At 36.4% G+C, this 72,089-nt stretch overlaps 1 pseudogene; it reads right to left on the reverse strand.

Moving 5' to 3' along the window:
- Positions 1-3,003: 3,003 nt before the first annotated feature.
- On the reverse strand, positions 3,004-38,282 carry LOC149235855 (large ribosomal subunit protein uL6 pseudogene; annotated as a pseudogene).
- Positions 38,283-72,089: the final 33,807 nt, after the last annotated feature.

Raw genomic sequence — 72,089 nt, forward strand, 5'->3', positions numbered from 1 at the left:
GTGAAGAATTACCAATCATAATTAATATGATATTTAAAAGTTTAAACTAATAATAATTAATATAATATAATTAACTAAACACACTTTAAAAAATATGAATAATAAAAAGCTAATATTCAAAAAAGGACACCGACAAATAGAATATAGTATTAAATAGGATAAGACATCTCAACAAATAAATTAATCTATTTCTATGATATTCATAAAATAAAACACACATGTGAAACATGTATTGGATCTGATGACTTCATAACACTTACAAGTATGAATAAGGCTTGTTAATTAGTTCTTAGCAGCTACGATATTTATAAAAATAAAACACACATGCTAAACAATGTATTGGATCTTATCACTAAATGAGTAACGCTTTTTAAATAATTCTTAGCAGCTCACGAAGATTTATCAAAATATTGAATTTGTTACTAACAGATGCAAATATCTTTAATCGACCTTCCCAATTCTAGAGTTTCAAGAAACTTCATGGTTGGAGTTTTGAGATTCTTCACGGCTAGAATGTTGAGATACTTGTAACATTGTCTTCTTCAGAATCAAAGGATTATGATTATGAGGAGTCTATGATATCAATATATTGGTTATTTTTATCTCGAAAAACAAAAATCAATGTGGAATACAACATTACTGTAAATTCTATCAGCTTAGATCCATTTTTACCCTAGATCTATTAAGTGTCGAGAGGGATCAAATCTCTCATGGCGGAAATCATTCCTCATGTTCTGCACTCAAACCATTTTCTTTTTAGTGAAAAACTTGAGGAAAGGTTTGTACCCCAAGAGGTTTGATCCTTCTCAGCGCTTCATAGATCAAGGTTAAGATGGATCTAGGTTGGTTATATAATAATATATAATATCTATATTTGTATCTATGAGTCTCTTTCTTATTCCCTCTCTCTATCTAACACCCTAAACATTCACACTCTCTCTCCATATCTATCTATCAATTTCTCTCCCTCCCTCTTCCACTCCCTCTCTCCCTCTCTCTCTCTCTCTCTATTGCCTCCAACTCTATCACTATCTTCCTCCCTGTGTTCCTCTGTATCTCCCATCCATGTATGTGTCTTTGTCTCTCTCTATTCCCCTTCTCTCCCTAACTCTCTCCACTCCTCTTCTCTTTCTTCCCTGCTCTACTCTCTCTCTCACTGTCTCTTCATATATCCCTTGTCACTCCATATCTCTCTCCAAATTTATCTCTCTATGTATTTTATATTCTCTCTCTCTCTCTCTCTCTCTTTCCTTTCTCTCCCCCTCTCCCCTCCCATCAACACACTCTCTCTCTCTAACCTCCAATTCTATCACTATCGCGCTGCCTCTCTCTCTCCACCCCGAACTCTTAAATTTGATCCCATTGTATCATGATTAAGAAAGTGCTTAAATTAAAAAAAACTCAACTGGATGTAAAGTATTAAACCCATATTTTGGATCAATAATGTCAAGGAAAATACAATAATAAAAAACTTAAAAGAATCATGCATTATCTTTCCTCTATTATTGTTAGTCACTTTTCTTTCTTTCATCACTTGGATCCTTAGTTTAGATGGATCTATGTCGGTTCTTAATAATATAATTTATATTATATAAATTTCATATCTTTATCTACAGTATTCCCATTTTATTTTTATTAGAACCTTGATTTAATTTCTATGGGAATATTTTTAGTAGTTGTAAGGATAGAGGGTTTAGATATATCTCAAAACTAATTATAATAATTTTCCTTTTAGATTTAATTAAAAAAATGCTATAGAATTAAATTAAATTAAAATATTTTATAAAATATTTTGATTGTGAAATAAGTTATGGTTTTTGGGCATGTGGTATTGATCAACCATAATTGGCCCATGATATTGTAACAAAACTTATTTACAAGTTAATAATATCCATGGTAATGTGGGGGTAAACATCCATGGTTAAGAATCTTGTCATATTGTTATAAAATATTTTGATGATCAAGTAAGTTATATTTTTTTTCCATGGTATTGGCACATGATATTGTAACAAAGCCTATTCACAAGTTCATAATATCAATGGAAAAGTGGGGGTGAATATCCATGGTTAATAAACTTTTCATATTGTTATAAAATATTTTGACTCTGAAATATGCTATGCTTTTTGGGCATGTGGTGTTGATAAACCATGATATTGTGACCAAGTATATTTACAAGTTAATAATATTCATGATAAAGAGGGGGTGAATATCAACGGTTAAGAATATTTTCATATTGTTAGAAAATATTTTGATTGTGAAAGAAGTTATGTTTTCTGGACACATGATATTGATAAGCCATGGTATTGTCCGATGATATTGTAACAAAGCTTATTTACAAGTTAATAATATTCACAATAATGTTGGAGTGGATATCAATGGTTAAGAATCTTCTCATATTGATATAGTTTTTTTTATTGTGAAATAAGTTATGGTTTTTGGACTTGTGATATCGATAAGCCATGGTATTGTATCAAATCTTATTCACAAGTTAATAACAAAATCAAATTATAACAAATTGAATTTTATTTTTTTATTGCTTTTAATTTTTTAATATTAATTGAGCCAACATTTAAATGTTTATACTCATCCGCAAAAATGAGTTTTGTGTTACTTTTAACTTTTTATTTATTATTTTTTACCTTTTATTATTAATTGAGAGAACATTTAAATGTTTCTACTAATCCATGATATCACTTTTAACTTCCTTTTTTATTACACCTACGCATCTACCATATACTGGGTTGCAGAGCACCTCTCGGCGCAATTAGACCATATGAAAAAAACACCTTGATTATTTGTCGTGAAATTTTTTTGTGTCCTTTCATCATATGCAAATAATTTATTTTGAGGCCTGTGTACCTTCTTTACGGTTTAAGAACAATTTGAAGCATTCTTCCTGAGATTTTCCAGAAATTTTCCTCTAACAATGCACTAAACATGTGCTACTCCAGATCATTAAAAATGATGGAGAAATCTATTCTCTTATGGAAAACCACATAGCCTTCAATCTTCAATGGTGCATCTCTCACTCACATAAATACCATCCAAAAAAATTTTGAATGTCCTTCTTCTTCACGTGACCTTTGTGATTTATCAAGGTAGAAGATAAAGATACAAGTTCAATATCGTTTCCTTCCAAAATAACTTCATCCTTGAAGTTATCAGATCTGCTAATAGTAACATCATTGAGTAGTTCCACTTTTATCACTTTTTTTCACCCAAAAAGTTACAAATTCCAATGCTGGTCTTCCCACGTCCAATGCTGGCGTTGATAGGGAAATGAGCATAAACAAACCTCATCCTGTACCAATACCACTTGGTGACCCTCGTGATCATATTTGTGACATGGTTCATTGAAGTGCAGATGGAAGCCATGCTTTTCTTTGATATGAACCAAGTGTCCACCTTCATCTTTCTATCACCCTCCATGAGCTAAAAATCAAGATTCAGGTGCTTCAAATTCTTGGTAAGATTGTTGCAAGAGCCTGTAACTTTTATCTATTTGCCCCTCACCTCTACTTTCACCACCTCTAGGATATCCATTGTCTGTGAGGATAATATGGTCGTAATTTCCCCGACTCATTTGCTTCACACTCACATATCCACCACCAAAATAAATAGACAACAACAATGGAAAGTTGCGTAGTTTAAAAATAACCGCTTCTATAACATACCAATAATAACCATCAACAAACGATTGATGAAATGGTTGAGGGACATGGAGGATCAAGACCAAGTGTTATTCTTTCAAATCTATCTATCTATTTGATTTCCTCATCTGTCACATAACCGATGCCAAAAGGGATCTGCCACAATTCTAATTTCTATAAAAAATGATAATGTGTAACGTGCAACACTTTCCACTTCCCCTTATTGAAACCATCCATAATAGTATCAGACAAATAATATTCACAAGAATTTAAATCTCACACATTCACAAAAATAAAACGTCAATGTGGGTTCATCCTCTAGGGTTGAAAATAGAAACTCCTTCAGTGAACAAATATTTTTCAATCTAACAACCTCCTCTCACATCTGCCCAAGCAACCTGCCAGCCGGGGTAACACATGCGAGTAGAGGCCACTATGTTATGATTCGACCTCCTAATTCATGTTAAGTGGAACCAACGGAAACAAACCATACAAAAATTCAACATTAGCTACAGGACCCTCAGGAAAATATCCAATACTTTAGACAGCTTGCCCTTGGGGTCCACTGAACTTTTGGACAACTTAAGCTTCAAACGCTTTCATTTTATAGGCATGAAAACATCCACAAACCCAAAGTCACTCTCACAGGCTTATTTTCCAGTGACTAGAGACTAAATTTGTTAGTTTTTTTCTAGAGACCCTCGAAGTTGAGAAATTTTTCCACGCACAAAGCCTAGGTCATTGCCCAGAATTTAACCATCGCTTTAGAAAAGTAAAACAACATGGAAATGAGAGAGTTAAGGAAAATAATTGTTTAAGACCTTGACTGGACCCCTAGTAGCGACGACAAGCATTTCATCAAACATATCACAAATCCGTAATCTATAGGTGTAAATAATAGTTTTGAGAATAGGGGTCTCATACTTAGCTGAGAATCACTAAGAACCATTGATGCCTCAATACATCAACTGTCATTCCATCCATTAGGTCATAGATGCATTTATCATTCAATTACAAGTAAAAACATGATGAAATCCATACATGGCTACTGCCATATAACACATACATAATCAATGTAATAGCAACAGAAATACTCATTAAAGTAGAGCCATATAGACTGCATATAATCCATAAAAATTCACATAGAAATACAAGGATAAATAACCTTTCATTAATGATGAAAAATCCAAACCTGGGATCAGACTTCCATATCCCATCTAAGCTTAGAATAGTTGAGTCAAATCTCTCTTCAATCATTCACCCTCGTGCCATATTCCAAGCATGAATGTGGGATCTCATATAACACATCAATCAAAACTCATCCAGGGCTTCCAGAGGCCATCCAACTCAACCCATCAAACATTGATTCCACCTCATAGTCAAACATGACAAACCATCATTAGATTGGTCTCCATCCAAGACTTCCAGGGCTTCCAGAGCATTTTCTCCAGCTAAGGCTTCCAGGACTAGTAACTCAACCCATAGTTGTCGCCGAGCTTTTAGAGCGTTTGTCCAACCAAGGCTTCTAGGACTACTAACTCAACTGATCAAGGGATTCCAGAGTATTTTTCCAACAAAGGCTTCCAGGACTAGTCAATCAACCCAAGCTGTTAAAGGGCTTCTAGAGTGTTTGTCCAAACAGGGCTTCTAGGAACTAAGAACTCAACCCATGCTAAGGAAACATGAGAACCAACGAAAAACAAGTAATGAAAGTAACCCAAAATCACCATAGCTATCTAGGAAATGGAAAGGCTGAGTAGTCCACTGTCAATCCAGGCAATCCTACATGTCAATGAGAGATCATGACCAAGAATCCACATGCATATGTGATGCATACTGAAGCTAGTGAAGAAATCATACATGCAACTCAGTACCTGCAAGTAAATATGATGTAGCTACTGATCCCGATCCCCTCTTGCACTTTCCTACTCTTCCTTTTCCTTATTTCTCCAAACGTCCAAGTATTCCACATCCACCAAGAGTGCTCCAAGAAAGATCTATGTCTCGAAGAGGATGAGAGATAGAGAGAATAATGAGATAGCTCCAAAACTGAATTGAGAAAAGGTTACCAATTGATCCTCGGAAGCGTTTTTATGAGTGAGGCCTCTATTTTCTTCATTTTCCATTATTTTCCTTCAATTTCCTCATCACATGAAACCTGTGAACTTTCACATCCCTTTTCTCCTAATTTCCATTATTTTCATAAATAAATGTGCCAAAAATGCCATGTTTCCTTTCCAAATCCTTAGCCATTACCTTTGCCAATTTTTTTAGTAATAAACAATCACAAGTGATCCCCATCTCTAGGATTTTTCCCAACATTCAGCTTGGAATAAGTGTCCCATCAACTGTGGTTATTATTTTTCCCTTGTTTACATTTATTAGATGGAATTTTCACCAGGGTTGTTACAGAAGCCTTCCCCTTGGGAAGAACACTATCTTCCATGTTCAACAACACCTATAACTAGAAAACTAATTTAAGAAAAATATATTGTCGTTGGAGCTTATAACTTAACTCGATGCAGTATTTAATATGATCAACCTGCTGAGAAGCAATCAACATGAAAACATAATAACATAAAATGATAATGACATGACACTCATACCGATTATTGGAGCTTTATAACATAGCTCATGGTGGTATTTACATCCATATACATATGTACATAAAATGACATCATCAAAACATATACCAAAACATATACCACAAAATATATAAAAATCACACCAAAACACCAAGCCAAAACTGATTTTCCTCAATTGGAAACTAAGGAAGGATACATAGCCCTCGTTTGATCTGCCATATCCCATGTAGCTTCATGGGGCCCAAAGGTTCCATTGCACCTTAACTTGCTCGATTTCTCAGTTTTGGAGCATGGGCACCTTTTTCTGAAATATACATTGAGGCTCTGGCTGGAATTCTCCATCTGGTTCTACCTATAATACAGACTAGTCAATCACATGATAAACATCTTTAACATACTTCTTAAGCAATGACACAAGGAAAACATCATGGAATTTCAATGTCAAAGGGAGTGCAAGTCGATAGGCTACTGGTCCAATCCTTTCAATGATATTGAAGGGTCCACAAAACCGTGGTGCCATCTTGGCACATTATCCAATCCACAAGGATCTCTTCTTCAGTTTAATGAGAAAATACACATGTTCCCCAACGTGGAACTCCTTGAATAACCTTTTCCTATTTGTGTACATTTTCTCCCTATCATGTGCTACCTTTATATTTTTCTTTATAACCTACATTTCCTATTACATGTTTGCCACTATATTTGGTCTAATCAATACCATGTTAACCAGATCACTCTAACTTATGGGAGTGTTACAACTCCATCCATACAATGCCTCAAAAGGACTCATTCTCAAAGATTCCTAATACCCATTGTTGTATGAAAGCTCTACCAATTGGAGGTAGTCTTCCCACTTTTGTTTCTGATGCATCACTTACATCCTCAACATGTCCTCCAATATCCTATTGGCCCTCTTTGTTTTTCCATCTATCTGTGGATGATAAATTAAATTGAAGGCCAAATTTGTGCCCAAGCCTGCAAATAACTCCTTCCAAAAATTGGAAGTGAACTTCGCATCCCTGTCTAAAATAATCTTCTTCGTCACACCATGCAATATAACCACATATTGGATGAATACCTATGCTACATCACTAGCTGAAAATGTAGACTTCACCAAAATGAAATGTGCAACCTTCATCAACTTGTCCATAGTAACCATGACAGAATCATTTTGTCTCACTGTCTTCATAAAACATGTAATGAATTCCATCTAAATGAATTCCCATTTCCACTCTACGATTGTGATGGGTTGCAACAGTCCACATGGATACTTACATTCTGCCTTCACATGTTGAAAATTAGAACACCTAGCCATGAACTCTGTTACGTTGCTCTTCAAATTCGGCTAGCAGTAAAATATTTTCACTGCTGTTAGTTTCTTCTCATAACCTGGGTGACCTAAATAAGGTTTCACATGAAACTCCCTCAAGATCATCTTCTTGAGCTCACTATTTTCTGACACATATATGCTACCTATAAACCTGACCAATCCATCTGTTGTAAGGCAACAATCCACTTCTTCTGCACCTGCACCTGTACCACTACCTGTACATTTACCATCACTTTTACCTATACTTTTACCTATACTTTTACCTATACTATTACTCTGCTATAATCTGTGCACAATATCCATATATCTAACATCCTGTTGGCCTTCCTGTAATATCCTATCCGGTAGATCTGTCCCATAGGATTTCATAGCTGCTAAATGATTTACCTGTATCCATCTACTAAGAGCATCTACAACTTTGTTATCTTTACCTTTGATATAGTTGATCTAAAAATCAAACTCACTGATCGTAGCCAACCACCGAGCCTGCCTACCATTCAGTTTCGTTTGGTCAAATAGATATCACAAACCATTGTCATCTCTCATCAACGTCACCTCCTACCCATAAGATAGTGCCTCCACATGTTCAATGCATGTATAATCACTGCTAACTCAATATCATGTGTGGGATAGTTCTGGTCATCCTCTTTCAACTTTCTCGACTCATATCATACCACCTATCCACCCTACATAAGGACTCCACCAAGTCCTCTCTCACAAGTTTCTGTGCATACTACAAACTCTTTGTTTAGATATGAAAATCTTTAACACTAGTGCATGTGTCAACAACTGCTTGAGCTACTCAAAGCTAACCTCACTTCTCTGTCGATTTGAAAATTGTACCTTTCCTCTCCAATGATGTGATAGGATAAGAAATCTATGAGAACTTCCCGATGAACCTCGTATACCAGCCTGCCAGACCCAAGACGGGTCTGACTTCATCCACATTCTTACGAGATACCCACTCCATGATGGATCTTATTATTTATGAATCTACTGCAATGCCTTTTTTGGAGAAAACATGCCCCAAGTAGTGTACCTCAGTCTGAAAGAAACTACACTTTTTGAGCTTAGCATATAACAAATACTTTATCAAAAATGTCAACACTGCTACTAAATATTCAGCATGCTCTTCCTCATTTTTATAATATACCAGTATATCATCAATGAACACAATAAAAAGCTTATCCAAATATGGATGCAACACACTACTCATCAAGCACATATTTGTAGCTGGAGCATTAGTTAAGCCAAATGAAAAAAAAAGAACTTATAATGCCCATATCTTGTCCTAAATGTAGTCTTGTAAATGTCCTCATCGTTGATACATACCCGATGATATCTAGATCTCAAGTCGATCTTAGCGAACATTGTTTCTCCCTTCAGCTAATTGAACAAGTCATCAATCCTCATCAGCAGATACATGTTCTCAATGGTCACTTGTTCAACTTCCTGTGGTCAATGCATAACTTGAAAGTACCATCTTTCTTCTTTACAAACAATACTGGTGCACCCCAAGGTGATACACTTGGCGTAATGCACCCGTTCTCCAACATTTCCTTCAATTGCATCTTTAACTCAACCAACTGAGGTGTTCTCATACTATAAGGTGCTTTTGATGTTGGAGATTCCCTTGGCACTAACTCAATAGAAAATTCTACCTCCCTATGAGGTGGTGACTCTAAGATGTCCTCAGGAAATACACCTTTGCACTACTGTAAAATTGGATACATGCTCAATGCATTTGCATCTTAAACCTCCTTACCCATATCACTATAAATGTGCACTGCAAATAGCTTACACCCTTCTTGTGACTACGCTTTTCTTGCATAACTATCACCATCCTAATTGATGTAGCTTTCTTCTTACCCTGTAAGACACTTAGTTCTACATTGTCATCAACACATTCAATGGATTTGTCGGAACAGTCTACCTTGGTTATATGAATATACAACCAATCCATACCCAACGACATATTCTATGATCCCAACCGTAATACATTCAAATATGTTGTGGTAGGAATACCATTAAAATAAAATGCGCAAGTTCTTACCCAATGGTGAAATTGCTTCTTCATACTTGTAGCCAACTACACTAACTAAGACTTTGCATGCAATTCCTTACTCAAACCACACTTATCTACAAAGTGAGGACTAACTAAGCTATAATTAGATCCAAGGTTGATCAAAATAGAAATAACTTGATCATAAAGCTTACCGTCGATCTTAATGATAACTTCATGATGATCTTCCTGTTTGTTATCCAATGCTGCAGATATGTGGAATACTCTGACCAACATCCCCAACAGTTTGTGCCTCCTGCGCACTGTATATCTGAGGTCTACCATCCTGATTCTATGAACAATCTCTCTTGTGATGATCCTTGCCACAAATCTAACACTCTATAGGCTTCTAGTCTGTCTCCTTCTTCTATTCTCCTCATTAGAATCCCCATCCTCTATCTGATGCATTGAACTTCTTAAGTGGTGCAACATTCTCCTTGTTACCTGTATCCTAAGGCCTTGTTCATTTTCTGTCCCATTTTCCTTTTTCTTTACATTACCTCTCTAGTATGGCTTAGTATTAGTTCTTCTCTTCAATTTTTCATAGCAATTCCTTAGCTTCAAATGGCCCCCTCCAATGATCTATGCTCATTGAACTCAATCCTGTCTTTAAATGCAACCGATAACCCACTAATGAACCTGTGAATCTTAGCCCTTTCCTCTATGAGATAAGGCATATACCTGAGCAACTCCAAGAATCGGCTAGTGTACTCATCATCTATCATAGAACCCATATTTAACTCATAAAATTCTTTCGCCCTGTCATAAAAGTATCTCTCTGAAAAATACTTCTTCTTGAATAGCCACTCAAACTCACTCCAAGTCAAATCATCCTCATGAATGCATATGAAATTCTTCACACCTTCCCACCAAATGTATTCTTTACGTTTTATATTGAATGTAGTATCTCTAGATTTCATGTTCTCTGAATAGTCATGCAACCTGAAGAATTTCCTCATGCGAAGAAACCATGCCTCTGCATCTTGTGGTTTCTTCATCTCTTCGTCAGATGTTAGTGTCTTTTATTTCTTAAACTCATCCAAAAAATATCCCCTATGACTCCTCTTGTAAGGATGATAACGATGACGATCAAGATGCCTATCTAAATTAGAACTAGAATAATACATGTGTCTATCACCACTCCTATTCAGAGTATCCAACAATCTATCATCTCTAATTGTGTCATCTCTATCTAACCTATGATCACCATGAAACTAACTACCATATGCTCCATTAGCTCTATTCTCCTGCTCATAGTTGATCTGATGTGGTCATTGTCACTGCAAATATGATAAACTATGAAGTATCACTACATTTACCTCTACTTGTTTCTGATGTGCCTACATGATTATGCCATTATCTGCCTTACAACTCCTTATTTCTTCGTTTAAGCTTCTTAGTGTAACTACCAAATTGGAAGAGTTCCCAACACCATACCACTCTTCAGATTCATAGGGAGAGTCTTTGTAGTCAACCATATTGCTAGCCATATGATATTTCTTCCTACATGGTATATCATGTGAGCTAAACCAAATCACAATAAACCAATGTACCTTAGCATAGTTTGTTGAGGATACCTTTTCTGCAAGATCAACAAATCAACATGATACATGTATAACATAATCATGACACTATATAAAAACTTAATACAGAAGAATATGTCCATGTAACCATCATTCTAGCTAGGGTCCAGTCATTAATGCATGACCTTAACAATAAAAAACACCATGACCTCATGCATGACAACAACCACTATATCATTGTACTCTTGACCACATACAAACATGAACATGCATAAGAAATACGTAACCAACTACACATATGCATAAGCACATATGATCAAGCATGAGTGAACAATACTTGAAATCAAACATGCAGGAATGATACATGCAACAAATCATACAAGAATGTAACCAAACATGCAACAGTGTACCAACCATACTACAATGTTACATGCAAGTGACATAAATCGACATGTAACTAGTCATACACTCACATTGATGCATTCCACAATAACAACCTCAATTTTCACATGATCACATCACTAGAACCATGAAAAACATCATGCAAATGCAACAAGCACATGGAATGGGAGGGTGAGAGACACACATGCAATTGAAATGCTTGCAGGACCAACACATAGCCCATCTAGTCTGAGGGGTGGTCCATGCTTTGATACCACTCTGTAACACCCTCCTCTCACATCTACCCAAGCAACCTTCCAGATGAGGTAAACATGTGACGAGAGGCCACTATTGTATGATTTGACATCCTAAGTCATGTTAAGGAAGTAAAATCAATGGAAACACACCGTATAGACATTCAACATTAGCTACAGGACCCTTAGGAACCAATCTAATACTTTAGGCAACTTTTCCTTGGGTCCCACTAAAGTTGTGGAAAAACAAAGCCTTAGTCACTCATATTCTATACACATGAGAGCATCCAGAAACCCAAAGTTTCTCTCACAAGTTTATCTGCCAGCGACGAAAGGCTAAATTTGTTAGTGTTATGCCAACTACCCAAGGGATTGAGCCACATTTTCAGGCCCAGGCCCTAGGTCACTGCCCAAAATGAAACCAAATCTTGAGAACAATAAAACAACATGAAAATGACAGTATTAAAGCAAATACTTGTTTAGGAGCTTGATTGGACCCCTACTAGACATGACAAGCATTTCATAAAACATATCACAAATATGTAATCTATAGCTGTAAATAACAGTTCTGAGCATACTGGTCTCATCCTTAGGAGAGAATCGCTAAGAACCATTAATGCATAAATACATCAGCTACCATTCCATCCATTAGGTCATAGAGACATTGCTTATTCAATTACATGTAAAAACATTATGAAAGCTATACATGGTTGTTTTCATGAAACACATATAGACCACCTATAATCCATAAAAATTCTCATCGAAATACAAGGAGAAATAACCTTTCATTAATGATGAAAAATCCAAGCCCGGGATGGGACTTCCACATTCAACCTCACCGTAGAATGGCTGAGCTAAATCTCTCTTCAACCATTCACCCCCATGCCATGTTTCGAGCATGAATGTGGGATCTCATAGAACACATCAATCAAACCTCATCCAGTGCTTCTAGAGGCCATCCACCTCAACCCATCAAATAGTGATTCCACCTCACGGTCATACATCACGAAACCGTCATCAAATTCGTATCCATCCAAGCCTTCCAAGGCTTCTAGAAATTTTTTTCCAACCAAGGCTTCCAGGACTAGAAAATCAAACCACCAAGGGATTCCAAAACTTTTTTCCAACCGAGGCTTCAAGGACTATTAACTCAACCCGAGTTGTTACAGGGCTTCTATAGAATTTTTCCAATGAGGGATTCGAGGAACTAATAACTCAACCCAAGCTAAGGAAACATCAAAACCAACCAAAGATAAGTAATGAAAGTAAACCCACAATCACCATGACTATCTGAGAAATGGTAAGGATAGGAAATCAATTGTCAATCCAGACAATCCACCATGCCAATGACAAATCGTGACCCAGAATCCACATGCATATGCCATGCATGCCAAAACTAGTGAAGGAAACATACATGCAAATCGGTACCTGCAAGCAAATATGATGTAGGTGCTGATCCCGATGTGCTCTTGCATTTTCCTGCTCTTCCTTTTCCTTCTTCTTCCAAGAATCTATGTATGCCACACCCACCAAGAGTGTTCCAAGAAAACTCCAAGTCTCCAAGAGTATGAGAGAGCTCCAAAATTGAAGTGACAAAAGGTTATCAACTGACCCTCATAAGCCTTTTTATGAATGAGGCCTCCATTTTCTTCTTTTTTCCATTATTTTCCTTCAATTTCCTCCTCACATGAGACCTGTGACCTTTCACCTCCATTGTATCCTAATTTCCATTATTTTCATAAATAAATGTGCCAAAAATGTCATTTTTCCTTTCCAAAGCCTTATTCATTTCCTTTGCCAATTTCCTTAGTCATAAACCACAAAATTGATCCTTGTCACTAGGATTTTACCCAATATTCAGCTTGGAATAAGTGTCGCATAAACCGTGGTTATTATTTTTCCTTTTATTTACTTCTATTACATGGAAATTTCATGAGCGTTGTTACATTCCATATGACATTTAATTATGAAGATGCAAGTTTTTTAGATTAATAATAAGAATAATCATGCATCATTCAATACTGCATAACACTGCACAAAAAATGTGGAAATTGTTAGAGTACCACAATAATTCCAAGATTACGTCGTCAAAACAAATTAAATTAAAAAGGAAGTCATCCTTGGATAGTGTGGTGTATAAAAGCATTGAATTTTGTGTGAGAGTGGATATGTATAGTCATATTAATAATACTATGGATTAGATATGCTGATGCAAGAGAATTATAGCTTCCAAGCCATTAAGTCATCAAAGTGAAAAAGCTTAAAAGATGAGTCAATAATTTATTAAAAGAATTTATGTTCTTCTGTGTAAATAAATTTTATTTTCTGATTTGTGATATTTTATGATTTTTAGAACTAGATGAGCCATATTTATGCAATAGCTTTAGAAAATCTATGGATATAAATTATTTTGTTTACAAAGGCTAATCTTCATTATAAAGCATGGGGGGTTCTTGGTGTAGATTGAGTGATCTTAAAATTTAGAAAAATATGATTTATGGAGTGATCTATGGAAGATTTATGAAGTGATTTTAGGATTTAGTAAAATATGATTTATGGATTGATTTATGGGTGATTTATGAAGTGATTTTAAGATCTAAAAAAATATTTGATGTTTCTAAATTCTATGTATTGTAAGATTGTGAGCAATAAAAGAAGAGAGTAAGTGTGAGGAAAGGAGATAATCACCAAATGAATGTAGAATCAGGTCATGAGAGGAAGAGAGTTTTTGAGTATTTGTGTATGTACAAAATTTAACTAATAAAATTTAGTTTTAAGACATTTATTGTGTTCACGAATTGTCGGTTTGTTTGTGTGAATGAAGAATTCTAGTTTGTGTGTGAAATATGGAATTAATATGAAATTGAGTTTTTGAATGGGTGTGTTGTTTAAATACAATTGAATACCAGAGCTGTGTAGAATTCCATTTGGAATTCTAGATAGATCAAGCTTGAATTTGGGTAGAATCTATAGAGATTCTAAATTCTGTAAAAGTCTTAATGATATAGAAGTAGAGCTTGCAAGGAAAATTCATTTTTTTCCTGCATCATGTGGTATCAAAGCAAGGATATACTCTTCGTGAAACATAGATCTGATTAAGAAGTTTATTTTTCAAGAACATATCACATAAAATCTTATGCAAAGGATGGAATAGCAGATCTATAGAGATCTCATAGGTTATTAGTCTTGTGCTTTTTAACAATTAATTAATGTGTATGTAAATTTATAATAAAGGGAGGAGGAGTATACAAAGTTCTTAGGTAAAGAAATTTGTGACAAAACCCTAGAAACCAATTAACATTATTGAACAGGAGGATGAAAAGCAGAAGTTGGTAGTAAGTGAGTAAGGTATCTGCAACAATCAATAGAGAAAGAAGTGATAAAAAAGAAGGTTCAGGTGAAGTGAAAAATTGGCCAATTTTAGAGGAGATAGTTGGTGAGGTGTTAGCTAGATTGCAACTCAGAAGTGGACAGTAAGAGTTCATGAAAGAAGTGACGATGACTATTGATAGTCATGTCAAGGGTTTAGAGAGAAGCCACAATATGATGAAAGAGAATGCCAAAGTAGTTGGCACGAGGAAGATGAAGGATGAGGAATTTGAGAAAGAGATGATTAAGATAAAGATATGGTTGAATGTGCTTTTGGAGCTGCTATAAGAAGAATTTGAAGATCATAGATGTGAATGGGTGCTATGAAGAAATTGAAATGACCTAAGTTGCAGGTGGAGTTGAACCACAGGTTAGCAGAGATGGAGGTTTGCATTTGCAAACCAGAACAAGGACCAATTCTTGGTGAAGATGAAAATGAAAGAGATGATGAGATCCAAGGATCTCATGATTTTAAAACTAACAAAATGTTTGTGAATGTAGGTTCTGTGGGTGTAGATGATGGAGAGTTTCATCATGAAGGCTATACTGAGGAAATTGCAATTAATGGAATTATGGATGAAATTTTTATGCCATAGGAAGGAGATGTGGACTTTAAGGAAGAAGCAAAACTTTTGGAGGAAAGGTCAGCAAAGGACATAAGTGATTAGTTTACAAATTCAATTCAAGGTAATTTTACTGATTTGTGTGAAGATTTGAAACTTCTTGAGGGGAGATTAGTAAATCAAAAAGTACATATTCAACTTGTAAAATTGAACCTGGAAGAAGAGGAAGTTGTCTCGAAAGACAATCAAGAAGTGGAAGTTACAAGGCTTGAGTAGTAGATAATGAAGAAAGTATATAAACTAGAGTGTGCCATGAGTATTGAAACTCTTATGCACAAAGAAAATGTGCAAGTTTGAACAGTCAAGGAAAAACTTGGATGAGGATATTGATAAGTTACGTATGTTAATGAAGAGAATGATCAAGAGAAGTTACAACGAGAGGAAAAGGACATCTAGCATCAAATTACAACTGACTGACCAAATTTGCATGAGTAAGGCAAGTGGACGAGAACAACATAAAGTTTGGAAGCCTAGTGAGGTGAAGGCAACATCAACAATAGGACAACAACATGCTAAAATGGATGAACAACTACAACACAAGGTTTGGGATCCTGGAGGATTTGAGAATTATGACACATGACCATAAGGTGATGAATATTTTCTATGTTGGGAGTCTAATGCACAATCATTAGAGCTTCGAAGCCATTAAGTCTTCAATGTAAAAAGGCTTCAAAAAGGGGGTTTTATTTTTTAGAGGTATTTATATTCTTCTACGTAAATAATTTGTATTTTGTGATTTGAGATATTTTATGATTTTTATAACTAGATGAGCCATAGTTTTAAAGAGCTATGGATTGTAAGAAATTATTATAAAAAAACAAATATTCACCAATTTTATAATTTTGAAATATATGATTTATGGACTGATTTTCAGATTTAAGAAAATCTTATTTATAGAGAGATTTATAGAGTGATTTTAGGATCTAGAAAAATGTATGATATTTTTAAATTCTATTTATTGTAAGCCTATGGGCAATAAAAAAGAGAGGAAGTGTGACTAAGGAGAAAAATGCCAAATGAATATAGAATGGGGAAAGAGAGAAAACTAGTTTTCGAGTATTTGCGTATATACATAATTTAATTAATGAAATATAGTTTTCATACATTTATTGTGTTCATGAATGTGCTTGTGTAAAATTCTAATTTATGTGAGAAATCTGGAATGGTTTTGAAACTGAATCTCGTTGTTTAAATGCCACTGAATAGAAAAATAGATAGAATTCCAATTAGTATTCTAGCTAAATCAATCTTAAATTTGGGTAAAATCCTTTCAAATTTCTAATTCTGTAAAAAACTTAACTACATAAAAATGGAGTTTGCATATTCACATTAATAATATTTTGAAGATACAAGTGGATATGCATAGCCATATTAATAATACTCTGGATGCGGATATGCATAGTCAAATTAATAATATTTTGAAGATGTTTTTTTCCTGCATCATATACATATTCAGATTAATAATATTTTGAAGATGCAAATATTCAATATAGTCAACCAGCATTCATTACTACAAAGCAGTGTTTCAACAATGTTGATAACATTCAATACTTATGCGCGAATAATGTACATAACATTGTAGTGCACGAGCAGTGCAGATAATATTGACAATGATAAAAACATTTCTATATGCTTCTAACTATGGTTATACATTCAATGACATAACTTAAAATATTTAGAAATACATAAAATTTCCATAGATCTTTACGCTGGCCCTGATCACAGGCAGCCTTTCGCTTGCAATCGTCATCCAGCATGGAGGCTATTCTTTCTGCATTCCGAATTTCGCCCACGGATGAATCTTATTCCATCCGGTCAACCTTGCATCCCTTGAATTGAATGATAATTATAATGGAATTGGAGGAATATGACATGACGTTTTGCATGATGTCTTCATCTTTGTATCAGAAAATATTCTCAAATATCTGCATGACGGCTACTTTACCCAAAAGCCACTGAGGGTTGATGGACCAATTCACACATCAAGATGGATACCATCTTGCATTACGTAATTTACCATCATTTACGATATAAACAATGCGAAGAAATGGGCGCAGTATATCTGGCAATCAAAAGGTTTTAAATGGTTGATATTTGTTGCAGTTTTGCAGTTTTTTTTGGTTATTTGTCGAGTTGTTTGTGATTTTCCAGGTTTGATTTTCCGATTGACTAGCCCAGATGACATTTAATGTGTCAAAGTTCCTCTATGATTGCACCAGGCATGGGCCACACCAACTCTAACCTGACTGGATTTTTTAGCATGTCTCCTCCCTAACACACGGCACAACAATTCAATGAAATTTGATCATGTGTCCCTTGCTAAAAAGACCCATCTTCATCCTCAACCAGTTGTGCTAATGAAACTTCACAATTTTATAGAATTGTTGAATCATGTTCAGTGAATATATATATATATATATATATATATATAATATTTTTATAAATAATTATAAATTAAAAATATAAATAACATCCAATCAAATCAATTATTTGATTTTGAAGACTTTGGAATATTTTAAAACCATTACAGACCTGAACAAAATCAATTATTTGATTACCGACTTGAACTATCTCCATTATTTGGTTTTCCAAATATTTTAAAATATACTATTGATGCAAAATTTAGCTGTTCAATATTTTATATACAAATGCTAGGATTGCAGATTTCCTTCTTCATACTTTTACTGTACACTCACGTTGAGATTTTGTACAACAAACTAAGATTCTGTTAAAAAGCTACCGACTGAATACCCTTTATCCCATACCTCCTAAATAATTAAAGCTATCAATAGAAAGATATTCTCTTCATTTATGTACACCAAGTTCTACAGTTATAGAATGTACCTACTGGTTGTACAAGGAATATATTGCATTGTATAGACCCTACGGGATTTGGAAACCAGTCATAGCATAGGTTGTATAATGTAGGTTGGAATCTGACAGGAACAGGAAAAGGATGGAGTTGACAGAAAAGCACTGCCTGTGAAAATGGATAGCAATTTTTTCTTTAAATGGTGACCGAACGAAGTGGTGAAATAGCCAATGCATCTCAATATCAAGTTGAAACATGGATAATATTAAAAACATTATTAAACAAGGGTGAATAAAATCTGAATGATGTTTACTTTTCTTTTATTTAATTTTTATACATAATGTTTATATATAAAATTAATTTTAATTTTTGAGAATATTGAATTCATTTTCGAGATTATATACAAATTATTTAGAAAGTGTTATGAGTTTTTTTTTAAATAAATGAAATCTTTATTATTATTAATTCTTTTTGTTGGTCCAAGAGTTTGTAGTCGTTGATTTTTTGTTTCATTAATTCAATTAGTATAAGAAGAAATTTATCACCATTTGCAATAGAAATAAAGATTTGTCTCGATAAATTTTTATAAGAGAGAATGTATCTCAAAGGTAAAGTCATTAAACTCCACCACTATAGTGTCTATGTTCTAGGCGGAGTTTCTATAGATAAAATTGAATTCATCAAAGGGGTTTTTATAATATGGATAAAATTGAACTTATCATTAAAAAAAAATACTAATTATTTGTCAAATTAATGTTTTCTCGCTGCCTCAATATTTCTCACAGATATAATTACATGTGATCATTGTAGATCGTTGTAGAAATTGAGGTCACATGTCACATTTTGACTGATAGCTAGTCAAAATATTACATTTTGATTTGAAACTCCAATCCCGTATTGCGTTTTCCTACACTAGGTACCAAATTTCCCATTCCCTCACATCATTTCATAGCTTTTCCAAGAATATATGGTGATAAACAATCACTAGCGTTTTAGGTAAATTTTGAAAGCAGGATGAGTTCTTTAAGTTTTTACTAAGAGTTTTGTTTGAAAAAGTTGAGAAATCGCCGGAAAAGGAGAAAACAATCCCTAAAATGAAGACCATGAGTGAAAATCCAATAATGTAGAAATCCATGATGCTAAAATCTTAATTGATAAAGCCCATGATAGATTTCAAATGATAGATTTCAAATGGGGTTATTGGTGGGTTGGTTTAAAGAATCGAGAAATAAATATTTTACTATTTTTAATGAAAGTGGAGAGCATTTTCCTACATGGAATGGTACTCTATCATAGTGAATCATAGTTACAATTCACCATTTTCCTAGTTTTATACACATGTCTACCTTGTCCTACAATCTTGTTAACATTATTATAATGAATATAAGTAGACTTCATTCTATAACTCACATGAAGATGAATTGGGAAAGCTTGCCAATTCATTAGGTATGGTGGAGAAAGAATGTTTTTATCAATCGTAAAGTTGAAATAATCTTTGATTTTTTATATTTTTAAATAAATTATTAGGTAAGTAATATCGATGATTTGCATAATATTGGGCTATGATGATCATAGTTTTATATATGAATTCATTGTAGCGTTTATTTTTAGAATAATTCAATCGTCAAGATTTAATCATGCTAGTTACATATTGAATACCATCTGTGAGTAGCTGGAAAATTTTCCTAGTTCGAAATATTTCAGACATTTGGCTTTCTTATTTTATCTTTTCATATACTATAGATCACCATATTTAGTTCATATTATGCGAGTCAAGACAAATGTCAGGATAGGAGGTAACTCCAGAATGTTGGTTGTGTCAATTGCATCACTTAATAAATGTAAAATACATGAGTGACGAACTCTTGGGATTCGAGTTCCAAGGTATCTTCACCCTTCCTAACGTATGACTAATGAAACTATGTGACAATATTTTATAACAATCCCTATCGTTTTGGATTAGGTGTCAACATTCCCCCCTTTAATCTCAAGGGATGTTACTGAGGCCAAGCATCATTCTGAATTTTTAAAATTTTTCTCTTCCAAGCGCGCTTTGGTGAAGATGTCTGCAATCTGTTGATTTGTGGAATAATGCCGCAAGTGGATCATCTTGGCCTCAACATGATGTTGAATTAGATGATATTTTGTATTTATGTCCTTGGTTCGATCATGGAACTTTGGGTTATTGGCCAAATTTATTGCAGAAGCATTGTCAACCAAGAGAGGAATTGAATACTCTTGTTTCACGTACAAATCCTCCAAAATCTTCCCAAGCCAAACAATTTCCTTCATTGCTTTAGTTGCAACAACATATTCTTCCTCACATCTGGAATATGCTAGAACTGACTATTTTCATGACCTATGGGAGACAACTCCTAATCTAAGACTCATAATATAACCTGAAGTAGATGCTCTAGTTTCTTTATCTCAATCAAATTCTGAATCACAATATCCAACCACGCTGAAGTCACCTACATGTGTATATTTGAGTCCAAAATCTTGAGTTTCGTTCAAGTACCTTAGAACCATTCTTTCAACAGACCAAGGACCCGCACAAGGTTTTTTCATAAACCTTGAGAGGATTCCAACAAAAAATCAAATGTTGGGTCTCGTTGTAGTCAGGTAGTTGAGAATTCCTACAAGCTGTCTATACTTTGTTGCATCCTCAAATTTTTTTCCTTGAGTGGATGTGAGCTTTAAGTTCTATTCCATTGGAATAGTCAAAGGATTGCACTAAGACATGCCAAACTTGCTCAATAGATCTCCAATGTACTGCTTCTAAGAGAGGAATATAAACTTTGGATGTTGGGTTACTTCAATTCCAAGATAATAATGCACATAGCCCAAATCTTTCATTTCAAAGCCTATGTTCAATTCCTTCTTTACGGATGCAATGTAGTCGTGATTGTTCCCTGTCATTAGAAAATCATCTACATACACTACAAGATATGCAAATGTTTTGCCAAATTTCTTAACAAACATAGTTGCATCATCAATATCATAGTGTTTGAATTTAAGTTTCATAATATTCTCTTCTAACTTCTCGTACCAGGCTCAATGTGATTTCTTGAGCCCATATAAGGATTTTACAAGTTTTCATTCTTTGTGTTCCTAACCCTTCACAAAAAATCCTTCTGTTTGGGACCTAAAAACACTTCCTTTCAGATCTCCATTCAAGAAAGTGGTATTTACATCCATTTGGTGGACTTTCCAACCGTTCTATGATGCCAAGGAAAATAAAATCTAGATGGTTTCCAATTTTGATGTGGGGGAAAGTCTCCTCATAGTCGACCCCTTCCTTTTGTGCAAAATCTTTAGCCACAAGCCTGGATTTATGCTTGCCAAGTGCGCCATCTACTTTATTCTTGTTCCTAAAGACTCACTTGCAACCAGTTGCTTTGGTTCATAATGAAGGATCAACCATCTTCTAGGTTCCCTTCATTATCAGGGCATCATATTCTTTCTACATTTCTTCTCTCCATTCATCACGAGGAACAACTTCTTTGAAAGAAGTTCGTTCAAATTCTGTAAAAAAAAAAAATTCACAATCACAAGAGAAATCCATATCAATAGGTGAATTAGAATCTTCTACATCACCTCCATTGTGTCTGAAGGAACTTCTAGTTCCTATATTTCCAACCTCATTGGGACGAACATATTTAAGTGCCTTTATCAATCATATGGGAGGACCTTTCTGAGAAGGCCCAGGCAACTAATTTGACTGAGTTGGAGAATCAATATGCAGTCTCCCAATTCTATCAATCGCATCACCCAAAGTGTCATCAGATTCAAAGGTTGGAGCTTCATGTGGGGGAGAGAGTGTTTCAGAAGAAGATTGCACAGATTGGTCCAATATAGGAATCCCCCCTTCAAGATGTGGAATCTCAGTATCAAACTCCTACAAATATTTTGTATGTTTGAATCTATCAAAGTGATCAAACTACCACTCAACAACATTGTCATGCTTGGAAGATTGAAGAAAAATCACATCTCTAGAGATTATAACCTTCTTATTAACTTCATCATAGAGATGGTAGGATTTAGAGGTATTAGAGTACACTAAGAAGATACACTTTTGAATCATGGCAATGGATTTATTTCTCAGTTCCTTAGGTATCAAGGCATAAAAGGTGGAACCAAAAACCCTGAGATTCCTCACCGAAGGAATGTGGCCATAACACATTTCATAGGAAATCCTTTTCTTGATGGCATTAGATGGACATCTATTCTTTATATATAAAACACATAGAACTACATCAACCCAAAGCATAAGTTTAACATTCTTTAAAATCATCATAGTACATTCCATAATTAAAATTGTCTCCCTCATTTTTTCTGCTACACTATTCTGTTGGGGATTATATGGCATAGTTGTTTGACGTTTGATCCCATGTTGGCGAAGATAAGTGTTAAATTTATTAAAAGTGTATTTTGTTCCATTATCAGTCCTAATAGAGCTAATATGAGATTGTGCTTCATTTCCAACCAATGCATGAAAATCCTTGAATATATCAAATGCTTGAGATTTGTTCTTCACTAAGTAAACCCAACACATTTTGGTCTAATCATCAATAAAAGTCATGATATGTTTATTTCCATTGGCAGAAGAAACATGCATTGGGCCACACAAATCAGAATGAATAAGTTCCAGTTTCCTATGTGTCATGGAATGAGAATCATGGAAAGGTTGTTTGTTGTGTTTTCGTAGAATACAAGAATCACAGTTATTAAGGTTTTTAGGCATGGTATGAAAACCATTAACACCATTTCTCTTTAGTAGACGAAGGCTGTCATAATTCAGATGTCCAAATCTATCTTGCCATAACAAACTAGATGGATTTGTACCTTCATCATATTGAGAACTTTATAAATAGTTATGTGCAAGAGCAGAGGTTCCTTGCAGCTTCAGTAGTCTTTCTTCTTCAATCTCGGTCATGACAAGTGAGTACTTTAATGCCTTCCTGACCTCAACTTTTCTAGCAAATATGTGAATAGAGTGTTCTTGCTAGTGGATATGAATTAGAAACAATAAGTTTCTCCTTAGCTTCACGAGGTATATCACATCATGGGGGAAAGTAGGAAAGACCAAGAAGTTTAATCCTGATGCTGCCAAGCCCCGAGGGCTTGATTTTAGACTTGTCTACAAAGTAAACTGCTCCATCAAAATTATATGTGAATTCTTCAAAGAATTCTCTTATGAAAGTCTTGTGGTCGGTTTCTCCTACAAAGTCAAGCAACCAATTATTCTTCCATGAATCAAGTCGACATTGAGTAGGTCTTCAGTTACTCCAATTTTACAGTGTGACAAAACATAATGAGTGGATTCAGGGGCTTTATTTCTCTCTTTGTCAGGGGTTTTAGCTCTTCCTTCTTGTATTTCCTGCTCAATTTTCTCCGAAGGTATCCTACAAGTGGATGCATCATGATTTCTATTGCATTGAATGCAATAAAGATCATATTTTTTTCCTTCAGTCTGTCTGCCTCCCCAGCCTCTATATTTCCATCTTCATCTACCTCTTCAGTCATCTCTTCCTTCAGAATAATCTTGTGTATGATTCTTCTCTTTATGAGAAAGGCACATATTTTCTTCAGTATACTAAGGAGTTAGCTTCTTCCCAAAAGCCATTTCCCTTTCAACAAACTTCTTGTTAAAGGATTCAAAGGTAAGATCTTTGAGATTACCACTAGCTAGTAGTGACTCAAGATAATGAGTATAGGTGGGATACAGGGCCTTGATATAAGAAATGAGAGGAACATCCATTTCAACACCAGTGGATTTTATATCATGCATAATTAATCTAACTTCTGATGCTAGTGCAAGAGGATCATAATTATTCAACTCTAAATTGCATAATTTAATCATTAGTTGAATCGCTTCAATTTCTAAGTGTGAGTCATATAATTCCATGAGTTTCTATAAACATTGATACACATTTTCATATGTTGAAATATTTCGACCCACTTATTCAGTTAAAAAGGCTATATTCAAAACATAGGCCTTGTTTTTTTTATTCTCCCAAATGGCCAGCTCCTCATCTTGAGTGTGCTTGGTAGGTGGTTTCTCTCCAATGCCTATGCAAACCTATTTCCTCAGCTCAATGAAAATGAGTGTGTGTTTAATATTTCATGCCAATTCATGATAGTTATTCTTTCTAGAGAGAACCACTCTGCCAATTGATATTAGAAAATGCATCCTTAGGAAAAAAATATCTAGCTATGAAAATCACTTTACTATGTACTGTGAAAAAATAATATAGCCTATCGGCAAATTTAGCGATTCGTAGTATATCATAGTGAGAATGGTGTGGTTGATTTGAATGTGGAAGGAGATTAAAGAGATATGGAGTTTGAAAGGGTTGTTAGTTATATTTAATGATGAAAATATTGAAAACTATATATTGAAGAAGGGTTAGCAAAGCGAGAGAATGGTGGGATGATTAGCGGTAGTAGAATGGCAGATTATGGCAGGGTGTGGTGGTAAGCAAGTTTGAGAGTGTGAGGTCTCGTAATGAATTTGTGGGTGACAGGTTACGAAAGGTGGTGTTGGGGAAAGCATATTGCAGACCCCCAAAACCCATTAAACATTGAGACTGCAGAGTCTCCTGCAATCCATCCCAAGCCATAGATCTGGGCAAGGATGATGGCGGTTGTAAAAAAAGGCGTGAACTTTAATTCTGGTTCCATTGGAAATTAAAGCACGATTAGGGCACAATTAAGGAACAAATATGGTATGATTAAGGCATGGTTAAGGTCGAGGTCGATATAGTTTGACTCCATGAGGCTTTGACTAATACACATTTATAGTATAGATAGTCTAAAGTCTCACTCTAGCATACACACCATCGCCAACATACACAATGTCATCCAATTGATGCACTTTTAAAAAAATTAACATAGTACACACTCACTTGTCTTAGGCAGATGAACAACCAAGAAGCTTGAGTGCAGTAGACGAGCTTGCAATAGTTGAGCTAGCACTAGTCGAACTAGGAGTGGCACTAGTCAAACCAGGAGTAACACCAGCCGAACTTCCTTGAATTTGTAGCAGTCAAGCTCTACGTAGAAGAGCTCGTAGAGTAGAGTTCAACACATTGTTAAGAGGAAAAATCACATATGTTTATTCTCATAGTTGAAGCGATGAAACATAGGGACATGATAGATTAGAATATAGCAAGAATACTAAGAGGAGTTACAATAGTCAAACTACTAGGGGACGTGTTTTCTGATACCATGTCAATCTAGGAGGTAACTCCACAATGTTGATTGTGTCAGTTGCATTACTAAGTAAATGTAATATACATGAGTGGCTGACTCTTGGGATTCCAGTTCCAATGTCTCTTAGTACTCCTTAACGTATGACTAATCATAACTAAAGCTATGTTACAATATTTTACAATAATCCCTATCCTTTCAAATTAAGTTTCAACAATGAATCAATAGGGATGGGTTCTTATATCCTTTAAATGGACATGGGTCTTGAAAAGAAAAACAAGCAACATAATGATTTCAAACTATATGTCAATAATTTCATGTTTATTGTGTACACTCTATTTTATGACAAGCCTCATTCCATGATTTTTCCTAAATGTAAACATATTTTACAAATGAATGCAATTTATACTAGTTTAATGTTTCGATATTGGTACATATACAAATATTATATAGTTATCATGGTTTATGGTTCTGAAGTAAAACCTTTCATACTCCCTATTTTCCTTGCGCACAAAATTTTTACTTTGGAGTCTATAAGACGAAGGTTAAATGCTAATCACATACACTTTGTATGAGGAAGAAAAATAGTTTTTTTTCCTTTAACATATTTTTCTTTAATTTCAAAAAAATAAATGCTTATGATACTATTAAAAATATTTTAATTTGGAGAGGATATTATCTAGTAATATGATCCTCTAAATGTAATATTTGAAATGAGAGCTACATCAAGTGCTTCCTCATCTAATCATTTTTTAGATATTGGAAAATAAATATTAGCTATCAGATATGCATAAGGAAAAGTTGAAAGTGGTATTAAAAATTGTCATTAGTAGAGAAAAATTGCTTAATGATAAAATCAATATTAGGTTGGGAACTCCATAAATAAATGATTAACACAAAAGTACATCAACTAATTCAATGGAAGAAGATACACCTAATCCATTAGTGAAAATAGACAAAATTGAATCTATGTCATAGATGTTAAATGATGAAGAACAATTAAAAATAGAATAGTGAAAGAAATCATTGCTTGAAAAATAAATGGTAACAGTCATAGGGGTTCCATCAACCTTTGAACCTTTTTCAGTAAATACTAAAGTTGTAATGGGAGGATAAGGCTTTAAATAAATTCAAATTGTTGAGAAAGATAAGGATGTATTCACCATAAAAAATAAAAATTGAAAGGATAAGTAAATAGAGGTTATATTTCTAGATTATCCATGAAGATATTAATGCACTAAGTAAGTTTTTAATTTATTTGAATTATGGTAAAGGCACTATGTCCATTATGAATTAATAATGGCATATATCCATTAAGACCAAATATTATGATAACTGGACTAGAATTAATTTTCTATCAATAAAAATGTACATTAACAGAAAGTAAAATTAATATTATAAATGGATTTAATTCATTAATTGCATAAAATAAATATATTGTGAATTAATTATCTAAAGAATGAACTATATCACATATTAGCTAATATATTTCACATTTCTCTCTCTCAACTCCTCTTGAATTTTTCTAATAGCGCTTGGAACTCTACCCCTAATAGCTTTGAATTTATCCTTCATAATATCAAGATCCCTTAAAAATTCATATCTAATTCTTGATACTTCATTTGTTCATTTATTAATAGTATTAATTTTTTTTTTTTAAGTTGTCATTGATTCTTATACTTATGTAATTGTTGATTGCAACACTACAATCTCCATCATTCATTAAAAATTATCCTTATCCTTTAGCTCATAATTTTCCTTCTAGTTGTATATAGAGGAAGAATTGAAACTTGTGTGTAATGCATCATTCTATCAGATAATAAGAAAACAAAATATATAATACAAATTATTTGTTTGGTTGTGTACATTTAAAATTACAGATGTTTAATCAACCATAATAGATAGAAAGTGTCATCTACTAAGAAGGAATTCTATAAGTTAAAGTTCATGAAGTATTGAATAAATAAACATTTCCTATTTCCATATAATTGTCTATGCCAATTTCAACATCATTTCCTATTTACGTATAATTATCTTTGCCCACTTCACATGGGCACACTTCATTCACACAAACATCTATGTCAACTAAAACCCTAGCAACATTAACTTCATCTTTGGTAGTTTTATCAATAAAAGTTTTCATGCCATCAACCTAAGTCTATTAAGTTATTTCCTCAATATTTGTCTTCATTTATTATTTCCTAATGTTGGTTTTGATGGGTGTTTTGGAAACCAGGTCGATCGAAATCAATCTTTTTTTTGTGCGTCGAGGTAGATAAAGTTCATCCTCGTGCTTTAAGTTTCTTGTAGGGCATAATGTAATTTTTTTTCAAAATAGATGAAGGGAATTTATGGCCATGTCTTCAATCCAATAGATGAATAGCATCATATATTCATTAGAAATATCATACTTATGATGATTCATAATTTACTAAGGAAATGTTGAATCAAACTTTTGTATAGTCGCTACGGAACATCTTGAATTTTAAATTATTTGTGGAAATAAATGCCTTTATCCTACATATTTTATTGTCCTTCTCAATCTCACTACCTTGATATATTTTGTGGAGTTAAATTTTCTCTCCCTTGGCATGGAATTTTCATTTCTCTCGTAATCAAGGTAGGTTCTAGGGAAACTCTCTACCTGAAAAAATTCAATTCATAACCCTGTAATCATAATTAGATATGGCATCATCTATCTCCACATTTTGGAAATTAAACTATCCAAAGGTAAATTTATGAGCTTTTGCTCATATTAGGATATCTAGAATACATGGATATTTGTTTGTATGTCTCCATGCATCAACACACTCTTTGAATTTTTTTCACTATAAAGATTTCTTCCTGAGAACCTTGTTTAAACTATTGCACCCATGGTAGAGGACATCCTTGTTTTAATTGAAACCATCATTGTTTTGGTGCAATGTTGAAAACATGGACGAGAAGGTATTTGATGCACATTGACACTGAGGAATCCACATTGACGTTGAGGAACTACTATATTTGGACGGAAATTCCAACAACGGAATATAATGGAATCAATAAAATAAGAAAAATTGTTGGAATTTAAATGTATTTTTCGTTTTTGTTTTTTTTTAACCCGAAGGTTTTAGAATATATGGTAGTATTCTTTAATTGTCAACTATCAGATAAAATTTATTTTTGTGTCGAATATCCAATTTTTTTTTTTTTTATAATCCCGATGGTCGTTGACTATATGATGGTAACTCTTTTATTGTTGAATATAAGATGCTTTTTCCAATATGAAAATGTGTTTTCGAATATCCAACAAATGACAATTAACTGTTGTATAACATTCAATTCCACTGTTATTGGCTTTTTTCCATTGAAAACGTCTACTATGGGACCACTTTATGTTGAGTTTAACTAATTATACTAACGATAAAATAATATTATAATTATATATAATATTATTAACATATATTAATATTAATATAATATTATATGATTCTCTCGATCAGGATGAGGGCAGTGTCAGAGGGGCTAGGCCTGAGTTGACATGGCCAGGACAATAGAATTCATTATAGCCAAACCCCACATTCTCAAGGCAGGGAGTGCAGTGTCCTCTACCTTGAATGCATGGGAGGTGGGTTGGCAAGGGGGCAGAGGGTGACATAAGGGAAGGTGGTGGAGTGGGAACAGGTATTTGACGTGCAGTGGATGTGAATGGTATAGCGGAGTAGGTAGGAACTGCAGAATGGATGGGAGGCGAAGACAACAAGTCTGCGGGCAAGCGTCGGCTCTCAGGTATGTAGACTGGTCCTGGCCTCGTTTAATTCATAAGTTCTGGTTAGGTTCTAAGGGAAATTCCATGAGGTGGTGTGTTATAGACATATTTGGGCACTGCAACCCTAATCTTATATGTAGATAAACCAAGGGCTCTTTAACCCCTAAAAGTGTTGTTTCATACCCTAAAGATCATAATCAAATGATTACATCATTCCCCAAAAGTTCCACCTAAAAAACCACACAGCACTAGCCAAAACTGAACCATATTGACTGCCCCACTGTCAAGGTGCGATGCATACTAACTTCTACACTACCTAGGTGCGATTTATACTGAAGAGGCCTTTTGTAGGGTGCGATGAGCAAGGATGGACAAATGTCTGAGACACTTTGCTAAGTGGATGCTCATGGAATCTTCCAGAAACTTCTCCTATGACACTTGCATCTCTGAATTCGCCCCGGGATGAGTAAGAGATCTAAGAAATCTCCAAGTGGAACCAAGAACAACAAGTGGAATGAAACTAATCAAAAACCTAGAGATGACTTACACCCTTGCAGACATCTATAACTGAATCCCTCCTCTGAGAGATCTAGAGGCTGAAATTTTGTAATTTGTAAGGAAGTGCTAATAGTTTGTCTTTGAGAAAGAGCATTGTATTGTTGGGTGATCTTGCTTTTCATGAGGTGAAGAGGGCTTTGATGCTTGGAGGATGAGGCTGGATCAGACAAATGGGTTGTAATTCTCCCTTCTATTATTAATAAAGATCTTTGAGTTTTCCTCCATACAATCATGTATTTGTGAATGTTGTTATTTGTGAATGCCATTGTATGATCAATATATTTCTAATTCTGCATTGTTTATGATACAATAGATCGAGATGCTTTGATGGTGTTTTGTTACTTTGTCTCTACAGGTATTCATTGAGTGGGATAGGCAGGAGAAGAGGTGCAAAGACTATCAAGGGAGAGAGAAATCAAGCAAGGAGTCAAGCAGAAGATCTAGGTTGGTCCCTTTGCTCCTCTCTTATCTATCATACATAAACGAAATCGCAAATTACATTGATTGTTTGTTTCTAGGATAGCTACCAATCCTAGTGGGACTGGCAGATCGAAAAAACACTAGTTTTCCCAGAAACAAAATGGTGACTCCACCGGGGACCGAACAGTTTGTTTGTTTGTTGTTGATTGTTTGTTTTATAAACTATAGATGGAGCCTGAAGTTAGCCAGATAGCCTTCGAACTGCTTTTGCTCTGTAATTGCAAAGTAGATGAATGTTGCTTCAGTCAATCTCTGATTTAGTTTATGATTTGAACATCTGACTTACGAGCATTCTAGATGCCCTGTTGGTAGCTCAATAACCTTCCAGATCATACCCCTATACTTTTTTCTTTACTATCCATAATAGCTCAGCTTAACTCACTAAATTCAACTTCAAATTTGAGCCAAAACCCACCTCAGTTACGCTCCCTGGCCCATCACACTGTCTATCACTCGGAACCAGTATGCATCGCACTTCCTAAATGTAGTAGGTGATATGCATCCCTGTTTCTATGAAGCACAGGTGCGATGACTGAGTATCTCTATTTCTCTCCTTGAAATTTGGGTTTTTTGTCCTTGTTTTCAGCTCTGTTCAATTGTTTTGCTGCTTATGAATAGTACCTTATTGTTGAAGCCTCCTTGCTCTACATAGTCCAGCCTCCATTGAATAGGATTAGTAAATGTTTTTATGTATTTTTCCATCATTTGCAATCCTTTGTCGAAAAGTTGCTTAAATCGAACTGTCGTTTTGATGCAAAAAAGTGTCATAACCGTCATTTTGTATCAAAAAAGAGAAGTCTTGTTGAATCTTCCTTCCTTAGATAGTTGATTTAACATTTTGTTGTGTATTTTATTTGATTTGTTGATATATTGAAGTGTTGAAATCATTCTCTATTCGAAATCAAAAAGTGTCATTTAGTCTTCCTTTCATTTTGGAAAGAAATTGTCGAAGTGTCACTTTGAAGAAAATATTTCAGACCTATACCTAGTTTTCCTTTTTGGCATTTTTCACATTAAAGGGAGCAAAAAACAAATACATGCATTTGCATTTGCATTCAGATTGTGTGTGAATTTTTTTTTAGGAAAAGTGCATTTAGTGTGTACTCTTTACTCTCTGTTTGAAAGAATCGTAATATTCTTTCCTTAGTAGCTAGAATTTTCATTGCTAGAAAATAAACAACGATTACTTATCATTTTAGATTGCATCTTTAGGAATTTTACATCTACATCACGTGGTGAACCATTGAAAGGCAAACTTCTAAGCAAGATCAACTCTAAAATAAATTTCAATGATCTTAACAATGCTTTGGAAACTAACGCAACACATCTAGAGGTCTGCGCTAGAGACGTGTTCCAGCGTCGTAAAATCTAGTAACTATCGTTTTCATGAAAGGTTAGGTGATTCCTCCTCTTTGATATGACAAGTGCTAGCATGGACTTGTGCTCCTTGCACCATCGAGTATATATTGGGAGACCACAATAGGCTTGTATCCTTTATCCATAGGAAGCTGTGTCTGCCGCCCTATCGATCACAATGCACTGAACACAACATTCGGGAAGATTGACTATCATACATAAGTCCTTGGTAATTTCTCTTTAGTTTATCACCAAGGCGTATTTTTGCAGTTTTGTGATTGGTTTGGTAATCGCTCTGTCTAGATCTCCAGATTTGTCACTTTCGTTCCTTTTTGACTCCTTAAAAGAAAAGGTCCATCTAAGCACTTGTCACTTCAGGCTCATTAAAAATTGAAGGGGACTAGAGTCATCTTTAGCTTTTTCTCAACTCCTAAAAATTGAAAAAGAAAATTTGTGTCAAAGCGTCATTAAAATTTATTTATTTCGGAATAACATCCTTGTTCCTTCGTTGATCTCAGGTTGAGTTAATGGAGTCTACCAATAATGTAATCCCTCTTGAGGGGAATCCTAGTCCATTTTCTTCTTGGGGAAATATTGGTGCTCCTCATATGGCCACATTATCTCTGCCAGGTCTGACTATTGGCCTACCAGTGTGGTTGTTCTCAACCTCTGTGGTTCAAAATAACGTGATTCCTCAGCAAGCGAATCAGCATCCAGTTGATATATAAGTTGACCCTTCACCTTCCTCTTCGTTTGTTTCTCCCTCCCCTTCTTCATCTTCGCTTGGTGAAAATAGTGATGCTAGTAACCAAGTGCCTAAGAAGAAGAAGAAAGGGAAGGAGAAGAAGAAGAAGAAGTCAGTTAAGCAAGGGGGCAACCATGAATCATCTGGTGAAAATCTGCACACTAAATCTCCAAAATATCCTTGTCTAATTTGTGAAGGAAACCATTTTCATCGAGATTGTCCTTGCATTCCACGGATCTTGAGAGAATGGTCTCCCCATTCACACCATCTAGTGTCATCAACCTCTAGTGATCATGTTGGCAACACACCATCAACTAGTGAAAATGAAATTCCTAGACAGAAAGGAAAGGTCAGAACTCCATGTGGATTATTTGAAGGGGACCATCATCTTCCCCATTGTCCCTTTTTGGATGAGGCCAAAAGAGTCTTGTATAACTGTCCTGCTTCATCGCAGTGACTTCCATCTAGATACAAGAAACTCACCTCAAGTCCTATACTAGTTGAAAATCCGACTCACATAACTCAACCATCGGTCAAAAAAACCTATCCCTGAAAGTGAATCTTTTGAGTCCACATTGGACCAAAGTCAACAGCTCAAGATGGTAGTCGACCCAATCTTGCCTTCAGAAGATCCACCTTTATATGATATCATTCTCAAAGAGAGTGAGAATGATACTGCTCAATTTTTTTTTGTCACTTCAGAGCCCGATGAACTTGGGGGAAATCCGCCTGTTCCTTCAGAAGAGCAAGAGAGTCCCCCAGTTCCTGCTGCTCAAGGGGTTAATTCAACCATTTATTTGGTACCCCCTCCAAACAGTCTAATCTCTTCCTTTCATTAGAATCGACTGACAAGATCTTGCCTTCCTTATAATGTACCATTCTGGGTCATAGTACAAGTTTACAAAATGATCGTGTCTGGCACTATCATAGATTAAGGGGCTTCAGTGAGTATCCTTTCCTCAACTACTTGGAAATCGCTTGGTTCGCCATCACTTATGCCTATTACACAAAAATTTTCAGGCTTTAATAAAGGAACCACTCGACCATTAGGGATCCTTCCCAAGTTGCCGATAACATTGAGAAGGAAAACCATTCACTTGAACGTGATGGTGGTCCAAGGGTCGTTAGATTACAATCTACTCCTTGGATGTGACTATGTTTATAACATGGAAGCTATTGTTTCCACACTCTTTCGAGTGATATGTTTCCCGCATGAAGGCAAAATTGTCTAGCTTATTGACCAACTTTCATTTCCTGATTCAAACATAGTGCCAAGTCAAACATCATCCCTAAATGGTCTCTTTTAGTCGAGAATGACTCTTCAACCTTCATTCCATCAACCTAATTACTGCAAGTAGTCCGGTGAATCTAACGAAGCTTAGGGGGCATGCACCCTTGTCCATTTGACGGAAAAACCCAGCTGAAAAGATAGGTTTCCCTGTAGGTTATGTGATTGGTCTAGAACACCATTCACTTTTTTTCTATTCTGCGGAGAAAGCCAAGGAATTGTTTTGTCTATTCTGTGGACGAAACCATCCTACCATATGAATGTCCCTGTAAGTTAAGTTATTGGTTTGAAACACCACTCAGCTTTGTCTAATTGGTGGACAAAGCCAAGGAAGTGTTTTTGTCTAACCGTCGACAAAAAAAATCCTGCTTAACCATAGAGATCCCCATATGGTTACTGGAAACTCTCCTTTTCTCGATGCCTGGGGGCATGCAAACCTTTTTAATCAAGTGAATAACAACCAATTTCATTTTTTAGCTTTTTAGATTTTTTATCTTTTTAGTTTTTTAACTCCTGAGGTTAGGTGATTGGTCCAACACACCATTCACCTTTGTCTATTCTACGGACGAAGCAAAGGAGGGGTTTTGTCAAAACAAGTTGATGAAACCATCCTACCTAACCTCAACAGTTCCTTAACTTTAATATTTTTTTTAGCTTTGTAGTTTGGTCATTGCTAGCCTACATAAAAAGGCAGTCGAGCATACTTTCTGCAAGGTTCGAACTCGTCACTAAAAAATGAACCCTTGAGCATACTCTCTGCAAGGTTCGAGCTCATTAAAAAATGAACCCGCACTCTAATGAGCAATGTTATAGTATGGTTCAATCTCGTTAAAAAATAAACCTACTACTGAGCATATGTTCCCCCAGAGTTCAAGCTCGTTAAAAAATGAACCCACCTTTGGTAAATAACCTTTTTGATTGCCATTACATCGGCATTTTTGAGCCTTGGTTATGTTCCTGCCATCACCTCCATTCTTTTGGCCAATCATATGCTTCCACTTGATTATTTACCCTTTTGAGGAACAGATGCAATGAGCGGTCTTGTTAGCCACCCTCTTCACATCACCATGTTTTGAGAAGTTCCAAGATTACCCGAAACCAGTTGCTACCACGGATACCACTTGTTCCTAAAAAAAAAAAACGACTCCACTGTGAACCCTTTTTAGACTTGTTAAATATGAAAATATTGTCAAGCAATTGGCCTCTCCAGCTCACTAAAGTGATTGAAAGCGCCATCCCTCCTGTGTATTTTAAACTTTTTAGACCTGAGGGATTATCTCATGAAAAAGTTCGAGCGCTTGTCTTTTTTGGCTCGTTAAAGTGATCGAAAAGTCATCCTTTTTGTATTATTCTAATCTTTTTTGGACCTAAGGGATTATGCTACAAAAAATAACTACTACAGTTCTCTTTTCGTCCCTTTTCAAACTCTCTAAACATGAAAAGAACAAAGTTGTCTTTATCGTTAAACTCATTAAAACAATAGCGACAAACTTGTCCACCCAGACAAGAACGAGTTTCACTGTTGCTAAAATTGCTAAAAAATAGTGACAAGTTTGCCCGAAGGGAAAATTATAGAACAAGCATATGTTATCCTCCTCAAGCTTGACAAAAATAAGGAGGTACTGGTCAGAAATTACTGGGGAAAAAGGGAAGAAAACTTGAAGAATTTTATGGTAGTAGGTCACTCTTAAACATAACACTTTCACTCCATCACCATGATTGAGTTGGGTTTGGTTATTCCATTCACCGGTCATATCACCATTGGTTCTCCATACCATCCATCTTTTCGGGTTAATGCTACCAATCCATCTCAGTTTCGTCGATATGTTCAAGAGAAGGCATTTAGAGAATTCACCACCCAGTAAATGCCTCATCCACTGTAGTACCTTCAACCTCCATTTTTCATGACCACCATTCCTGAACCTTGTGTCGATGATCATTTTCACCTCGAGAAAATCAATTGCTCTGTTTCGTGTCATAGATGTGGGATACATTAAGGGCCTCCTATGATGGGTCACATCTTTTCGACATCAGCTCATTATCCAAGAAGTTGACTTAGAAACAACCCTTTTAGTGCTTTGAAGCTTGCATACCTCAATGGCAAGTTTCTCACTTTCAGCGATAGGTTTACATCAATGGCCTTCGACCGAAAGATTTTGCGTGGTGTTCGAAATTGAATCATATATTTGCACCACGTGAATTGTACAGTAGTACCTTGAGGGTCATTATCATTATCGGTGATTCCTCTCACTCCTGTTAACAACTTACATTATTGGCTAGTAATTAGATGAAGTTTTTCCATGTTTGACTTCAGGACATCTATTCACATGGATCAACTTGTACATAGAGCGAAGATTGAACGAGTTTGAAGACCCCGGATCTAGTTTCATCCATCCGGGCTACGATATATTCAAGGATATAAAGACATCAAATGTACATAGAAGTTGCAGAGATAGTCATCTAAGCCAGGGAAGATGACTCTTCATATATAGAACCAGTCTGCTACAACATACAATTATCTGTCCTATGTACATGAAAATGAATTTATAAAGCTAAGTATGGGAATGCCTGCCTCAGCTAAATCATGAAATTAGTATGATGATGATGTATTGTATTGTATCTTATACGGGTCACCTTCGAATTCGAATACCTCAGATCCTCATGATAAAGCATTTCACCTGACATCAAAAGATTTACGACTTCATGTTTTAGGGGGAAACTGTTATAGACATATTTGGGCACTGCAACCCCAATCTTATATGTCAATATACCAAGGGCTCTTTAACCCCTAAAAGTGTTTTTTCATACCCTAAAGGATCATAGCCAACTAATCACATCATTCCCCAAAAGTTCCACCTGTAAAACCACTCAGAACTAGCCAAAACTAGACCATACTAACTGCCCCACTGTCAAGGTGTGATGCATACTGACTTCTACACTAGCTAGGTGTGATACATACTGAAGAGGCCTTCTGTAGGGTGTGATGAGTGAGTATGGACAAATGTCCGAGATAGTTTGCTAAGTGGATGCTCATGGAATCTTCTAGAAACGTCTCCTATGACACTTGCCTCTTTGAATTCGCCGAGGGAGGAGTAAGAGATCCAAGAAATCTCCAAGTGGAACCAAGAACAACAAGTGGAATGACAGTAATAAAAACCCCAGAGATGACTCACACCCTTGTAGATATCTATAAATGGATCCCTCATCTGAGAGATCTAGATGGTGGAATTTTGTAATTTGTAAGGAAATGCTGATAGTTTGTCTTTGATAAAGAGCATTGTATTGTTGGGTTGCTTTTCATGAGGTGAAGAGAGCTTTGATACTCATAGGATGATACTGGATCAGACAGTTGGGTTGTGATTCTCCCTTCTATTATTAATAAATTTCTTTGAGTTTTCCTCCATAGAATCATGTATTTGTGAATGTTGTTATTTGTTAATGCCATTGTATGATCAATCTATTTCTGATTCTGCATTGTTTATGATATAATAGAATGAGATGCTTTGATGGTGTTTTGTTACTTTTTCTCTACAGGTATTCATTGAGCAGGATAAGCAGTAGAAGAGGTGCAAACACTATCAAGGGGGAGAGAAATCAAGCAAGGAGTCAAGCGAAAGATCCAGGTTGGTCCCTTTGCTCCTCTCTTATCTATCATACATAAAGGAAATCGAAAATTACTTTGGTTGTTTGTTTCTAGGATAGCTGCCAATCCTATTGGGACTAGTAGATCGAAAAGACACTAGCTTTCCTAGAAGCATGGTGGGAGAGTTTCTGGGGAGGAGGGAGAGGCACGAGGCCACCCCAACGAGGCCTAGCCTAGCCAGGGAGGAACCAGGGAAGGCAAGGGGGAACTATCACTTGGATATGCACTATTTTTATTTTGCTTTCAAGCAAAAGTTGGCGCTATGGCATGATTGATACTGAGCTGAGCTTAGAAATAAGACCTGACCCAAACAACTAGCCCAAGGGCATAGGGATTAATGGGAAAGCCCCACTTGGGCCACATTGTGTAGCTGAGAGAGGCAAGGGAGAGTTGTACGCAGAGGGTATGGATTCTAGGAGGGTGGGAAATTAGCTGAGCGAACTCGAGAGAATGGCAATGCACAACCATACATGAGTAGTCAGGGACCCTGGGTGGTCTGAGAGGCAGAGAGGTGAGCAAAAAGTTGATAGGCAATTTTTGGTAGAGGCAAGGGTTTTCAGGGATGATAACACTAGTAATACCTGGCTCCAGATGGGTCTGAGAGTCAGGCCATGGTTGCAAGGGTGTGACCAATCTCCGAACCTTTGCAAGGCCGAGAGGCATGGAAATAAACCAGGGGAATCCTGCCCAAATCCCACTCCCACTGGACACCTGTGGACATAGGGATAACTTTTCCTGTCGCAGGTCAGGAATGGTAGCGAAGTATGGTTATTGCTATTTTGTTTTGTTGATATATATGATTTAGTGCAACTAACAATGTTGGAATGTATACAGGCTACAATTCGATAGGGTATGGCTCCAGCAAGGCGTGGTCATGGTCATGGCAATAAGGGTCCGGAACGCTGGGCAACCAAACGGCCAAGCAGGATAGAAGGCCGCAGGGGTCGTAAGTCCGCTAAGCACTTCATAGCTCAGGTAACTGCGACATACAAGGAGGAAGCAAACGAGGGCATTCAAAAGTTGATAGATGATTGGGAAGACCAAGTAAAGAATGAACTAGAACCAGACGCTGAAATAGAAGTCAGGAGAACAATGGTGCCTGACCCAGGGACCATAAGAGGGAAAATTACACAATTCAAGCACACCCTGTCCCTGTATTTTCTGATGAAAATTTTGCTAGACAAAGCAATGGAGAGAATTTATGTCGGTATGACAGTTACAATGCAGGACCTTCCCAACTAAAAAAAACGACATGGAGAAGATCCTATTCCATTTGCACAAACAAGACATTAGGATGGACTGTATGGACTGACACATTTCTTGCATTGTGGAGTTCTTCAAAATGCTAGAAGAAACTGTCGATGATCCTGCCCCAGTAGCCTTAGACTCTGAGGAGCAGAATTTCAAGAATGATTAGTCTTCCTATACTCATTTTTTGTTTACGTAGATAGCATTTAAATTTCCAGTTGTTTATTTTAGTTGTCATAGTTATACAGTTTGTGGTCATGAGACTGAAACTTACCTAACCTTGCTAGAAAGACTGAAGAAGTTATGTTTTTGGATGGTGTATAATGTTGACCGCTAGCCAATAGACTCAGTTTCCCCTCGGGGTTAGTTGAGGGCATCGGGTAAACTATCAAGTGGAAATTTTCCTTATATATAATAGAAAATAGATGGTGCTACTAAGAATTACAAAAATATATATATAATATTATATGATTATATAAATTAGATATATATAAGCCCAAACATCATATAAAGTTGACATAGTTTCTATATTATATGTGATTGTTTTGAAAGGTTCTAAGCTTATTTTGAGGTTAATTTTTGAACAAAATCATCATTGAAATTTTTGTGACAAAAAATGTCACATAACATTCCTTAAGGAGACCAAAGATATTTGGGATCTACATTGGGGGCTTTTGAGGATCGAAGATGTTATTGCCCTTGTAGAAATTGCAAGGGCTTGCGGCCAAGGAGAATTCTATTAAACTCAGCTAAAAATAATTGATAGAGATGATGGACATGCTGAAGGTGGACATGCATATCATTCATTAGTAAGTTATTCATTATATATCTTTGTATTGTACATTGTTTTTCTAATTTTTTATATGTATATTGTATTTTAGTTTGTATGCCATTGTATTGTCAATTGTATTGTGATTATATTGTAAATGTATTTTATATTCTTTCGAGAGGTATTTAACCTATGTTTTCATATTGACGTGGAGAAATATTAATTGTTTATTTTCATTAGGTTCTATTAAGGGATTACGTTGACTTAGGGGTTAATTAATTTATGGGCTTGGGGATAAGGGGTTATTTTTTGAAGCGTTTAGGGATTAGGGGTTAAGGGCCAAGGGTTTAAGGGCTTAGGGGAATGGGGTTAAGGTGTTAGGGGGTTAATATATGTTTAAGGAATTAATTATTACCTAGAGGATTTAGAGGTTAATCATGGGTTTTTATGGAGCACTATTGATCTGATGATAAGATCTTAGACAATTATTAAGGTATTACAGACACATGTGCATGGATTTACCTATGTTACTTTGTGTAATGGATCGATAAGATTATGAAATACATAGAAAATGAAGCAGTTAAAGAACATAATAGGCAAACACACATAAAGACAACAAGTTTAATAAGGAGTTCACCCAACACTCTTTGGCTACATCTCCTGGTCTAGCCTTCAGTTGTGACCTCTCTATTATGTCTTCAAAAGTAGAGTTTTTACAAAAGTGAGCTCTATTTGAGTCTCACACAATAGATACAAAACAACAAGGCTTTGCTTAGATCCCCCAAGTCTTTCTGAGTACACAAAATCTCTTCACTGACTCTATGTCTCTATTTACTCTTTGTCTCAGCACTGCTTGCCTATGTCTTCTGTCTTTTGTGGCTTTAAAGCCACAATCAGCACTGTCTGTTAGTTTCCCCTTCTCATGCTTTCTGGCTCCCTAGCCTCTATCCACTCAAGTCCCCTTCTAAGCGTTAGCCATCATTGCTAAACGCCTTCAGGGATGGTGGCCACTTGTTCTATAATGGAAGGGGTCATCGAGCCTTTGAAATCCCCAGAAACAATGTTCTCTGTATTCATAGAGAAATACACTAAAAACACAGGAAATTTGCTGAATTGCCATTTATCGGATTTGAAATATTATAAATTCCCCTTATAACTCCTATCAGGCTCGCCTTTATGTTGCTTATCGCATCTCCACCGCTGATCTAGAAGATCTAGATCCAATGGTTGTGGTTCATTTTGGGCGGCCCATGCGTACGGGAGTTAACCACCCAAAAAGAGCGGTTTTCTCTCTCTATGGCTTCGACACGTGGTAGCCAATGTATGGGCTCAGGTGGAGCCTAGCCAAAACCTCTTACCGCCTTTGGCCCTCCCGAAATCCCGCTTGTATCATGATTTTACTTTGTATTTAAAAATACATTAAAACATTGAAAATCCTGCAAAAATGGCTTTAGACAGACTTGAAAAATTATATATTTGCATTGAAAAACCCTTTCGGGTCCGGTTTCTTTGCATCGATGCTTTTTCCTTTGTATTTTTTTTATTTAACGAAAACATGAAATATAAAGGAAAACCTTGTTTTCTGAATCTCAAAATATATATAATACCATCTATATTTCCATTAGGTCCAGCTATCACGAGTTATATTTATATCAACCCCACTCCATTGTATTGCTCTGATGTGATGCGATTGATCAGAATCGCATATCGCACATACCTCGGGCCATTTGTAATCACTCCTCTGTAATGGATGATTGTGATATTGCGACTCAACTTGGGTCATCAATCTATGCGCTTGATTGATGATCCTTGTTGAACGCACTGATTGCTATTGCAATATCTATGTGGTAGCCTTTGATAGCCTCTACAGATTGTGATATGCTGATCGGATCTGGACCGTTGATCAACCAGATTCGACGGCTCTCGTGCAAAGTTGTTTTAAACCTCTGATACTCTATTTTTCCACTATTTTTTCATGTTTTTCACTCCCGATAGTGTTATCCTACTTTTCTAAAGGTTTTCTTTATGTGATATTTTTGTTCTTTAGAAGACTGAGGGTTTTAGGATCCATTTGGATCACGCCTTCCCATTGAAAAAGATTTTGGACCACCAAAGTTGGTTTTTAAGCATCAATCTAGTGAGGACACAACTTCCTCACTTGCCCAATCTCTATCCATCTCTCACTACTTGGTTTTGAACCTTTGAGTCTGATTTTGAGGTACTCAATATCCCCTCTGTGCGTAGTTCTCACATTTCTGTCTAGAACTATATCTTCCTGCAACTCATTTAGATATTCAGGCAACAGATCAACAATAGAAGACAACTAACTTTGCTCTTCATGATCTTCAATTAGAGAAGGTTCAAATAGTCTCATGTTCTCTGCATTAACCACTAAATAGATGTGCATGTAAACTGGAAAATCAAGGCGAAAAGTGTTCTCACCAATTTTCTCAAGTATCTTGAAAGGCCCATACCTTATTGGCTTTAGCTTCTTACCTTCACCTTGGATTATGTCTTTTCTGATGTACAGCTAGACTTGATCACCAACTTGGAAGCTATGCTCAATACGATGCTTATCATGCCTTGCCTTGTACTTGGCTTGGCTCTTTTCTAGTCATTCCTGCATTTCCTGGTGAATTTCTTGGATCTGTTCAATGAACTTGGTTGCTTTGTCCACATCATTGTGTCCATCAACTACTATGTCATTACTAAAGACAAAATCCAAGGGAGACCTTGATATAAAACCAAAACAAGTCTGAAAAGGAGATTTCGGTGTGGAAGAATGTTTAGCATGGTTGTAAGAATGTTGCACATAACACAAATGTTCATCCCAAAGATTGGAATGCTTGTTGCAATAGCCTCTGAGAAACTCAATCATTGTCCTGTTGACGACCTCTGTTTGGCCATCTGTTTGTGGATGAAATGATGTACTCTTCTTCAACCTGGTGTCCATTTACTCCCATAGACTTGACCAAAACTTCCCAACAAATTGGGAATCCTGATCAGAGACAGTAGAAGTGGGTAACCAAAAATGAACCCATACATTCTGAAAGAACAACTTTGTTGTTTGTTCAGCTGTAATCTGCTTGTTACAAGGTATTAAAATACACATTTTGTTGAACCTGTCCACAATAACATATAAATAATCATGAACTTTTCTAGATTTTGGCAATCCCCCAACAAAGTCCATGGAAACACTTTCCCAAGGATGAGAAGGAACTTGAAGTGGGGTGTACAAGCCTATTTTTCTATTGTTGGTCTTGCTTTTAGCACACATGGTACACCCTTTATATATCTAGAAGCTATTTCATGCATTCTTGGCCAATAATAGAACCTTTGTAGCTGTGCAACTGTTTTACTTACCCCAAAATGACTTGATATTAAAGAATTATGTGTTTATTAGATTATGTTAACTCTTTCAGTTTGAGAAATGCATAACTTTCCCAAATGATATAAGGGTTAGTCCTTAACATGATAATCCAATTCTTCTACTTGTTTTCCATGACTTAAAGTTGCATATACATCTTTAAAATCTATATCTTGAGCATATTGTTCAATGTAGCTCATGCAATACTAAGTTATGCTTAAGTATAGTGGATGCATTTATGATTAGTCTGGATACCATATCTACAACATTATTGTGTATGCCTTTCTTATATTTGATAACAAGATGAAACTGTTATAGAAACCCCATCCACCTATAGTGTCTTGATTGCCACAATTTAGTTTGTGAGTGCAAATATTGAAGTGGTTGAGGATCAGTATGTATAATTATTTCTTTGCCCATTAGGTAATGTGTCCACTTTTTCATACTCTGTACTAATGCATACAATTCTTTATCATATGTGGGATAATTAACTACCGCATAATTAAATGTCTCAGAATGATAACATATGGGTTTACCATGTTGCATCAATACTGTGCCCATGGCATAGTCACTAGCATCTGTTTCAATCTGAAATGGTATTTGAAGATATTCCAATGCTACTACTAGTGTTGTAATAATCTTTTCCTTCAAGGTGTTGAAGGCTTTCTACTATTTGCCTCCCCACTGAAACACCTTGTTCAATCTTGTTAAAGCATGTAAGGGAGTTGCAATCAAGGAAAAGTTAGCAATAAACTTTCTCAAATATTGTGCTACTCCTAGGAAGCTCCTAACTTATGTAGCAGATTTGGGTTTAGGCTAGTTCACAATGACTTCAACCTTAAAGGGATCTATCTTCAACTCACCACCCCCTACAATATGACCCAAATAATTCAAATATGTTCTGCCAAATTCACATTTTGATAACTTAACATAGAGATTTTCTCTTTTCAAAACATCTAGAGTCTTCTTTACATGCTTTAAATGTTCTTCCCATGTTTTACTGAAAACAAGAATGTCATATAAATATACAATTATAAAATCATCAATAAAAGGTCGAAGTACATCATTCATAACTCTCATGAAAGTGGCAGGAGCATTAGTTAAGCCCAAAGACATAACTACCCATTCATACAGCCCTTGCTTTGTTTTGAAAGCAGTCTTCCATGCATCTTGTTCTGCAACTCTGACCTAATGGTAGCCACTACGTAAGTCCAACTTGGAAAATTAAACAACTTCTTTCAACTGATCTAATATATCATCTATGCGAGGAAGAGGATAATGATTCTTGATCATTATTTTATTCAATGCTCTGTAATCAATGCACATCCTCCACGAACCATCTTTCTTTCTCACCAACACGATCAGAGATCCGCATGGTGATGTGGTTGTTCTTATGAACCTGTTGAGGCCTCGAAAATCGCTGCCACAACAAAGGGGAAACCACCCAGTCCGGACCTTAGTGCAGCTCCTTTTCCGTTTGGAATAGTGGTTCCGACTGGGGATAATGGGACCAGTTTCCCAAGAATTATAAGTGAATGGGATGGATGAGTGACTTATGACATAAGATGGTAATAAGCGGACAGCTAAACTATAAACAAAATGTAATAACTATAATCGGATCCCGGGATTTATCACTTCGCAAAGCGTAGCGTTTGATGGTCTGTGCTTTAAGGCAGGCATGTAGATGACTCTAACACTTTAAGCATAGATGTTTAAAACCATTTAAACATTGCTCTGCATAATTAGTTACGTAGAGAGATTAGAGCGAATTACTACACTTAATCATTCATATCATTGATACATACATGGGTGAAAGAGATAACAAATCATCAAAACATTCAATAGTGAAACGAAATGAAGATTTGACGTTATATCGCATACATGCATTCAACAATAGCAAAGATAGTAACACAGTAATTCATATAATAAGAAAGAACACAGATACAGATAATCGTACCATGTAAGCTGATCGATCAATCCAGTATATTAATCACTATGTCGCAGTCCTTCCTTCAAATCAGAAAGCATTCCAAACAACAAACAGTTGTGCGCAATTGTGTAAAACAGCCTTCTAATCAAAATTCAGAACCGTTGGTCGAGTTTCATAAAAGAATATAGACTGAAGCACAGTAGTGCAAACTTCAGCCTTTTAAGTCTGTTACAAAATTTTACGACCCTTTCCAAAACAATGAAAGGGTCTATAAATAATATACTAATCTAAATATCTAAACAACTGAAAAGCTATTAAATTGGCGTCAATAAACGTTTGTTCCATCTTTCTTGGCAATCTGGCAGTTGGTGGCAATGCTTCATTCGGTGGGTTCTTTGCCTTTACTCCTAAGCTGACATATCGCCAGCATTGGCTCTACTTCTGGTGGAGTGTTGAGACGCGAAGTTAGCTGGGCATCATATGTAGCATCTTGAATGTCGGGGATCAAGCATCCGAGGGCATCTGTTAAACACTTGAGAGCAGACCTTTGAGTATGTGGCTTGATTAGAAAGAGCCAATATGCATCAGAGGTTAAATTATTTACTCCGGTAATTAACTTCCTCTGTTCCTCCAAGTCATGATAACTTGATTCTTCAAGCATACCTGCTGTTGTTATGCTTCCAGGTGTGCACTTGGAGATCATGTTTGCCAAATAAAGTGTATCATTGACTAGGTCAATCATATTGCTAGCAATTATTTTAAACCTGGAAGCCACCCTTTCTGCTTTCATTACCTGAGTGTTCCATTCCGTGAAGAGGATGTCTTTGTACGCTTCATGGATTCAGGACAAATTCGCCGCTTTCCCTTCGTCAGTGTCTTGCCACTCAGTATAATCGGATATGGCTTCTTCGGCCTGATCTAGCTCATTCTTGGCCTTCTCTACTTGCGCACACACTGTTGTAGATATTTCGCATAATGGCTCAGCCTTAGTAAGTTGTTGACATAGAAGTCTGATCTGAGACAGTAACGCGCCATTTATTTGGGTTGCTTCTGCTCTGAAAACTTTCACATTCTGTGTGCTCTTGATACCTTCGAGCTGTGCTGATAGTTGAGCTATTCGCTCATCTTTCGATTTCATCATCAGCTCATTTGATGCTTTCAACTGTGACAATGCCTCCGACAATTCTTTTGCCTTCTGAGTTTCACTTTGGTCTATCCTTTGTCTTTCAATTTGCAGTTGCTGGGTTAACAAATTGTTTTCTTGCTGTTGCGCCAGCAACTGCTCTTCCACCTGTGTTGCTTTATTTTTCGCTTCAATTACCTCTGCCTGTAATGCATATATTTCATGGTCCTTAGTCTTCAACAGAAGACTTACCTCCGATGCTTTGTCGATAGTTGCTACAGAATAAGCTCCCGCGAATTGCGACAGCTTTGTTAGATCATCGGAGGGATCCAAATCCTCCTTCCAGACCATATTGCCCGTGACTGTTTGCTCAGGAAAGATAGAATGTTGATCAAGCCTTCGTCTTTTCTTAGAGCGCTTGATAACGGCTCTATGCTTTGGGCTGTAGAAAACATCCAGGGGAGGAATTTCTTGCACCTGGAGAACAATTTGATCGGAAGGGTCCTTATTGATTATCTCGACATCGTGTGAAATGGGTGGGTCGCTGGTTCCTCCTAGAACCTGAGAAGAAGTGGTATCAGGCGCATCGCTTGTTTTAGAGGAGCCTTTGTCTTTGGAGCCTTCGTTACCACTGATAATGGAATCGAATTGGTTCCATTGTTTAATCAATTCAGGATCGATCGAGGTTTGCTTATGTTGCTCTGTATGGGCTTTGCTTCGTTCTTTTTCTTGTTCTAACTTCTGCTGCTCTTCAAGTGCTTTTCGCTGTTGCTCCTCTTGCGTTTTTCGCTGTTGCTCCTCCAATTCCTTTTTCTGCCTATCTGCTAGTTCTTTCTTCAGTTTTTCTTCTTCCTTCTTCTTCCTCTGCTCTTCTTCCTTCTTTGCCTTTTGCTGCCTTTCTATCTGCTCCTTTTTCTGCCTCTCTGCTTGCTCTTTTCTTTGCTTCTCAGCCTGCAGCTTCTTCTGTCGTTCCTCCTGTTGTTTATCCTGTTCTTTAGTTGTAACAGGAGGTGGATGTATCTGTTGCCGACCAGGCTCGCTTGAGGAAGACGCTGGAGTTGTGGATAATAAATCTAGAGGTAGAGTTTGCAACCTCTCCTCCCTAAGTTTATTAAACTCAGTCAACGCCTCATCATTGTATTTCATTTTGGCAAGCTGTTTGGCTTGACTTATTGACTCGGTTCCTGCGAACAGGTCATCAAACATATCCTCTTGATGATCAATTTTTGTTAATTTTGCTTGTTCAAGGGCAAAGTAGGCATTTTGCTTTGGATCATAGAGTCTGTTTGGGATAGTGGCCAGGGATAAAGTTTGGATTTTTGTCGCTTCTTTTTCCGCATGCTTGTAATTAAGCAAAGTAAAAACCCCAATTCTTAAAGGAAAAGGGGGCCAACCTTTCTTCTTCTCCTCTTTGAGAGTTTGCGTGACACTCTCAGCCATAATCTGGTAGCAGATTTCCCGGGCTAACAGTTTGTCTGGGATATACAAAGGGAGGACATGTGGCCTAGCCTTACTCCCAAAAACTCTGATATAGGTGAAATACTCTTCCCAGAACCAACTCACTATGGCTGGTAAGTCAAAAGAAGCTTCATAGGAAATTCTGGGAATGGGTTTGTCATAGATAGAATAGTAAATAGGCACCATGAAACCATTACAAATTTGGTACAAATGATCCTTGTAATAGGACTTCCACAATTTCTGATGGTATAAATGAATGGGTGTTGGATCTTGGGTGGTCCATCTCCAACCGAGGACAGGAAACTCAGAATTAAAACACAGGGTATCCATAATGTAAGCGGTATAATAAAATGGCGGGATTTTCCTTTCGGTGACTTTAGTTTTGTGTCTAAATTCACGAACAGCTACGACCAACTTATCAGAAAGAATAGTGGCCCAATCCATAATTATACTATTGATAGCCGCTTCCATTAAGGGAACCATGTCAATCTCAATATTAACGGAGTCATGTAATCCCCACAATCTACACATCATAATCCCCGCATAGCAATAGGGAGAAGCCAAAGAAACGTTGGAGTACTTACCTGAACTTTCATGCTTGTGCTTGGCTGGGTTCTGCCTCCAATCTCGGAGGGGTTCAGATGGTGATTCATTTTCTTTTGCGAATTTATCCACGAAGGCTCTGTTGTAGACTAGCTCCGGTTCAGGCAGATGATACATTCGCCTCAGGTCATCAGGCTTGAATGACCCGAAAATCCTTCCGTCCCTTGTATGGAAAGTTCTATCAGTGATAGGGATTTCTTCAATTGCTCAGCGCACCACATCTGTGTAAGGGAGCACCTGCTCTCTGGCCGCTATTCTGTGTAAAAAGGAGTCGGCCAAGTCTTTGAGCGTTGCATCAGACTTCCTTAGTACGTCAACACTAGCCGTTCTCACTGTCACTTGTGGTTGCTCGGCCTCCAATAGATTATATGTGCCCTGCCATGTGGTCCTAGCAAGACCAGCGCACGTAGTGTCTGTGATTAGGCCTTTCTTCGAAATTGTAGCAGCTTGACCTGCAACAGGTGTTGTAGTGGAACCAGAGCTCCTCTTATTTTTCTTCCCCATCATATTCAGGCTTTTCTCCACAAACGAACTCTACACAAATGCAAGAGAAATCGTAACACGAGAAATAATGAAGACAAAGTATAATGTGAAAGATATATATCACTTGAAGCGTGGCGATATTAATTTTCAAGAAGTGGCTGCGGATCCAATCACTGGTAAGAGATCGCATATGCATTAATGGTGTTTTTAAGGCCTGCTACTCATTAAATGACCATTACACTGTTATTCGGTTGAATGACCTCCTAACGCGTGCAACAGATATGATAATGCCTTAGACGCAAGTATTCGTTTAAACGAAGGGGCAAAGTTATTAAATACGCATGCATTACCTTATCCCTGCTTTAACGACATCTTGAAATCTGCGCTTTATCAACCGGATTTAAATATAACTTTAAGGCTTAAAGCAATCACCTTTTGAAAATGCCGATTACCGATGAACAATGTCGCATTGCATCGGGGAAAGAGTTACATTATCGTTTGAAAGTAGTCCCAGCGAACGCCGATAGCGATATCGCATCGGGCTAGCGTGTGAACACATTACCAGATGCATATTAAGAGATTTGCCGACTTCCGATAGCGATATCGCATCGCATCGGGGAAAGACGTGATTGCCTTATGGGAGTGCATGGGATACTGCCGACGGCCGATAACGATATCACATCGGGTCGGGGTTTAAAACTTAAAGCGTTTTCCCACAAGAGGTAGTGCTGATAGCCGATCGCCGATATAGTGTCGCATCGGGGTATAAGATATGTGCTCTTTTTTGTGTATGCATTGAATACCGCCGATCGCCGATAGCGATATCGCATCGGCAAAGACCAAAGTGCCATTTAAATGCGTTTCTTTTGGTATTGCGATATGCGATCTTGTGATCGCTTTATCGCAATAACCAAAGATTGTTTTATTTTGGAAACATTGTTATTCGAAAAAAGGCTTTAATTCACAAAGACATTTGATTATCATACCTTTTTCGAACAAATTCATTGATACCAATTAATTTTTTAAAAGGGACCCATTTCATATAATTGATTGTTATGAATAGAGATGATACGAAATGGGGGGTTGTTGTAGGGCACAACAATTGGCGATTCGTTGGTAGAACCAGTTATCTCTGAAATTAACATAAACACTCAAGCTTTTCATAAATAGAAACTCAATCAGAAGGAGAAATTTCTAATATAACTAGCTATTCATGTGTTCTGACTAAAGTGAACTCCATTTTGTTAACTTCGTCCCATTTAGTTTCAAGAAACCAAATACATAATAAGTTTCAAAAACAAGTCTTTATTGGTTCAAAGTGATAAAATAGAAAACTTTCCCACATCAGCTTTTATAATTAACCCCTTTGTCATAGGTAGAGCCTCTCTTGCCAGCAAACGTTTATAGTCTCGACAGGGATACCTTTTAACCATAGTATTGTCCACTTTTCCATTCACATAAGAGTGTGATTAACAGAACGAATCCATAAAATGTTTTCATATTTTATTTTTCATCTGTTTTTCTTTGTAATAAATAAGATAAAAAGCCATTGTCCTGGTTTGGTAGCCAGTTTATGACAATGCCATTCACTGGTAATAATTTAACTGATCAAGCTGGCTCGTGATGAGACCCCTTGTCTTGAAATTTCAAGCCATTACCCTGTTTTGGTAGGCAGTATTGGTAATGTCAGTTAACGTATTTCCCTATGAACATGGTAAGCAGGCTTATGATAAGACCTCTTATCTTTAATCTTTTATATTTTAGAATTACACTCTGAGTAATCATAACCTTTAGTGAATGGGGTGAACAATTTTCTCCTTAAGAGTAGGTGGATGACAGGTGAAGAGTTGAAGATACTGAAAATGGGTTAGCCTCTATCTTTTAACAGATAACCTTTGGAGACTAGTTTTGGGAACAGAAAATGATTCAGAACTCTTACCTCTTGAGAGGAGTCTTCAAAATTTAGATTATAGTTTCAGAACACAAGGATATCTAATTTCCTAGAAACTATTTCTTTTGATTGAGGGTTCTATTATCTAAAAACAAATATTTATATTATTTGTATGAGACAGCTTCGTCAAACACAACAAAAGGTCAATGGAGATACTCTACAATTTTATTTCCTACCAATCCTACAAACTACGCAAATCTACAAAAGGAGAAGGGGTCACCTTCTCAATTAAAGAATTTCTTCAGGATCAGGCCATTGACGGGGAGAGAATCTCTCAACCCTGATAAGTCTTGCAATATAAAAGTTGAATGGCCTATCTTTTCGCAGATCTGAAATGGTCCAAGCCACATTTTCTGAAATTTGGTATGCTTACCTTTATCCTCATGGGCCTTGTCCCATTTGAGAACTAAGTCACCAACTTGAAGTTGTTTAGAACCAGATGATGCTGAGTCGAAGGATGCTTTGATGATTTGTTGATGTTTGGCATGAGTGATTCTGGCTTTTTCCCTCTCTTCTTCTAATTTGAGAATTTGGTCATGTCTAAGTTGGATAGAAGAAGACGGAGTCTCTTGAATGAACTGCACTAGGGCTAAAGATGGGAGAACAAGATTTGTAGGCAACACGGATTCTTTTCCATATACCAAATTGAAAGGAGAGGTCCCTATAGAAGCCTTTTGTGTTATTCTATCAGCCCATAATGCAAAGACCAAAGATTTATGCCAGTTTCTATGATTCTGTTCAACAGTTCGCTTAATGATTTTGATGAGATTCTTATTAGTAGATTCGGCTAAACCGTTTCCCTGGGGATAATAATTGGAAGAATATTTCAGTTTAAACCCCCTTTTAATAGCAAAATCGTACATAGCATTTCCTGATAAATAGGAAGCATTATCAAAAACAAGAGCGTTTGGAACACCAAACCTGGTAATGATGAACTGGTCAATGAACTCGATGATTGCTTCTGCATTTGCCGCCTTCAAAGGAATAGCCTCTATCCATTTGGTAAAATAATCAGTAGCAGTAAGGATATACCTATGTTGTTTGGAAGATGGTGGAGTAATTTCCCCGATGATATCTAATCCCCATTGTTCGAATGGCTGTTCAATGTTGACAGGTTGAAAAGGGAAAGCTGATTTTCGTTGTCTTCCACCAAATGTTTGGCAATTAAGGCATTTTCTTACGTACTCATGGCAATCTCTAAATAGAGTAGGCCAATAATATCCAGCATGAATAATCTTATGAGCTGTTGTGTCAGCTCCAAAATGTCCCCCAGCTGGTCCATCATGTAGCTCCTGCAAAACCTTTTGGGCTTCAGGTTTCTCAAGACATCTTAACAGGATAGAATCATAATTTTGTTTAAACAACAGATCATCAATGAGAGTGAAATTATTAGCTTTTAACCTAATGGCCCTTTTATTTTTGTAAGATAAATTTGGAGGAGCATAACCGTTCTTCAAATAAAATATCAAATCAGCATATTGAGATTCAGAATCAATGACACTTATCTGATTGATGGATTCAATCTGATCCTCATCGCTTGATTCATGAATGTTTGATGCTCCTGCCAATATATTGCAAAAACCTTGGCCCCTAACAATCTTTGCTGGCTTTATTTCTAAATCATACTCTTGAAGCGCTGTAACCCAATTGGCTCTTTTTTCACCCAATTCTTTCTGAATTAATAGTTGTCTTACCGCTGGGAAAGGAACTATAACTTTCGTGTGCGTTTTCAAAAGGAAGGGTCTATAATGTTTGACTGCTTTGAACACAGCAAAGGCTTGTTTCTCCACATCAGAATAATTCAATTCGGCACCTTGAAGATTTGAACTGAAAAATGATATGGGTGCTTCTAAGTTGTTATCATTCAGTTGTGTGAGTACTGCGGCATATGAAGTGTTGGATGCAATAGTATATAGTGTAAAATGATTAGAAAAATTTGGAGTATTCAAGGCTGGGGCATTGATTATTGACTGTTTGATAACATCAAAAGCTTGCTTTTCTTCTGATCCCCATTTGAAAACTGAATTCTTCTTGATCATTGTCTGAAGTGGTAATACAATCTGTGAAAAATCTGGAACAAATCGTTTGACAAAATTAATCTGACCCAAAAATGACTGCATTGATTTTTTGTTATGTGGGAAAGGGATTTCAGAAATTTCATTAATCCGATCAGGATCAATATAAATGCCGTCTTTGGATACTATAAAGCCTAAGAGTTTTCCTTGGTCTAGAGCAAAGAAGGACTTTTTGGGTTTAGAAAAATACCATATCTTTTGCATCGCTAAAAGATCTGATTTAAGTCGTGCAAATGATTATCTCTCTTCTTAGAATACACAGTAATATCGTCTAGATAGATGACTACTGATCGATTAATTAACCCTCTGAAGGCCATGTCCATAGCTCTCTGAAATGTTGCTCCGGCATTTATGAGACCAAAAGGCATTTTCTGATATGCATAGGTTCCCGATTTTGTTCTGAATGTAGTTTTAAGCTGGTCATCAGGATGTACCAGAACTTGATTGTACCCTGAAAAACCGTCTAGAAAAGACATCAATTCAAAACCTGCCACCGATTGGAGAATTTGCTCCATAGTAGGCAATGGGAAGTTGTCTTTTAAGCTCGCTTTGTTCAAATTCCTGAAATCAATACAAATTCGAATGTCGCCATTTTTCTTTCTGACTGGTACCATATTAGAGACCCAGTTTGAATGTCGGACCGGGAAAATAATTTTGGCTTTTAAGAGCTTATTAAGCTCCGACTTAATCTGGCTCTCCAAATTTGGGTGTATTTTTCTTAATTTTTGCTGAATCGGTTTCTGATCAGGAAGCATAGGAATGGTATGCTGGATAATAGATGTATCATATGTCTTTAAGTCATCATATTTCCATGCAAAAACCTGTTTGTTCTTTCTTAACAATTTAATAAATGCTTCCTTTTCCTTCTGAGATAGACCTGTTCCTAAATTGATGTTTTGAGGAGACTCATTAGTTCCTAGATTTATTAATTCAAACCTAAGGGTAGAACTCTGAAGCTTTGTATTAATTACAGGTTTAAACCTGTCTTTGATATCATAAAGATCTTCTAGTTTTACTACTGGCTTAGGGATCGAATTTTCTTTGAGCACTTCTTTCATCTGGGAATCATGATCATCTTCCTCAATAACTTGCTTATCATAAGAATTCTCAGAAGTTAAAAATTGCAAAATATCATCATCATGATTAAATACTCTCCAATTAGTGACATTGTCAGGAATTGAGGGTCTGAAAAGTAATTCTACAGAAAATCTATCAAGGCTGTAGTCTTCAGAAGGTAGAAGCTTTGAAGCTACATTGGCTAGTAAATCTGCGGCTGAATTTTGAGATCGAGGTATAGAAGAAATGTTGAATGCCAAAAAGTGTGAGGTGAGCTCTTGAACGAGCGATTGGTAATGTTTAAGGTGAGTCGAAAGGCAATGAATTGCATTTCTAACCTGTTTGACAATGATTTCCGAATCGCCGAATACCTTTAGATATCGCACCTCCAGGCCGATTGCTTTGTATAATCCTTGGATTAAAGCCTCATATTCGGCTGTATTATTAGTGCACTCAAACTCTAACCTACAAGACAGCATTGTCTTTTCTCCTTGCGGACTAACCAAAATGCAACCTGCTCCTGAGCCTTCGCTGGACTTAGAGCCATCAAAATATAAAGACCAAAATAAAGGAATATTAACAAAAGTATCTACATTTTTCTCAGCATCATTAAAACATCTGGACCTATCAGTTTGTGAGAAATTTTCTATTTGAGATGTAAAATGATTGACTGAAAAAGGAGATGGTTGGGCAACAAAGTTGCCAAAGAATGATTCTGCCGAATAGTTCCCCAAAATGTTGTTGTTGAATGCCACAGGTTGGTTTTCTTGCTCGAATTCAGTAACTGTGTGGGTCATATGCTTCTCACGATCGATCCTTATTTGATTTGGCTTTCCCTTGTAGGGAAGCCTCATATGTGACCAATCTATAGAAATATACCCGTGCAGTTTTTCGGACCAATCTCTGCTCAATATTAAGCCATAAAATTCAGGTATGTCTGCAATTAAAATATCAATTCTCTGGACAACCCTGGGGTTGGCAGACAAGCTGATGGTTACAGAATTAATTTCACCCACTACCTGCACTTTAGTCCTATCCAACTGTACAATATGAATGGCAGACTTCTGGGGTTCAATGTTCAGCTTAGAGAAAACTGAAGTTGGCATTATATTAGATGAGGCCCCTGAATCTATTAAACAATTGTGTAGGTTTCTATTATAAATCTCATAAGTGAGCAGGAAGGGTGGAGTGTGAGAATTTGATTTATCTCCGATTAAGGCTGAATCGGTAATTTCAACCATACATGTAGGAGGCTGGCCTTGATCGTTGGCAGCTCTTGTACTGGGAAGGCGAGTAGAGGGAACAACATTTAATTCTTTGAGAAGTAGCTTTTGCTGATGTTTCAGTTTACTAAGTTCAAACATGGTTATATTTGCCTTGGTTTTCTTCATATCATCAACAATGTTATATTCCATTGAATCAGATACCACTAGAGTCTTGGATGTTGAAGGAGAACTAGAAGTTGAAGGCTGGTTTTGAGGAACTACCACAGGTGACTTTTTTGGGGGAACTTTTTCCTTTTCTGTAGTGGCGCCTGCGCTCCTCTTCTTAGAAGTTGCCTGGGGGGGTTCAGGAGTGCTTTTACTTCTTGTAGTAACCGGAAAGGCTTCTTCTTCATTCTCCATATCAGAGTTTGGGAGTATAAAATCCCACATTCCGTGGCATTCAGCTACTTCTTCTTCATCATCGGTCTATGAAGGTGTTTCCTCTTCCTCTTCTTCTTGGTCCGAATCAGCGTTAGATATAACATTAGGTGGCTTTGATTCGGTTTTCTTAAAAGTCCTAAATGGTCTTTTGCTTGAAGTTTTGGCCACCTGCTTTTTAATCTCAACCATTTCATTGGACAATGTTTTAAGGACCTTTTGTAAACCTTCCATGTCATATGGGTCCTTCGGGGTTTTCTTCTTGGAATCTTCTTTAAATGAGACTTTTTTAGCTTTTCTATCTTCTAGAGCAACTTTCTTTTCAAGAGAATTGATGCGCTTTTCAACGGCAAGTGCTTCTTTCATATTTTCAGCTAACGTAGGTTTGCCAGCCCTGTCAACAAAGATAGCTATGTTGGCAGGTAGGGCAGTGATGTACCATTCGCTTCGGATTTGTTCACTTGGTTTAGAAGCGGTAGGGATTTTATTCAGTAGTTTATTAAATCCGGCATTAAACTCCTTTATTGGTTCCCTGTGCTCTATTCTCAAATTGGAGAGGTCATTTATTAAAGTTGCTAAGGACCTATCGTCTCCATATTTGGTGAGAAACTGCTCTTGGCATGTATTCCAACTGGTAATCGAACCAGAGGGTAAGGAAAAATACCAGGATCCTGCTGATCCTTGTAAAGTGTAAGGGAAAAGTCTTACTACGACATCTTGCTCTGTCACTCCTTTTAGGTTAACTGCTAACATGAAGTTGTTGATGTGTTCTTCAGCCTGGATCCCATCCTCTGGATTGAATTTAGGCAGCCATTTTTCGGGGTCATTGGGTAGATCATGCAATGGTCCAGGCATGTTGACTGCTCCTGGCCTAGTCCATGGATCTGCCATTATAATGGCAACAGTGGTTGGGACTACTGCTGGGATTCCGGATGTGTTAGAAAGGGTTGAAGATGAGGAATGAATAGATTGGGATATTGAGGCTTCTGTTCCCTGGTGAACAACAATATGTAATGGAGGAGTGGGTGGTTGACTTTGCAGATGAGGAGATGAAATGGAGGATGTGGAAGAAAAATCCCCAGTATCAGATCCTTCAGTATTTTTCTTTGACTTTTTCCTTTTGGGTAAAGGAAACTCAGTGGGTTCAATGCCAAGTTTTTCGCTCTGAAGTCTGGTAAGAGGATGAGTGAGGTTGAACTGCGAAGTCGCACTACTTTCTAATATCTCAGATTTCTGAGGTGAGATCGAGAAGCTCTGAAGTTTATGGATTAGAGACTGGACTTCAGGAGATTCAAGACTTAGCTGTTCTGGGATATGATGGGATTGAGCAGTGGTGGTAGATTCCTCTTCTTCTTGGTTATGGGCTGGCGAACCAGCATGTAATTGAGAAGAACGAGGAGGTTTGGAGGGAGAATTACTCTTAGAATGACTTGCCGATTTGGGTTGGCTTGCCATTCACAGTTAAGGCCCTCCTTCTAGCGCCAATTTTGTTGAGGCCTCGAAAATCGCTGCCACAACAAAGGGGAAACCACCCGGTCCGGACCTTAGTGCAGCTCCTTTTCCGTTTGGAATAGTGGTTCCGACTGGGGATAATGGGACCAGTTTCCCAAGAATTATAAGTGAATGGGATGGATGAGTGACTTATGACATAAGATGGTAATAAGCGGACAGCTAAACTATAAACAAAATGTAATAACTATAATCGGATCCCGGGATTTATCACTTCGCAAAGCGTAGCGTTTGATGGTCTGTGCTTTAAGGCAGGCATGTAGATGACTCTAACACTTTAAGCATAGATGTTTAAAACCATTTAAACATTGCTCTACATAATTAGTTACGCAGAGCGATTAGAGCGAATTACTACACTTAATCATTCATATCATTGATACATACATGGGTGAAAGAGATAACAAATCATCAAAACATTCAATAGTGAAACGAAATGAAGATTTGCCGTTATATCGCATGCATGCATTCAACAATAGCAAAGATAATAACACAGTAATTCATATAATAAGAAAGAACACAGATACAGATAATAGTACCATGTAAGTTGCTCGATCAATCCAGTATATTAATCACTATGTCGCAGTCCTTCCTTCAAATCAGAAAGCATTCCAAACAACAAACAGTCGTGCGCAATTGTGTAAAACAGCCTTCTAATCAAAATTCAGAACCGTTGGTCGAGTTTCATAAAAGAATATAGACTGAAGCACAGTAGTGCAAACTTGAGCCTTTTAAGTCTGTTACAAAATTTTACGACCCTTTCCAAAACAATGAAAGGGTCTATAAATACTATACTAATCTAAATATCTAAACAACTGAAAAGCTATTAAATTGGCGTCAATAAATGTTTGTTCCATCTTTCTTGGCAATCTGGCAGTTGGCGGCAATGCTTCATTCGGTGGGTTCTTTGCCTTTACTCCTAAGCTGACATATCGCCAGCATTGGCTCTACTTCTGGTGGAGTGTTGAGACACGAAGTTAGCTGGGCATCATATGTAGCATCTTGAATGTCGGGGATCAAGCATCCGAGGGCATCTATTAAACACTTGAGAGCAGACCTTTGAGTATGTGGCTTGATTAGAAAGAGCCAATATGCATCAGAGGTTAAAGTATTTACTCCGGTAATTAACTTCCTCTGTTCCTCCAAGTCATGATAACTTGATTCTTCAAGCATACCTGCTGTTGTTATGCTTCCAGGTGTGCACTTGGAGATCATGTTTGCCAAATAAAGTGTATCATTGACTAGGTCGATCATATTGCTGGCAATTATTTTACACCTGGAAGCCGCCCTTTCTGCTTTCATTACCTGAGTGTTCCATTCCGTGAAGAGGATGTCTTTGTACGCTTCATGGATTCAGGACAAATTCGCCGCTTTCCGTTCGTCAGTGTCTTGCCACTCAGTATAATCGGATCTGGCTTCTTCGGCCTGATCTAGCTCATTCCTGGCCTTCTCTACTTGCGCACACACTGTTGTATATATTTCGCATAATGGCTCAGCCTTAGTAAGTTGTTGACATAGAAGTCTGATCTGAGACAGTAACGCGCCATTTATTTGGGTTGCTTCTGCTCTGAAAACTTTCACATTCTGTGTGCTCTTGATACCTTCGAGCTGTGCTGATAGTTGAGCTATTCGCTCATCTTTCGATTTCATCATCAGCTCATTTGATGCTTTCAACTGTGACAATGCCTCCGACAATTCTTTTGCCTTCTGAGTTTCACTTTGGTCTATCCTTTGTCTTTCAATTTGCAGTTGCTGGGTTAACAAATTGTTTTCTTGCTATTGCGCCAGCAACTGCTCTTCCACCTGTGCTGCTTTATTTTTCGCTTCAATTACCTCTGCCTGTAATGCATATATTTCATGGTCCTTAGTCTTCAACAGAAGACTTACCTCCGATGCTTTGTCGATAGTTGCTGCAGAATAAGCTCCCGCGAATTGCGACAGCTTTGTTAGATCATCGGAGGGATCCAAATCCTCCTTCCAGACCATATTGCCCGTGACTGTTTGCTCAGGAAAGATAGAAGGTTGATCAAGCCTTCGTCTTTTCTTAGAGCGCTTGATAACGGCTCTATGCTTTGGGCTGTAGAAAACATCCAGGGGAGGAATTTCTTCCACCTGGAGAACAATTTGATCGGAAGGGTCCTTATTGATTATCTCGACATCCTGTGAAATGGGTGGGTCGCTGGTTCCTCCTAGAACCTGAGAAGAAGTGGTATCAGGCGCATCGCTTGTTTTAGAGGAGCCTTTGTCTTTGGAGCCTTCGTTACCACTGTTAATGGAATCGAATTGGTTCCATTGTTTAATCAATTCAGGATCGATGGAGGTTTGCTTATGTTGCTCTGTATGGGCTTTGCTTCGTTCTTTTTCTTGTTCTAACTTCTGCTGCTCTTCAAGTGCTTTTCGTTGTTGCTCCTCTTGCGTTTTTCGCTGCTGCTCCTCCAATTCCTTTTTCTGCCTATCTGCTAGTTCTTTCTTCAGTTTTTCTTCTTCCTTCTTCTTCGTCTGCTCTTCTTCCTTCTTTGCCTTTTTCTGCCTTTCTATCTGCTCCTTTTTCTGCCTCTCTGCTTGCTCTTTTCTTTGCTTCTCAGCCTGCAACTTCTTATGCCGTTCCTCCTGTTGTTTATCCTGTTCTTTAGTTGTAACAGGAGGTGGATGTATCTGTTGCCGACCAGGCTCGCTTGAGGAAGACGCTGGAGTTGTGGATAATAAATCTAGAGGCAGAGTTTGCAACCTCTCCTCCCTAAGTTTATTAAACTCAGTCAACGCCTCATCATTGTATTTCATTTTGGCAAGCTGTTTGGCTTGACTTATTGACTCGGTTCCTGCGAACAGGTCATCAAACATATCCTCTTGATGATCAATTTTTGTTAATTTTGCTTGTTCAAGGGCAAAGTAGGCATTTTTCTTTGGATCATAGAGTCTGTTTAGGATAGTGGCCAGGGATAAAGTTTGGATTTTTGTCGCTTCTTTTTCCGCATGCTTGTAATTAAGCAAAGTAAAAACCCCAATTCTTAAAGGAAAAGGGGGCCAACCTTTCTTCTTCTCCTCTTTGAGAGTTTGTGTGACACTCTCAGCCATAATCTGGTAGCAGATTTCCCGGGCTAACAGCTTGTCTGGGATATACAAAGGGAGGACATGTGGCCTAGCCTTACTACCAAAAACTCTGATATAGGTGAAATACTCTTCCCCGAACCAACTCGCTATGGCTGGTAAGTCAAAAGAAGCTTCATAGGAAATTCTGGGAATGGGTTTGTCATAGATAGAATAGTAAATAGGCACCATGAAACCATTACAAATTTGGTACAAATGATCCTTGTAATAGGACTTCCACAATTTCTGATGGTATAAATGAATGGGTGTTGGATCTTGGGTGGTCCATCTCCAACCGAGGACAGGAAACTCAGAATTAAAACACAGGGTATCCATAATGTAAGCGGTATAATAAAATGGTGGGATTTTCCTTTCGGTGACTTTAGTTTTGTGTCTAAATTCACGAACAGCTACGACCAACTTATCAGAAATAATAGTGGCCCAATCCATAATTATACTATTGATAGCCGCTTCCATTAAGGGAACCATGTCAATCTCAATATTAACGGAGTCATGTAATCCCCACAATCTACACATCATAATCCCCGCATAGCAATAGGGAGAAGCCAAAGAAACGTTGGAGTACTTACCCCAACTTTCATGCTTGTGCTTGGCTGGGTTCTGCCTCCAATCTCAGAGGGGTTCGGATGGTGATTCATTTTCTTTTGCGAATTTCTCCACGAAGGCTCTGTTGTAGACTAGCTCCGGTTCAGGCAGATGATACATTTGCCTCAAGTCATCAGGCTTGAATGACCCAAAAATCCTTCCGTCCCTTGTATGGAAAGTTCTCTCAGTGATAGGGATTTCTTCAATTGCCCAGCGCACCACATCTGTGTAAGGGAGCACCTGCTCTCTGGCCGCTATTCTATGTAAAAAGGAGTCGGCCAAGTCTTTGAGCGTTGCATTAGACTTCCTTAGTACGTCAACACTAGCCGTTCTCACTGTCACTTGTGGTTGCTCGGCCTCCAACAGATTATATGTGCCCTGCCATGTGGTCCTAGCAAGACCAGCGCACGTAGTGTCTGAGATTAGGCCTTTCCTCGAAATTTGTAGTAGCTTGACCTGCAACAGGTGTTGTAGTGGAACCAGAGCTCCTCTTACTTTTCTTCCCCATCATATTCAGGCTTTTCTCCACAAACGAACTCTACACAAATGCAAGAGAAATCGTAACACGAGAAATAATGAAGACAAAGTATAATGTGAAAGATATATATCACTTGAAGCGTGGCGATATTAATTTTCAAGAAGTGGCTGCAGATCCAATCACTGGTAAGAGATCGCATATGCATTAATGGTGTTTTTAAGGCCTGCTACTCATTAAATGACCATTACACTGTTATTCGGTTGAATGACCTCCTAACGCGTGCAACAGATATAATAATGCCTTAGACGCAAGTATTCGTTTAAACGAAGGGGCAAAGTTATTAAATACACATGCATTACCTTATCCCTGCTTTAACGGCATCTTGAAATCTGCGCTTTATCAACCGGATTTAAATATAACTTTAAGGCTTAAAGCAATCACCTTTTGAAAATGCCGATTACCGATGAACAATGTCGCATCGCATCGGGGAAAGAGTTACATTATCGTTTGAAAGTAGTCCCAGCGAACACCGATAGCGATATCGCATCGGGCTAGCGTGTGAACACATTACCAGATGCATATTAAGAGATTTGCCGACTTCCGATAGCGATATCACATCGCATCGGGGAAAGACGTGATTGCCTTATGGGAGTGCATGGGATACTGCCGACAGCCGATAACGATATCACATCGGGTCGGGGTTTAAAACTTAAAGTGTTTTCCCACAAGAGGCAGTGCCGATAGCCGATCGCCGATATAGTGTCGCATCGGGGTATAAGATATGTGCTCTTTTTTGTGTATGCATTGAATACCGCCGATCGCCGATAGCGATATCGCATCGGCAAAGACCAAAGTGCCATTTAAATGCGTTTCTTTTGGTATTGCGATATGCGATCTTGCAATCGCTTTATCGCAATAACCAAAGATTGTTTTATTTTGGAAACATTGTTATTCGAAAAAAGGCTTTAATTCACAAAGACATTTGATTATCATACCTTTTTCGAACAAATTCATTGATACCAATTAATTTTTTAAAAGGGACCCATTTCATATAATTGATTGTTATGAATAGAGATGATACGAAATGGGGGGTTGTTGTAGGGCACAACAGAACCCTTTATCGAGCAGCTCCTGTACCTGCTTCTTGATCTCTCCATTCTCTAAAGTGGATAACCTTTACATTCCGATGTTAGGCAATGGAGCATCTTGTTGCAAATGAATATTATGTACTATTTCCCTTTTGGGTGGCAAATCTTTAGGTTCTTGAAATAGGATGTCATATTATGAAACAACTTTCTCTAAATCAAATTTCTGTTTAGCATCACAGCCGTCAAATACATTGGTTTTATCAGGGTTCTTTTCCTTTACAACCATTAGTAAAAATTTCTTGCATGAATTTACAATTCTTTTCATCTACCCTGAGTTTATGAGAGTGTAGTTATTTTTGAGCTGATGAGCTCTTATAATATATTCTATTCCATCTTTTGTGAGCTGATACTTATTTTCAGCTCTATATAAAATGGCTTTTCTATCATACAAGTAAGGACTTCCTAAAACAATACCACATATATCCAAGGGAACTATATCTAACTCAACCTCATCTACAAATGTTGACCCAAAAACAAACCTAGGTTTACATTGTCTAGTCACTTGTAGCTTTGCTTTATCACATACCCAACCTAATGGATATGGCTTCTTGTGAGGTGTGGTTAGTAGTCCCAACTTCTTTACAATTGCTTCAGGAATCAAGTTTACTTGTGATCCACTATCAAATAAATTATCAACCTTTTGATGCTTGGAAATAACTCTAATATGAAAAAGCTCATGCATTTTCCTCTCGTTTTCTTCATTATCAATAGATTGTACAGAATTACTAGTAGATGCTTCAGAATTTTTACCTTTTATACTTATGGCTGTGACAGTTGCTTCATCACCTTAGTCTGACCCTAAATCTTTCTGAATATCAATAATAGTCTTCTTCTTCTTGCCATCGAACTTCTTAGTTTCAGCTCCGGATGCAAAGACCAGAAATGTGCATCATCATGTCCATCCTTCTTGCAGTGAGTGCATGAAGGTTTGTCTTTCTGTACAGTGTTTGTCTTCCTCTCTTTCCATTTATGTTTCTTCTTTTCCTTGTTCTTGCTTGCAGTGGGTTTTGATGATCACCCAATCTCTGGGTTCACATTCTTGCCTCTAGCCTCTAGATGTGTAGCCTGAACATATACCTCATCTATGCTAGTAGGGTTAAACATGAGAATGGTGTGCCTCAAATAGCTATGCATACCACCTATCTACTTCAACAAAGTTTCAGATGAGTCTAGAGAAATGCCTAGAATTAAAGCTCTTTTTCTAAATTCCTGGGTATAGCTTTGTACACTTTGCCCGTTTAATTGGGAAGAGTTTGCCAACTCATCATTTCTTGTTGCATATAAGTTAGTGTATAGAATTGTTTTTTAATGGCAGAAACAAATTCACTTGAGGTAGAAAGAATTTTACCATGCTTCTTCAAATCAGCTTGTGTCCTGCCTTCCCACCACACTAGTGCAGTTCCTCTAAGGTGAAGGTTTGCCAGCTGAATCTTTCTCCTTTCTACATCGATGTTCTGTACCCTGAAATATACATCAATCTGTCTAATCAAGTTATCTAGCTTTTCTACATTTAATTCTTCATCATATATTGGCAAATCAAATTTTACATCTAATTTAATCAAAGGGCTAGAAGGAGATGTTGATAGAGGAGGCTCTTCCCTTCTCCCTTTGCCTTCTAAATGGCCATCTATAATAGATTCCTCTATTCCTTTGTCTTGTTTGGAGGCTGAAGGACTTTAACCTCGACCTTTCTTAAATTCTAGATACATCTCTTCTACCATTGCTCTCATGGTGATCAAATTGTCCATGAACTAAGTGTCTGATTCCAAGGGAATTTCTTCTGCCATTTTCCTTCTAGGATAGTCTCTTCCAATTTTAGGATTAGCCCCAACAAGTTCTCCTTCTCCTAATTTTAGCTTTGACCTAGTTAGCATTCAACAATCCACCACAAGCTTGTCTAACCTTGGCAAACCTAAAGCTCTGATACCACTTGATGTGATGATAAGATCTTAGACAATTATTAAGGTATTACAGAGCCATGTGCATGGATTTTCCTATGTCACTTTGTGCAATGGATTGATAAGATTGAAAAATACATAGACAATGAATAAGTTAAAGAACATACTAGACAAACACACACAAACACAACAAGTTTAATACGCAGTTCAACCAACACTCCTAGGTTATGTCTCCTGGTCTAGACTTCAGTGGTGACCTCTCTATTATGTCTTCAGAAGTGAATTTTTTACAAAATTGAGCTCAATTTTAGTCTCACACAATAGATACAAAAAAACAAGGCTTTGCTTGGATCCCCCAAGTCTTTCTGAGTATGAAGACTCTCCTCACTAACTCTATGTCTCTGTTTGCTCTCTGTCTTAGTACTGCTTGCCTTTGTCTTCTATCTTTTGTGGCTTTAAATCCAATCAGCACTATCTATTAGTTTCCCCTTCTCAAGCTTTCTAGCTCCTTGGCCTTTGTCTGCTCAGATCCCCTTCTGAGTGTAAGCAATCATTGCTAAACACCTTCAAGGGTGGTGGCCACCTGTTCTGTAATGGAATGGGTCATCGTGCCTTTGAAATCCCTAGAAACAACGTTCTCTGTGTTCACAGAGAAATACACTAAAAACACATGAAATTCACCAAATTGTCATTTATCGGATTTGAAATATGATAAATTCCTCTTATAACTCCTATCAGGTCTGCCTTTATGTCACTTATCGCATCCCCACCTTTGATCTGGAATATCTAGATCCAATAGCTGTGGTTCATTTCGAGCGTCCCATGCATACGAGAGTTAACCACCCTAAAAGAGTGGTTTTCTCTCTCCAGGGCTGGACATGTGGCAGCCAATGTATAGGCTCGGGCAGAGCCTGGCTAAAACCTCTTACCGCCTTCCGTCCTCCAGAAATCCCACTTGTATCGTGATTTCCCTTTGTATTTAAAAATACATTAAAACATTGAAAATCCCACAAAAATGGCTATAGATGGACTTGAAATATTATATATTTGCATTCACAAACCCTTTCAAGTCTGGTTTCATAACATTGATGCATTTTCCTTTGTATTTTTTTTATTTAACGAAAACGAAAAATACAAAGGAAAACCATGTTTTCCGGATCTCAAAATATATAATACCGTCTATATTTCCATCGAGTTCGTCTATCGCAAGTTATGTTTCTATCAGCCCCACTCCATTGTAATGCTCCGATGCAATGTTGTGATGCGATTGATCACAAATGCATATCCCACATACCCTGGGCCATTTGTAATTGCTCCTTTGTAATCGCTGATTGCGATATCGCGATTCAACTTGGGCCATCAAACTGTGCGCTTGATCGATGGTCCTTGTTGACCGCAGTGATCAGTATCTCAATATCTATGTGGTAGCATGCAACAACCTCCGCCGATTGTGATATGCCCATCAAATCTGGAGCATTGATTGGCCAGATCCGACGGCTCTCATGCAAAGTTGTTTTAAACCTATGATACTATGTTTTTCCACTATTTCTTTATGTTTTTCACTCCCAATAGTGTTATCCGCCTTTTTTAAAGGTTTTGTTTATGCGATTGTTTTTATCTTTAGAAGACTTAGAGGGTTTTAGGATCCATTTGGATCAACTATTAATAAAATTTTAAAGTATATTATGCACATAATTTAAAAGATATACATCTAGTGAATACATTTTTAAAGGAAGGAAAAAAATAATTATATAATATATTGTAATAAAATTTTATAAGAGAAAACAGTAAAATATAAATATCATTAAAAATTAATTAAATAAGAACTCGATTAAAAATAAAATTATTATAAAGAAATATGATTGAATAAAGATACAAGGAGTCCATTTTATTAATTTAGGTAAGATGATAATTAATAAAAACCCTTTTTATGAAAAAAATTATATAAAAATATAAGTTACTTTGTTTATTAAAAATTTTAAGTTTATAAACCACAATTTATTAAAATGTTATGTTCCTAACCACAATCTATTTTTCTCATAAAGAGACTCTTTCTCATTTTTCAAGGAAAAAAGTATGGAACACAAGCCATGCACTTGGTGTTTCAAAAAGTTTTAGGTGACAAAGAAATTTTTAAGGTCAAGTGATATAGAGTGAAGAATCATCTATATAAAGTCTTTCTTTTGCGATAAGTAAAGAGTATCATTGGTTGTAAATTTTGAGAAAACTAATTGAAGTAATATCAAAGCTATAATAGTTCAAGGAAAAGGGTAGATTAATGAAATGTTTGATAAATAATCAATGGTTATGTTCTCCAAATTTATCTTACTTATTATCACACATGCAAGGTAGAAAATTCCATTTTCAATGTCCTTTGGAGTAAGCACAATGCCTTTATTATATAACATTCACTTACCACTAAGTACAAAGGAGTGAGTTTTTGGCATTTTGGTTAGATCAAATAGGCAGTCAAAAGGAAATAATACCTCATTTTGTGTAGAAGGAAATATATTTGGCATCATGCCTTAGTAAAAAAGGGTTTCCTACAAAAAACATATTTAGTGGGGTCCCTACTGCTTTCCTAAAGAAAAAAAGTGCACTTCCTTTATGCAGGCTTAAACAATCATACCATCATCCATCAAGACAATCCTTGTACAATGTTTAACTCATGTTGCCAATCGGTGGATAATTTTGTTGATAACCTCCCTCAGTTTGGTTGTGTTTTTAGTTCTATTTTGGTGAGTTTTCTCAGCTGTCATCTTTTGCAGACTTTCACTTTCACAAGTGTCACTTTCACATTCAAAATTGTCATTTTGTCTTGATTTTAGTTTAATAAGTGACATTTTCATGTTATCTTCGCTCTGGAATGTGTCAATTTCAAGGTCATTCACATCATGTGCAAGTGTCATTTTCATGTCTTCTTACAGTCGTAGGTGTTCCTTTTAAGTATGTTTACCCCTGTATGTTTCACACCTTTTCATATCACAAAAGTTAATTCTGGTGCACTTATGTGCATTAAACACTAGAATATGTGCTAGACACATTCCTACAACTCACACATGTTGATATTTCCTAATTTTTTTCAACATAATCTTAAACCTCTCTGTAAATTGTAGAAGCTTCATGACTAAATTGATTTGTTGTACTTGTTTCTTGCTCTCACCCAAGCTCATGGTTTTTGATCCATGCTCTTAAAACTTCTAGTCTCTAAGTGAAATTAAGAAAGAATATGGCATTATAATGATGAATGCAAATAATATCAATATATGTTTTACTATGGTTGTGACTATATATCTCAAAAAGTGTCTCACTTCCTACATGTCAAGAAAAGTAACATATTTCTTATATTTCTTTAACATATTCTTAAATATCTTGATAAATTGCACAAGCATCATAATTGATTTGTTTTCTTCGTTTCTTGGTCTCACCAAAGTTGTCTTTCTCTTTTTCCTTCTTGTCTTTGTTTTCCTTAAATATTATATTTGTAAATGGTTGTATCATCGTTTAAATATTTGCTATATACACTAATATTACTTTATTTATTGTAATTGTATAGTATTTTTCCCCTAGGGAATTACTCAACGATGAAGAGGTGGTTGTAGTAAAAATGCATGTTCAAGAACATGGAGCGAATATTAAGGATCAAAATAATGATCCTATGGAAGAAGATAATGATTTTGATAACATATTTGAAGAATATGGAACAAATATATTGATGATACATTTAACAATGTTGGAATGGTTGATGATGGAAACCATTATGATGACCCTTCTTTTGCTATACCTATACTTGAGAGGGAAATCTTCTTTATGAAGGCTCGGAAACATATCTTGTTTGTGTTGTATTGTTGTTTCTCGACTTAAAGGTAGTGAATTGTTTGCCAAATACATGTTTGACACAACTCCTAAGGTATGTAATATATTTTGTGGCATTTAGGACTATATACATGATAAAGAAATTATTCTTTCCTTTGTTTTTAATGCTGGTAGATTGATCATTATTTAATTAATTTGTAACATTTATATACAATATGTATGATTAATATTGTTTAGTACATTATCTAGTACTACTTTTTCTTTTATGTAGTAGATTATTAGGTGAATTTATATTACCATCATCAAATGTTTTACCTCATACGTACCGAGATTTACATGCCACTATGAAAGATCTTGGAATGGAGTATCAAGTTACTCATGCATGAATTAATGATGTTATTCTCTATTATAAAGAAAATGTGTCGAAATAGAAATTCCCAAAATGTGATTAGAGTAGATATGAAAATAATAAAGTAACAAAAAAGTTGTCTCGCAAGGTTCTTCATTATATTCCCATAATTCCAAGTCTGTGAGAATCGTTCAAGTACAAAATCATAGCATAACATATGGATTACCATGCAACGAATAAAAATGAAGATGGTGTTCTTTGAATGCCTGCAAATGGATCTTCATTTATGAATATAGAGGAAAAATGGTCAGAAACCTCGTAATCTTAGGCTTTCATTAGCAGCTGATGGTGTTAATCCATTTGGGGAGCCCAAATCTACTTACTCGGCATGGCCCATTTTTTTTATCAACAATAACATTCCTCTGTGGAAGTCAATAAAGAGGGAGAACATAATATTGACAACGATTGTTCCAAGTATTAATTTGTTGATAATATTTTTTTTAACACAATAATATCCCATTTATCTTGTTTGTTTCATAATTGTCTTATATTTTTTTGTTTACTCATATATTTTAAATTATGCCTTATAATTTATTCTATTTACTCATATATGTACTAGTTATGTATTATATGTTCAATCATTCAAGTAAGTACCAGGTCAAAGATATGAATGTATAAATCGAGCATGTTATCGATGAGTTAAATGAGTTATGGAATGATGTAACTATGTATGATATCTCTAGACCGATAGATACACAAAGGGAATTTGAATTCCATGCAATCCTTGTGTGAACAATTCATGATGCCCTAGGGCTAAAACATTTATGTGGAATGTTATAACATTAGCTTGCACTTTCATAGAACTTAATTTTATGAAGTTCATTTCATGAATGTTTTTTAAATAGTTCCTTCTTTGTACATACTTAAAGTAATTGATAAAAATTATTCCATCTCTTTAGGTCTTCAAACAAAAGGTAAATTTTCTTTTCCATTTTGTGGTCCTAAGATGAAATCTCGTTGTTCAGTAAGCATAGGAAAGGAGGTGTTTGATGAGTATAGGTACTTCCTTCATAAGAACCATAGGTATGGAAGTACTAAAAAAAAATATTTGCAATGGGAAATAAGAGACTGGATTAAGACCATGGAGAATGACAACTTGTGCATGGAAGTTGCAATGTCATAGAGTCTCTCAAGGTATGGATATAATTGTCTATGTATCAATATACATGATATGCTTGGATTATTTTATATTTTTGTGGCATTTTCTTCACTTTACTAATTGACAAGTTATATTATTATTATAATATATTAACTATGATTCACGTTGTAGGTCATCAAGGAATTAATAACATAGCACTTCCACGAGGAATGAAAAGGTATGCCAAGCACTTCAATAAACTTGCCTACTATGGGAACCTAGAAATTGTTCATCTACATGATACAATGCACATCATGTAGAATGTAATAGAGAACTTATGACAAATCTCAGATGGAAGGGGAGATAAAGAAAAAATTGAGAGTATTTGAAATGACATTAAGGGGGCCAACCATGAATTACAAAGTGTGATTCATTCAAACAAAAATGGAGATGGACAAAATATAAACACCCTTCCATTGTTATTAATAGAGCAACAAAGCAAGGATGTAAATTAGGTTATTGAAAAAATTAAATTTCCAACTCGATTTTCTTCAAACATAAAGAGTATCCTAACAAAGAAAGGTGAAATAGGTGGGGTAAAAAATCATGATTCGCATATGTTCATTAAGGTAATTATTTTGGTGTATATATTTATCATTGGTGAAACATTTTGTTAATTAGTTTTTTTTTTTGTTAATTTGGGAAAAAAATAGTTGATCATTATTTTTGCTACAATATGTTCTACCTCTAGCTCTCCGAGAAAACTTTGACAACAATGTCAAACAATCTATATATGATCTTGGAAAATACATGAGGTAAGTGGAGATTTATGTGCAGAATGTATTTTGTACAATAAGTTGTTGTGTCACATATTTTTGACTACATGTGTTTTACTTGTCATCATGTACTATATACTATTTTTTTGAAACCTATGATTTTATTGCTTCATTTGTAGAAGGTTGTGATCTAAAGAAAATGATAAAGAAGACAAAAAGTATTAGAGGAAAGAAATTGCTTGTCTAATGTGTGAAATGAAAAAGTATATACCTCCAACATTTTTAAATGTATAAGAATACTACCTCATACACTAAGTCAAGGAGATTAAAAAGTGTGGACCTGTACATAGAAGATCAATCTGGATGGTTGAGAGCAATTTGAAATCATTGAAGTTTTTGGTCAGAGTAAGATAACGTGTTAGTCCCCTATACTACTAGTGTAACCCCTTATTGTTATTAGTACAACCCACTTATTATATTGATGTACACATGTAGTGCCCATATTGTTACTATTGTGCCCCACAGAAGCCCACTATTGTAATTATTGTGCCCTTACAATATTATTGTTATGTCGGCTCTGATTATGTTATGACCCCTTAGACTCCTATATATAGAAAGGAGGTCTTTTCATTTGTATCATCCAAGAATTGTTCATTTATGTAATGTAAAGAAGGTTACCCCCTTGAAGAGGCTGAATTCTAAGGCGTTGATCTCTCTTTCCTATCTTTTTGTGAGCTGGTTTCATAACATTTGGTATCAGAGCTTTGGATTCTAGGGTTTCGCTGCTCGAAAGAGGTCATCGTGGAACTTTCGCTATAACTTTTTTTCTGTGACGTCTCAGAAGTTGCAAAAAAAAACCCATTTGAGAAGAAATCGTGTTGAACCTTGGATCTAAATTTTAGAGCTTTTCACGCTATATTTGTGGATATATGATCTGAGGAAGTTGGTATTTTTACAGACTCCTGAATTACATTCCAAACAGGTGACCTGGGGAAAATCGTCATAACTTTCTCTCTGGGGATCGGACTGAAATTTCGTAAAACGGTACAAAACGAGGACGGACTGTAGTTTCTTGTATGCATTTTTCAGATCCAAAGGTCGAAATAGTGACTCGTGGCACATCGTACAAGTTCGCTCTACTGAACTAGTCTATAATCATGTCACTGTGGGAGATTTCGCATAACTCTTCCTTGGAGAATCAAATTTGGGTCAGACTTGTGGAATTTGAAAGAGGACACAGAGGGCTACTGCAGGTCATAAATTTAGAACTAGATGATTGGAAAGTACAGAGATACATCAGAGACAATATCGAGCTCCTACAAAGTAACAAAAGGTGTGTAGATTTTCTTAAATTTTTGCTTAAGCTTGGTTTGAAAGTTTATTTTGAAGGAATTCAAAGGGCATAGTAGAGTATTATTATCGGTAACTAATGCCCCGAGAAAAGAAAATGCGAACACCTAGTAAGGAACCTAAAATCTCTAGCATAACACATGAAGAAGAGGAAGAAATGCTATATGATATATCAAAATTACAAGAACAAGTGTCACTTGCACAAAAAGCAACAGAATCTAAGATGGATGGTTTAAGGAAAGACGTAGAAGCTAAGATGGATGGTTTAAAGAAAGGAGTAGATGCTAAGATGGATTGTTTAAGGAAAGGCGTAGAAGCTAAGATGGATGGCATGGAAGCTAAGATGAATGCAATAAATGGTAAAATTGATGGCATGGATGATAAGATGGAAGAATTGAAGATAAATATGAATAACTTGCTACAAGAAATGGTCACTAATGGTGAAAGGGTACTAAAGGAAACTCATGATGAGAACAAAAGAAATGTTAATCATGATTCCATAGACTCTAATGTTGGATCGAAGACCCACCATATTCCAAAAATCAATATGAGGAAGTTTGATGGAAAGGATCCCGCAACATGGATATTACAGATGAAGCAATTTTTCGATCT

The sequence above is a fragment of the Pinus tabuliformis genome, chromosome 8, assembly GCF_031772625.1.
Source record: "Pinus tabuliformis cultivar Carrire ecotype Pingquan chromosome 8, CPIR1, whole genome shotgun sequence".
Taxonomy (NCBI): Eukaryota; Viridiplantae; Streptophyta; class Pinopsida; order Pinales; family Pinaceae; genus Pinus; species Pinus tabuliformis.